Here is a 72,089-nt window from a genome sequence, read left to right as displayed (position 1 = left end):
AACGTTGCAGTGGTAGTCCGGCGGTCCCTGGCCACGGCGTCGTCGCGGAATCTCGGAAGCGGTGTCGAGGCCTAGCCGCGACGGGTAGCCCTGTCCCCGGCTAGGTTCACCTACCAAGCGCCACTGAGCTGCGGGCGGTCGCTCGGCTCTTTTGCCGTAATGTGCTGCCATTATGGGCTCAGCGCGCTCGACCTCGCACAGCGCCTCCTTACGGTCACCCGCGCCGTCGCCTCGCCGCGAAACGTCGGAGAGCTGCTCGTTGCCTAGCCGCGACGGGTAGCCCTGTCCCCGGCTAGGTTCACGAACCGAGCGCCACTGAGGTGCGGGCGGTCGCTCGGCTCTTCCGCCGCGATGTGCCGCCGATATGGGCTCAGCGCGCTCGGCCTCGCGCAGCGGCAGATCGCTTTGCCGGCTAACAGCGCACGGGGCTGTATCTTGCTCCGGCGCTTGCGCAGTGCCAGCCTCCGCCCCGAGATCCAGCGCCGGGATTTTCTGCTTCCCGCTCCGCGTTGGTTGACGTGGTGTGCTCGCGCTAGCTCCGCCAGAAAAGCGCTTCTTCTGCGCGAGTAGTCGCTCCGCTACTTGGCGGCCCGCTTGGATTTTTAGAAGGTCCTCCTTTGTGCGCTCGAACCCGTTATTCTCCATCCCACTTCTGACACCAATGTAGCGTTTTTTACGCCGGGAAGAATGCTGGAGAGACGAGTGAGCTTATTTGCTACCCAATGCAATGGCTGGGAGTACTTTATTAAGCACACAGCATGTAAGGCATGAGCAGCACCTTCACTCAGGAGCCTACATTCAATTCAGCACTAGCTTGAACTGGAGCACATTTCACACGTCACACACCCCTCACACAAACAGGGTCGAAGCCACCAACCCAAACACCTTTCCCCAACATGGTGAACACACACCGACATCCCCGCAAGGCATGCTGGTCATCAGCCGCCGCCCTGCCCACGCCACAATATTATTAAAGTTTTCAATTCTTTATAACACTCTAATAAAAGCTTTTGCTCCGCTTGAAAAAAAATTGAGCTCGCTCTTTGGCCATTTCGTCAACCAATCAAAGGGATTGTGATCAGTGTTTCTACTGTCGATGCATATCACCTTTTAAACCAATGCACGAATGCGCAATAATCCTACTGTAGACAACTAAACCCAGCCATACTAATCATCAGTCGTGTCAAAAGTATTCACATTCATTACTTGGGTAGAAGTATATATACTAGGGTTTAAAAAGACTTCTTTAGAAGTTGAAGTATCAACTCAAGCTTTTTACTCAAGTAAAATTATAAAAGTACTGGTTTCAAACCTACTTACAGTATAAAAGTAAAAGTAACGTGAGAGGGAAAAAAACATTAAGGATAAAAGCTTAGGCTGTGCCATGGGCCTATATACTGCACCTCATAAAAAAAGAAAAAAGAAAAATGTGTTGTTGCTTTTTTGTTGTATTTTTCAACGGCCATAGTGATTTGGGATACTGTATATGGCTTTTTCCTAGATCTGTGAGCTTAATGCCTGTATGCTTAAATTTTTAAAATCGCACCAGTAAAAGCCAGTATGAAGCTATGTTGCTTTTATTTACGTGAAATCGCTGACAGCGCGGCGGCATGACGTTTCCTGCCTTTTCCAACCTGCGATTCTCATTTCTCTCAGCAGATGGCGCAAGGGATCGCGCATACTATTTATGCGTCATTCAGTGCGTATATGTAACTATCTCAGGTTTCATTCCATATATGCAGTTTATATATATATATATGCTTCCGTAAAATATCGACAATTCGCCATTCGTTCTGGCATTGATAATCAGCGATATTTTATAAGGTTTTGAGAAAATTAATTAGTTTGTTCGTTCTGTTAGAAGCTCCCATGAAATTATCTCTAAAACAATATTGTTTTACATATTACATATGTAATGACCCCTCCTGAGGATATAAAGCCTCATTATTAAATTTGAATAAATCAGATCTACCTATGTCATAACCGAAGCAAACACCACGATTATGCCTCGTTTCGTTCAGTGTTGCTAGGCAACGGACCACGCGCCTAATCGGCGGGAACGCGGTTCACTTTGCCGCGGTGTATTATAAACCTGAGGAATGTTTCACTGCTTATGCTCATGTAATAAAAGCGAGGGAAATGTGGAAGTGATGTGTGGCCACTGAATGAGAACTAAATCAAAAATCAACTACACTGAGTGTAACATCTGCATAGTGACACTAAACAGCTGAACAACTTCACTTTTCCGTTTACCTCTAAGAAAGAAAAAAAGCTGTATGTTGTTTGTTTATATGTAGAATGTTTATAAAAGTACACGAAGTAGGCGCGTGCGCGCGCACAGACAGACACAAACACACACACACACCTCCCCTGAGTCCTCGGTCAACATCTAATGACCGTCGATATGCAAATGAGTTAAGACGTAGCCTAACGTGGTGTCGTGTCGGATTTCAGCGGTCACGGAGAGGAAAGACTTTGAAGCAGTTGCAGCGTTTTTTTTCAGTTACAAAAAGCACAGCGATGAGTCCACGTTGTTTCACTGGTTATAACATAGTGACACTAAACAGCTGAACAACTTTACTTTTCTGTTTACCTCTGAGAAAAAAATCTGTATTTAGTTTGTTTATATTCAGAGTAACACCTTCCAACCACCTCCCATAGTCTATTGTTAGTTTTAATGATTTGGCAGAAACTAATTATCACTACATAAGTACCCAAACACCACTGATCATGAGTTTCAGCTGAAACTAATTCTATACATGCAACAGAAAATGTAGATGCAGATTCCAAATGTATAAAGATGCATGCTATATATATATATATATATATATATATATATATATATATATATATACTTTTCAAATAAAATCGCTATTACTTGACCCTGAAGTTTAGTTTAGCACACAAAAACTGAAAAGTCCTTTCTGGTAAATCAACTGCATATGCAGTTTATTTACAGCAATTCATTAATAAAATGAATATACATTGTACAGTACAAGGTAAACACGAGAAAGATTACAAAATAAAAAAACAAACAGTGTCTTATTTTTATAAACAGCTTAGTATACTGTTCGGCGAGATGCTGAAATCTCTTGCATGTTGCCCCTCAATTTTGTGCTTCCATTTCAGTGGAGAGATATTTGAGCGACAGCTTAGAACAAAAGAACTGTAGGTGTGATCACAACCCCCTCCGAACGACCGTGCAATCAATCACTGACCACCTCAGAAGTTCCCTCCAATGTATGCTGATGTTTTGCAAGTATTTTTGGCACTCTATATATACCTAATATATATAAGAATAAAATATATTCTTATACTCATCGCTGTGCTTGTTGTAACTGAAAAACGCTGCAACTGCTTCAGGGGATGTGTGTGTGTGTGTGTGTGCGCGCTGCAGCCTGTGAATGAATACGCACAGCAGAGGGACATGAGGGACATCTAATACCGTATTGTGTAGTGTCCCTTTTTCAGCTGATTTCTCTGCTACCGCAGATCAGTTTATCAACTTGTAATATATTAATTTTAGGATTATATTAACATGTGCAGACATTTAGTTGAGGGGGCGCTGCCCCTCTTGCCCCTGAATAGAGCCAGCCTCGATTACACACACACATATATATATATATATATATATATATATATATATAGCATGCATCTTTATACATTTGGAATCTGCATCTACATTTTCTGTTGCATGTATAGAATTAGTTTCAGCTGAAACTCATGATCAATTGTGTTGGGGTACTTATGTAGTGATAGTTTTAATGATTTGGCAGAAACTAATTAACAATAGACTATGAGGGGTGGTTGGAAGGTGTTACTCTGAATATAAACAAACTAAATACAACTTTTTTTTTTCTCAGAGGTAAACGGAAAAGTGAAGTTGTTCAGCTGTTTAGTGTCACTATGTCATAAACAGTGAAACAACGTGGACTCATCGCTGTGCTTGTTTTAACTGAAAAAACGCTGCAACTGCTTCAAAGTCTTTCCACTCCGTGACCGCTGAAATCCGACACGACACCACGTTAGGCTACGTCTTGACTCATTTGCATACCGACGGTGATTAGATGTTGACCGAGGGCTCAGGGGAGGTGTGTGTGTGTGCGTGCGTCCGCGCGCCTACTTCGTGTACTTTTATAAACATTCTAAATATAAACAAAATACAGCTTTTTTTTCTTTCTCAGAGGTAAACGGAAAAGTGAAGGTATTCAGCTGTTTAGTGTCACTATGCAGATGTTACACTCAGTGTAGTTACCGAAATCTTTGATTTAGTTCTCAGTGGCCACACATCACTTCCACATTTCCCTCGTGTTACATGCCAGTGTGTGTGTGGCATGTAGGCGTAGAAGTGCGGATGCTGGTGGCGGCGTGCACGCATGCTCTTTTTCTCTCTCTCTTTCTCTTGCTCTCCCTTTCCTGCAGGTGGCCCCGCCCTGATTGGACGTGCGTGACGTGCGCCAGGATTGGCCGTCTTTGGACCTGCGTGTCTTTTTAAGGTCGCAGAGGAAAGCCGGAAGGCGCGCTGTGTGATGTGTTGGGAGATGTTGCTTGTGCTTGTTGGTGTTTAGAATAGAGAGTTGTTGGGTCGCGCCTGTGTTTGTGAGCGTGTGTGGTGTGTGTTTTGTTCTCTTGTGTTTGTTACTTGTTAAGTGTTTGTAAATATTGTAAATAGTATTTTTGTTTGTTTATACATATTCTTTGATAGAAGCAGTAGGGGTTGGGTGCCATTTTAGTTAGACCCGTTTTCTCCTGTTTTTGAATGTTTAGTTAGGGAGATAGTTTAGCCCTGTGTTTTTGGTTTAGTTTTCTTTGTAGTTTAGTTAGTTTCTGGGAGGAGATAGGGCAGGGTTTTGTTTATTGTTTTGGCCTTGGCCCAACCCTGAAGCCTAGAGCTTCCGGTGTGTGTGTGTGTGTAAAAAAATAAAAGAGAAACAAAGACAAAAATCGGTTGTTTAAGATTTTATTATTTATTACGCCCTGGGACCCTAGACCTGGGGACGTAACAAGTGGGGGCTCGTCCATAGCAAATAACAAAGTGGGGGCTCGTCCATTGCGAATAAGGAGGTGGGGTGGCTTATTAATAAAGTGAGGGCTCGGCTTTTGCGGGTAATATAGAGGTTTGTTTGGCTGCCTTCTTTAGTTTGCTTGTACAGTTGGTACATTAAAAAATGGATTTTGATCTAATTGCCTTTACGCTATCTCCTAGCACGGAACAGTTTAATCGCTGTCGTAAAGACGATTTGTTTAAAATAGCAGAATTTTTTGGTGTGGACGTGCCACGTAATGTTTCAAAAACGGAGGTAAAAAAATTATTATATAAACAATTGGTTAAACAGCAGATTCTGCCTGAGGAGTCTGGAAGAGATGCTGACGATAGCAGCTCTTTAACGCCGACGGAAGTTGACGTGAAGCCACCATCTACGCCACACTCACCCACGGCTTCCAGGTACCAATTAACTGCACCACCTCCCACGTCATTATTATCAAATTCGGACCAACTATTAAAGTTAAAAGCAAAAGAAATAGAATTGGAAATTAAACGAGAAGAAACTGAGGCAAAAAGGCTTCGTTTAAGGGAGCTAGAGCTTGAGATGGAGAGGGAGCGTTTTCAGCGAGATCACAGCCGGCTTCACGGGGCTGAGAGCGCGTTGGAGAGGTCCCCTGCTTCTCCGTCATTTGCTCAGTTACCTACGGGGCCTGCGCCGGTCTCTTCTAGTGTCGTTTCTGCCCCAGTAACTATTTCTTTGCCGAATTTTGACGTGAGCAAACATATTAATTTAGTCCCTCCGTTTAGAGAAACCGAAGTAGATAGCTATTTTATAGCCTTTGAACGTGTTGCAGCTACTTTGCAGTGGCCAAGAGCGATGTGGGCTCTACTTTTACAGTGTAAGCTAACCGGCAAAGCGCAAGACGTTTGTTCAGCGTTGCCAATAGAACAAAGTCTAGATTACGACGTGGTTAAACAAACTGTTCTCCATGCTTATGAGTTAGTACCGGAGGCATATAGACAAAAAATTTAGTGCCCATAAGAAGACAGACAAACAAACTTTTGTTGAATTTGCCAGAAAATAAGCAAGCTCTTTTTGAAAAGTGGTGTGCGGCAACTAAAACTACTACCTTTGAAGCCTTAAAAGAGTTAATCTTACTAGAAGACTTTAAAAACTGTATATTTGAAAATATAGTCATTCACTTAAACGAACAGAAAGTCACGTCTCTGTCAGCAGCCACTGTGCTGGCTGACGAGTTCGTTTTAACACACCGAACAGTTTTTACTCCTACGTTGAGAACTGATAAATTTGCTGTCCGTGGGGTTGAAGGGCAGGTGAATCCTTCGGCTGGTGGTGTGAGACCGGCAAGGGGAGGAGTTTTTAGAAGTTCTCAGTATCGCACGGGGGGAGGTAGAGTCTGTTTTTATTGCCTCAGTGAAGATCATCTTATTTCAGACTGCGAAGCCTGGAAAAAGAAAAAAAATGCATCAGCGAAATCTAAGAGTGTAGGTTTTATTAAAAGACAAAGAGAACATGTTTTACCTGATCCAACAATAACAGCATATAAACACTTCATGTTGCAGGGATGGGTGGCAGACAGCTCGGAAGGAATTCCCAGGTCAGTGTCTGTTCTGCGAGATACAGGTGCAGCCCAAAGCCTGATGTTAGCTGGCACACTCCCTTTGTCACAGAAAACCTACACAGGGGCTGATGTAATTTTGCGGGGCATAGGAGCAGGCTGTGTTAAAGTTCCGCTCCATACTGTCTACCTTCAAACCGACATTGTAAAGGGTGAAGTGTGTGTTGGAATTTGTACTGAACTCCCTGTTGACGGAGTACAGATTATTTTAGGAAATGACCTAGCTGGTGGTGTTGTTTTTCCACAACCAATTGTTGTAGATACCCCCATAACAGATGTGAAAAGTGATCTCGCTTCTCAATTTCCTGCTGTATTTTCATCATGTGTAGTTACACGTGCACAAGCACGAAAATTTGATAACGTAGTGGATTTGTCTGATTCTTTTATGCAATCTACACCTATGACGGGAAAACTGTGTGTTGAACCAATTTTACCTAACCATGACGTTTTACCATTGCAGATGGGACGCTCACAATTAGCGGCGGCGCAGAAGGCTGATTCAACATTGGTTAAATGTTTTAAAGCTATTTCTGATAAGCTAGTGGCTCCTAACGAAAATGTGATGTTTTATCTTGATAACGATGTGTTGATGAGATCAACACTGTCACACGGGATAAAATAATGCCCTATGTAGCTTACATATGTTTGTAAATATCTGCTATGCTGTAAAAAGTTCATAATGTAGTTCACCCAGTTTTGGATAGCTTTAGCAAAATGTAGCTAATATATATTTTGCTTTGTTTTAGTTAGCTTACAACTCTGCTTATCTATAATGTAATTTAGAGCAAACACTTTAGCTCACAGTAGATAAAACACTGCCCTATGTAGCTTACATCTGTTTGTGAATATCTTCTGAGGTGTCAATGTTCATAATGTATTTCACCCAGTTTTGGATAACTTTAGCTTATGGTAGCTAATATACACTCAACAAAAATATAAACGCAACACCTTTGTTTCTGCTCCGATTTTTTATGAGATGGACTTAAAGATCTAAATTTCATTCCAGATACACAATATTACCATTTCTCTCAAACATTGTTCACAAATCAGTCTAAATGTGTGATAGTGAGCACTTCTGCTTTGCTGAGATAATCCATCCCACCTCACATGTGTGCCACATCAAGATGCTGATCTGACATCATGAGTAGTGCACAGGTGTACCTTATACTGCCCACAATAAAAGGCCACCCTGGAATGTGCAGTTTTTTGCTTTATTGGGGGTCTGGGGACTCAGAACCAGTCAGTATCTGGTGTGACCACCATTTACCTCATGCAGTGCAACACATTTTCTTCACATAGAGTTTATCAGATTGTCAATTATGGCCTGTGGAATGTTGGTCCACTCCTCTTCAATGGCTGTGCGAAGTTGTTGGATATTAGTGGGAACTGGTACATGCTGTTGTATACGCCGGTCAAGCACATCTCAAACATGCTCAACATGTGACATTCGGTGAGTATGCTGGCCATGCAAGAACTGGGCCATTTTTAGCTTCCAAGAACTGTGTATAGATCCTTGTAACATGGGGTCGTGCATTATCTTGCTGAAACATGAGGTGATGTTCATGGATGTATGGCACAACAATGGGCCTTGACCACACCATCTCCCTTGAATTTTTTTTTACAATTCGACCACCAGGTATAGGTGGTATAAGTGTCAGCTTATTTCCAGGCTCAGACAAACAGAAAACAGATAAAAGCAGGTGTAAGGGACCACCCCTAGAGGGCACTGTGTGCCCGATAAGTTTGTTTGTGTAGTTTTTGGTTTGTGGACTCAGTTTCCCAGAAGGCACCTCGGTCAGGTGATGAGAGTGCTCACCTGAACCAAGGTAGCTTATTAGACCTCTTATAAATAGCTATTAGTTCTGGGAAACTGGGTCGAGCATTATTATTAGTTTTGTCATGTGAGCATTTGTTTTGTCTTGTTTTACTTTTATATGAGTTTGTATTTTGCTGTCAAGTTTGTTAAGTTGGCTCTAGCTTTATAATGTCATGTTTATCATGTATTATGATTTGTGGAGCTGTACTGTTTAAATATATGTGGTTAGTTTGTCTCGAGATCTGTGTAAGTACTAGGGTTAATTCTTTGTATGTCGCTAACTCAGTTAGCTGGATTTGATTATTGTGGATTTGTCCTGATCTTGGATTGTTTTTTTCTTCTATGTGCATCTTGCATTTGCTGTCATAGCAACATGTCCGTAAGCTTTTATTTAAAAAGAAAACAGAATTAAGTCTGCGCTCCTGGTGGGTTATGATTGGTTGAAATGGCGAGGTCACATCTGATTTGTTAAAGAGCACGACTGACGCGGACTGACTCACATAGGAAAAGAAAGGTATCTTGCATATATATATATATATATAAATATATATATATAAACGCTATCAAATACTATATTTAAACATAAATTTATAGGTTTATTATCAAATATGATATTACTATTATAATGAAGCCTATGCACAGCCATCAAGACTATTATTACAAATTCTTGTATAATGTTTGTAACACACTTATTTTTTAGGGGTTTGTCCTGAATATGCAAATAAATATTTTTATTACATATAAATATTTATTCATAATAAAAAATTGGACAAAACTAATTTAATCATAAAATAAACAATATAAAGGATTCATGTTGTATTTAAAAAATATTAATATTTCAATTTTTTCATATACAACATATATATTTTCATATTGTTTATTTTATTGTCTCTTTTAATTTGTAAACCATTAACCTATGAATTTACAGTATGTTCTAAAATAAAATTTGATAGTGATTATAAAGAGGGGGCGGGGGACAATCCATGGCAGGGAGTGTTAGAAAAAAAAATTGAGCTCGCTCTTTTGCCATTTCGTCAACCAATTGAGGGGGTTGTTATCAGTGTTTCCACTGTCGATGCATATCACCTTTTAAACCAACGCGCAATAATCTTAGCCAACTCAATCCTAGGCAACTCAATCCTGCTATACTAATCAACAACAGGTGTAATCCAAGAACCAAATTAGCCAGATCGTAATTAGCATGATCTCATCTTAGATGTGTCAGTTCATCTCGGATGTGTCAAGCAACGTACAAAGAACAGACCCCTGTTCTGTGTGTCTCCAGTGTTTGTTTGCCTCATGTTTAGTACCTTGTATGTTTAGTTACTTGTATATTTAGCTCCTTGCATGTTTAGTTTTTGTATGGTAAGCCACTTGAGTCCTTAGCTGCTAGTAGGGTTGGCCACTAGTGGCTTTAGCTGCTAGTATGAATTAGACTCTTGAGTGCCTAGCCTTTTGGGTGTTTGTTTCACCTTGTAGGTTTAGATGCTAACCCGTTTAGGTCATCATCTACTTTAACAATAACCAGACTAGATACTAACCCGATTAACTACTAACACGCTCGGTCATTAGTCTCTCCCGCCTAGTCTTGTCCCCAGTCTCGTTTTTGGTAAGTCTTGTCTTTGTTTAGGTTCAGCTCCATGTTTCTTTTGTTAAGGTCTCAGTTAACGTGTTTCGCTTTTAGCCTGTTTTTCGTTAGAGTTCTTTGTTTGTTTGTGTGTTTTTGTTTCTTTATTATTATTTATGGTTTGTTTAATAAACAGGCCTAAGTTCATCCCCTCTGCGTCTATGCCTGCCTTTTTTAGCCTCTGGCTACAATACCAGCCAATACCACCCGCAAACATGACAGCAAACGGTGTGTTTGCAATGAAAATAGGTCTTCCTCAATAAGTCTTTCTGTTCTACTCTTCCGGTGAGAAGTGCTTAAATATGCACAACTGTACGATTTGTCTTTGCCAACCATTAAGACTGCGAGATCACATCTACTCCTCAGCGAGAGTTTGAACTATGGATCGTGCGATACTGTCGTCGCGGTTCTTCTGCATTTACAGCAGACCAAAAACACAGCTCATAAACGCAGAGACACAATAACGGTTTGTGGATGTCATCATTGAGACTCGGACAGGATGGACCAATACTTTCTTAGAAACTTTATTATTGATAAAACAGTGCACATTTGCGACATATCGGAACCAAACCACAATGACATTTCAAAGTTCAGCCAAGAAAATGTGCGTACAAGGAGGGTGTTAAAAAGGTGGAGCACAGCCAAACCCGTCCCTGGAGCATCATTCAATTCAGTGGTGATTGGGAACGTTAGCACTCAGAAAAAGAAAATTACACATATAACACACACTGACACACAGTAAAGGCGAGGAAGAGAGAGCGCGCGTGTGTGTGAACCAGTGTGGTGTCAAATTACGAGCGCACCCAACACACACACTCTGCAGCGCAAGAGAAAGAAAAACAAACACACACACACACACACACACACACACACAAATGTTGATTAGTAAGAGAGTGTTCAGTAAGAGACGAGCACTAAGATCCAGCAGGGGAGATAAATACCCGCAGCGCAAGAGAGAGAAAAAACGTTGGCTCAGTTGTGATCACGTGACTCTCGGCATCAAATCAAGACAATGCTCGTTTTCCAAGTCAAAATTTATTACAAATCTTTGCTCGTCTTGCGGAACACTCGTAAACCTAGTCTGAATCTTAAAAGCCAACGCCCACTGACAAAGTTGAGTCATCAAATTCACATTACATTCTGAATTCTTAATTAATTAACAATTAAAAATTCAAGCCATTATTTAGCAACAGTTTAGGACATACTAATGACAGAAACAACTCTTAATGAATATTTGTCTCACTGTTTGCTTTTCATTTGTTTCAGCACATGTAAAGAACATGTTTAAAGTGCAGGAAGGGGAAGTGCTTATTCAAACAAAGTTGAAGAATGAGGACAAAATGGGGAGGAGATGTTAAAACTTTTCAGGGTTCCAGCTGTAGACCTCAGCCTTGTAATATACTTGCATATTTTTCTTTGTTAGGATTTTTTTTATGTTGTACTGTATTTATTATTATTTATTTGTTTAAAAACTAGATAATGTAACAAAGTGAAAAAGAACATTGGTGTGTCTGGTCATATACTGGTTGACAGCAGTGTTGGCAGTTTTAGTTGTTTTTAGTGTTTTAAGTGTGATGCTTTATTGATTCTTTTAATTAATAAAATGTAAATTATTACTAATAATTTAGTTTTAATGTATTTGTATTACATTACTATATTAACTGCAGTATTACTTCAGTGTTACTGCAGTATTAAGGGGAAGATAAAAAGTTTTGACACCTGATGGCAGGGTGGATTATGTTTACCAATAGTGGTTTCTGGATAGTAATATCAATGATAGTCATGCCGATGAGTAATGCAGTGTTGGCTGGGGGCCAAAAAACCCACACACATCCAACAAAGGTCTAGGCCTTGTCTCTTAATCACTGGGACTTTTTCTCTAAATCCTTTATTGAGGACTGTGATTCTTGTTACTGTGTATTGTTCCTCAGACTCTGTGGTTCCTGTGACATGTGTATTGTTCAACAGACTCTGTGATTGCTGTGACTGTGTATATGGTATAAGAGTGGGTCTTTACCAACAGTCATTTTTCATCTTGCACTGTTTTCCCCCAAATATCTGTTTTTGCACAGTTTGTTATAAATGTGCCTGCTGTAGCACCACAAGTTTAAGGGAAAATTTAAGTGGTGCATATGTGTAAATTTTTAATGGTGTATATGATGTCCCTGTGTCTTTCTCCCTAGATCTTTTCTCTGCACTGAGAGCGTGTAGGTTATGCATGGGGTGTAAAAGAGTGATCTTTTACATATCTTACACCCGATCCTTATCTTGCACTGTTCCTTGCAATTAAACCTCAAGTTATTTTGCCTTGCAGTTAACTATATTTTAAATAAACTAGAAACAATATTATTTTGTCCTTGCATTCGTTTTTGTAGCATGTCCCTTCCAGTCACAATTCTGACTGCTCATTATGTGGGTCTTTGTTCTTGTGTGAATTAAAAACATTATTCATGATCATTCCTGCCTTGAATATAGCCTTTTTAAACAAAAAGTGTTTTAAAAATCAATATATTGTTTTCTCTGAATGAGTGAGCAGGATGAATTTCAGTTCTTTTTAAAGCAAACACTCTACAAGATCTAGTTCGCAAAAGACTTCTTGACAAATGTTTCAAATGTTTTTTATTGTCTTTTTCAGTGACTTTTTTTTTCTTTTATTAACCAAAAACTGTTACTTTTTCTAAAATACAAACTTTTTTATATTCTAGTTACATAATCTTTGTAGCCAGTTTTGTACTGAATACATGGTAATAAGACTTTTGCCATTTATATGTGTACATTTAAGCAACCGAAAAATGCACAAATGTCAGGAAATGTAAAAACTTACACAGCTATATTTAAAAAGTGACATTTTAAGTGTAAAATCAAATAATTATTGCAATTTTCCGTGCCAAGTGAAAATAAGCAATGGTAAAAGGTACACAGGTAAGGTTAAGGCAACCTTTTGATGACTTCATCCATTCAGTGTGAAGATGAAGTCATCAAAAGGTTATCACAACAATACCAGTAGGCAGCTTTGGAAAAAAAAAAAATCAGAGAGCTCATTGATGTTATGTCTAATGCCCTGTTTAGACTTGTCTTATTATTATTATTTTTTTTTCAAATACAGCTGAAAAAAGGCAGGCAGTACCACACAAAGCATAATGCTTTAAAACAATACAGAATTTTTCATCTCGAACGCCATAAACCAGTGGACTAAGGCTGCGTGGTGCAAACAAGAAGACAATAAAATTCGAATATCTTACATTCCTAAAAGTTAATTCTTCAACCTTCCAATATGCCATTTCTATATATGGGTTAAATAATTGCATCATGCACAGAAACAGCTGAACACCATGAAGCAGCACTGTTCTAAGACTCTTATTGGTAGATTTTTTTTTCTCAGAAGAAGCAGCTCTGGCTGCAATCATTATCCTGATGTAGGTGAAGATAGTAATAATCGCCAAAAAAAGAAAAAGGATAACATACATTACAGCACGACCATGTCCCTGCCAATCTTTAGTTATCATCGTCTCTGCACTACACACAGCAGAGGAGAAAAAAGCAGCAGGTGGGGCTGCTGCCCAATAGCCTATAAAAACAAATGCTGGAATAATAAAACTTATAATCCATATGATAAAAATCCCATATAATCTGGTCCTATGAGTGGAAATTTCAGCATGTCTCAAAGGCATGCATATAGCCACATAGCGTTCCAGACACATTGCGACCAAAGTTAGTGGTGTACAGCAGATCAAAACATTTTGAAATAGTAAAAAAAGACTACAGATAAATATGTTCACAGGATACTGGAAAGTAACCTCAATAACAAGCAAGTTAGCTTGAAATATAAAAGCAGTGTCAACAAATAGGGTTTGTGCAAACAAAATATATCTAGTTTCATTTCTAAATGCCTCTTTTTTCATAATTGTCAATATCATTAAACAGTTTACATAGAGAAAAATTACAACCAGGATCTGCAATAACAAGAACTTCTCAAACAAATGTCTTGTAATATCAGCTAAGAAATTACTGGTTGCATTACCATTTGCTCCTTCACTCTGCATGTCTGTATAAATAATAGCTCATTTATTATATATCAACATAGGGGTTGGATAGGGGATCAGAAGAAAAAGGAAAATGTTCGTGACATTTATACAGATGTAATGGTGAGTGGGGGTAGGAGGTTGGGGGCATCCCTAGTAGTTATTATTCTCTCTCTCTCTCTCTCTCTCTCTCTCTCTCTTTCTATACTGCCTGGCGAACAGGTCACACACTAAGATTTAAGATTCAACTGCCTTTAACTTCTAAATTACTAAATTTATGTATAAAAATTATTCATCATCCTCCTGGAACTGCTCTTTTACAATCTTGGAATATGGCCTGTGCTATTATAAAAGAAAACAATCTATTGATGTGATGACCTGGTCATTTATGCATTCTGGGAATCAATTGACTTAATTTTCTTGCCACATAACATTGCTGAGCCTAGACCTGATGAACTGAAACAACCCAGTGTCACAACACTGCTTCCAGAGGGTTGCACAATTGCCCCATTACAGGTTGTGTTAATTTTAGATTCTTATTTAATACTATAGCCAAATTAACCAGGAATAAGACCACTACCGAATTTACCATATTAATAATATGCAGTATAGAGGACTTCATGAATTTGTTTTGTAGCAAAATTATATTAGGCAAAAAAATTAGGCTTTGGAACCAGACAATTTAATAAATATTGATGCAGATGATAAGCTAACCATATAAGAACCTAAAATATTTTACTCCCCTTCAAGACAGTAAGCTCATTTCACTCATCTCTTGTGCAAAATCATCTACTTGTGTACTAGACCCTATACCCGTGGTTCTTGAAGTGTGGGGAATACACACTTTAAGTGGGGAATACAGACATGACAGGTGGGGCGCAATGGACGGGAGGAAATTAGTGGGAAATAATACATTTACATTTAGGCATTTGGCAGACGCTCTTATTTAGAGCGACTTACAAAAAGTACTTTAATGTTTACATCATTGGATACATACTTACACTGGCATAACTAGGTTAATAACTAAGTGCCATTAGTCCAACACAACTAGGAAGAGGGTTTTTTTTATTGTATTTATTTATTTTTTTTTGGGGGGGGGGGGGGGGGGGGTACTGGAGAAACAGATGTGTCTTGAGTCGTCGTTTAAAGATAGTCAATAATAGGAATTCATGCTTTTCTTTATTGACAATAAAGATCGGACACTCAAAACTAAACAATCACACGCAAAAAAATGGATCATTAATACAAGTAGATTAAAATAACATCAAAGAAAAAGTGGACCCATAGTGCAACAATAATGGTTTAATGTTGGCATGTTGATGGCAGAGATTGCAAACATTCTGTATTATATATGTAATTTAATTTATTTTACAGTACTAGTCTGGCATTTCTAGTTTCCAGTGTGGCAACAAAGTTGCTTTTTAATCCTTCAGGCGCTGAACAGAAGGGAAGATCAATATTGTTCTATGCTTTTTGTTGGTGTGCGGCATTTTGCGATGATCCCTAAATCACTCGTTGCGCCGTAGAGAATAATGGTGTTTATGCTTTTCAACGTGTATAATTTAAGGCGGATATACTGTAGCATAAAGACAATGTAGAGAGAAAATATACAAATTCACCATTAAAAATCACATTTTGAGAAAAGGGATCCCGCGACTTGCTGCAGCTGCGCGCGGCAAGCTGTGAAAATGCCCTTCATTCTCCTTCAATGATGATACTTATTTAACTGCGCTTTCTCTATTCAGTATTATTATTATTAGTAGTAGTAGTGCTCCGAATTTATTACTGTTATTTTTCTTATTATTATTGTAACGCAACCCTGTGCAAAAAGACTACAAAGATGTATGATATGTTAGCCTAAAATATTATTGTTTTATTGTGTTTATGCGTTTTAAATATACACTAAACAATAAACGCTGCCTTGTGCAAAGTGAAAGTGAGTTGCGCGTGGGGTTAAGAAACACCGCACCAGCAGAAGTAGACTAATGATTATGAACGCGTCAGAAAACAGCAAGGAAACTGACTGGCCAAACAAGCACTAACAACAGCTCAAGGGCTTGTAATTTTTTTAAAACTAGGTAATTAAGTTTACTAGCTAACGATTTTATTTGTTTAAAGAATAAACTGTTATATAGCTTCTGTTTGTATCGGTTTATTGTTATTATAAAAGAAATTACATTTAAAGACATCACAATTTAAATATAGAAATAACTGGGACAATAGACCTTTAAAAGAGAACATTAGAATAACAAAAAAATACACTTCTATCTTTGTATAATATGGTTATAATATAATATATCTCTTATTTCTATTTACTTTAGGTTGTTGTTCTTGCAGTGTTACTGTGTGTGCTTTGCAATGTCAGACACATTCAAATGCAAATAATACACCCTCCCCAGGTGTGAATCAGATGTTCTCACCTTTACACTCGGAGAACCTAAAATGCACCCCTCCCCACTGTGCATGGATCTTGGATCTTGCGTCAGGCCTCTTTTTAAATTTGTGTAAATTTAAAATCTTTAAACATGCCAGACTGACTCTGACCATTTTTAAAATACATTTGTGTTAATACAAATACCAGGGGTAGGTCAGTGGTTAAGGCATTGGACTACGGTTCGGAAGATCCCAGGTTCAAACCCCACAACCACCAAGTTGCCACTGTTGGGCCCTTGAGCAAGGCCCTTAACCCTCAACTGCTCAGATGTGTAATAAGATAAAAATGTAAGTCGCTCTGGATAAGAGCGTCTGCCAAATGCCAAATTAAGTTCACCAAAAACAACGCAGCTTATTTGCCTTTAAACATTTACAAAATCATAAGGTTTTTTCGTTATTGTGAGTGCACTTAAATAAAAGTTGAGTCTTATAAAGACTCTGTAGTCTTATATGGTTTTATTATATAGTTTTTGCACATTAATCAGAGTCCTCATCTGTTAAATTTTTTAAGGACAATAGGTTTTTCAGCCTGTCACGGCGTGCACCCAAATCAATATCACTCCTCGCTCACTAGTTAGGCGGCCTCCCCTTCAGATATGTGAAGGAGTGGGGCCGGCTGGTGAGCTATCCTTGCTAATGATCCCAGGTTAGCACCCCGCGCTATAAAATACTCGGGGTTTGCTGAGTTACAGTGGATTTTACTACACGGTGTATATATATATATATATATATATATATATATACATATATATATTAAAAAAATGTCTTATTTTTGTTTTAATGTTATTTAGAAGTAAACAAAATAGTAATAGCTAAAATAGTAAAATTAATAGTTAAAATATTAACAAGGGGAATGTTAACAAGGGGAATGTTTGATGTCATGTGGGCATTATAAAATTTGTATTGAAAACTTCTAACTAAAAAGTGGCAGCTGGCACGCCTAAAAATAGACGCAGGTTATTTTTTTTTAATAGTCTTTGTGTTGCCCTTAAGGCAATTAATAATTTAATAAATAAGTTTAATTAATGGTTAAAAAGAGGTATTTACATGGTTTAAAATGTTTAAAAAGTATTTCTAGAAGTTTCTCACAAGTATTTCATGTTTATTTGTAAAGATTATTTAAAAATATTTTTACTATTTTACTTCCGGTTCGGCAAAGTTAACTTCCGGGTTCCGTTTTTTTGGTAAAAAAAAGCAGGCAGAATTCATCGTGGTATGGTCAGCAATCTGTCGCCATCCACATTAAAGCACTTTCAAGGTGTTGTGTATTCGTAATAAAGACTCTATACTCGGGTAGTAATTTTACAACAGTTTTCTTTAACTCGCTTAGCACATGCATAACTCTTCTTCTTCTTCTCGACATCACCTTGTAACAGCAACACCTGCTGATACATATGTATTTCAAAACACCACACAAGGCAATGCTGTAAGTTTACATATGTGTTTATAAGGATCTTAAGTAGTATATATTTGTATTATCTGGTTGGGTAAATTCATTTTAAAGCGCTGATTTATGACTTTATTTCGTCTGGCTAGAGCTCAGTTTTTCTAAGAGCATGTTGTGGATGCTTTCAGTTTTCACCATTTGGAGAAGAAATTAAAATGCAAAAACGTCCCTTGTGGTCCTGGTCTTCTTCAGTGGTTTATCCACATGTTCATTTGGCAACTTGAAAATGAAAAGGCAGCATTCAGAGCTTCATCGTGGTCAAAATGGCAGCTAGCAACAGATCTGCTACAAATGCATCCTCATCTGCAAGCAGTGCTGCTCATGCTCGAGCCAAAGCAGAAGCGGCTAGGGTAAGAGCCTCATATGCAAGCAAGGATGCACCGTTAAAAGTGAAAAAGGTGAAGATCGACACAGAGCTACAGGTGCTAGAATTACAAAGAGAAGTGGATGCCGCAGTAGCTGAGGCAGAGGTGCTAGAAGAGGCGGACTCAATACAGGACGGGCGTGAGACCTGAAAATCAGATCTCTAAAGATTTCTAAAAGAGAAAGAACAAGTGAATATGTGAAATCTCAAATGAATGTGATTATGCATAATGGCCCTGCTTCAGCCACCCGCAAACAAAGTGTTGAAATAGAGGGCACATTCATCACATGGAATTCTACTGAAAATTACATTTTAGACGCCGAGCCTTTACCTGTTAACACTCCTATAGGTGAGACTAGGACAGAAGGTTAACAGAAAAAGAACGCTCTCAACCCATTCTCCAGCCCTTTTGCCTTGCTACAACTCACCAAGTAGAGCCACTTGCTCAATATATGGCACGTCGTGACCTCATTACTTCAGGTCTATACCAATATGATGACAAACCGGAGAATTTTAGAGCGTGGCTCTCCTGACAAAATGGTTAGGAAAGGAGTCTAGCAGTCAAAATAAACGCAATCGCTCGGTATATTCACAATAACCCTTTACAGAAAGCATGGGACAGACTCCATGAGTGCTATGCGGCTCCTGAAATCGTAGAAAAATTGTTTTTCCAGAGATTGGAGAGTTTTCCTAAAATGACAGCAAAGGATAATGTGAAACTGAGGGAACTTGAGGATCTGTTACAGGAGATTCAAGGAGCTAAAGAGGATGGGTATTTGCCCGGTCTTCTCCATCTTGATACGTCACACGGAATCAGGCCAATTGTGGACAAACTCCCATATGGAATTCAGGAGAAGTGGATGTCACAAGGCTTACAATATAAAGAGGATCATCATGACCGCTTTCCACCTTTTAGTTTTACAAGTTCATATGCAAAAAAGCTAAGAGACATAATGATCCAAGCTTTAACCAACAGAACAGCCAGACACTAAATTAAAATTAGAAAGACCCAACCTAAGAAACTTTAGCTCTGCCAAACCCATCTCTGTAAATAAAACTAATATTACACCCCCCAGCAAGACCTTTAATAAGAACTGCTCGCTGCACAATAAGCCCTACCTACTCAATAAATGCAGGACATTTAGGAACAAACTGCTCAATAAAAGAAAGGCCTTGCTCAAAGAGAAAGGAATCTGTTTCAAGTGCTGTGCCTCGGACACTCATCATGCTAAGTACTGCAGATCCACAGTAAAGTGCTCTGAGTGTGAAAGTACGAGCCACGAAACAGTCATGCATCCTGGTCCTCCACCACAAACCTGCAAGGCTCCTGCTCCCGCACAAGAGAATGGCGGGGAGGGAAAAGACGTCTCTGACAGCATTGCAGTAACCACAACATGCACCAAAGTGTGCGGTCCAGGGCAGTGGGGTCGTTCTTGTTTAAAAATATGTCTCACGAAGGTGTATCCAGAGAGCCACAAGGACAGTGTGGTTAAGGCTTACGTTATACTTGACGATCAGAGCAATTAATCGTTAGCCAGGCCAGAGTTCTTTGATCTGTTCAACATTAAACATAAACTAATCAGTTACGAACTAAAAACATGTTCAGGTGTCGTTGAAACGAGGGGAAAAATGGCTGAAGGCTTTCGCATTGAGTCTTTAGATGGGTCCATGGTAATCTCACTCCCTCCTCTCATTGAATGTCAGGACATTCCTAACGACAGAAGCAAGATCCCGACACCAAACGCTGCACTGCTCCAGCCACACCTTCGGTCCATAGCAAGGTACATTTCAGAGACCATAAGGCAGAAATACTCCTACTGCTAGGGCAAGACGTTCTACGCGCACACAAAGTCAGGGAACAAGTTAATGGCCCTCATCATGCGCCCTTCGCCCAGTGCCTAGATTTAGGGTGGGTCGTAGTCGGGGAGGTGTGTGTAGGTAAGGTCCACAAGCCCACAGTCAACTCATTTAAAACAATTATTCTTGAAAATGGCCGCCCCACAGTCTTTAAACAGTGTGATAACTTCCGACAGCTTAAGGAAACGCCACACGTTAACAGGCTCCAGAGCAAAGTCTGGGACAAATCAGTTTTCAACTGCAGCAAAAACGACAATGAGCCAGTTGTGCCAAGTGTGTTATTTGTCGCAAACTACGGGAAAAGCAGGAAAAGCAACTCATGGCGGATCTTCCTCCGGAACGATTGAAAACATGTCCTCCCTTTAGCTACGTCAACCTTGATGTTTTCGGGCCTTGGACAGTAACTACCAGTATGGTAGTAATTTCTATTTGGGTTTATGTGATTTTACTTAATTTTAATGAGAAAAAGGTACCCATCGGAATATAATAGTCATTTTCTGTAGTGAATTTGAGAAGTGCTTGCCTAGGAATCCAAGCTATACATAGAATGGGGAATCGTACATGCAAAAGCTAACCATATAAGGCCTCCTGGAATGTGCTTGCCCAGGAAGGTGAGGTATACAGAGAACGGGGGAATTTAAAGAAAACCAGCTGTTGTGGGACATCACTGTATACTGAATAAACTCCATTGTATCAAAGTGTATTTAAACAAAGAGCGTTTAGAGATCAGTGTGACACTGCAGTCTTCCCGGCTGTTATTGCATGATAAATAAAGGTCGTTATCTTCTGAAAACCAAAGCCTGAGTCTTCAATCAATTTCCACGACATCTTGGCGCTGCAAGCAGGGTGGAAAAAGAGCAAAGGTGACTGATCAGCATGGGCTTCCTTGGCGAGCAGCACAAACATGTGGCCACGTACAAAGGTAAGCAACTTTTGCTTATGTACTTAGTTTGTGTTGTTCGCTGGGATCACCCATGTTGGTAAGAATGCCTTTAAAGACCTCTCCAAATTAAAGTAGTTTTGGATGGGCTTTGTTTTCAGGAAAGAATGCATGCATCAGCTTACTAATGGTTATACTGATAGTAAATTAATAAAATAAGCATTGCATTGGTCTGTTATGTTACCAAGAGGGCTTTGATTAGATGGCAGCATGACAAGGCAGGTATGAGAGAGCACATTTGAGCGTCTATTTGTGTTGCTAAGTGGGCTTTGATAAGATAGCAGTGCGTATTAAAAAATAGATGGCTCGGTATTAATCTGTACCCACTGTCGTGTGCCTAGATTGGTGCATGGCAATAGGGAAGAAGCAGTTAATAAGGAATTGCGCTTAATTAGTTATACTGCTTGTGTAAGGGTACACAGCAGCTAAATATTTATAAATAACTTTTTATGAGGAATGTACAGATGTATGTCGATAATGTGTAGCCAACGAAAAATTATTGTATGAGGCTGGTGGTAAAATTTTATATAGATATCTTTTATGAGGACTATACAGATGTATATCAATTAATATCCTCTTATGAGGAGCACCGCTGTGTGCCATAAAGTTAAAGGCAACTGCAATTGGTTGTGTCTAATTGATGATGTGTTGGTCTAAAACTGTCTGAGTGCAAGGGAGCTCTTTGTGTGCCTGTGAGAGAAAAAGAGAGAAAGAAAGAGTCTGGTTTAGTGATAATATAAGCTCTGTGTCCAGTGAACAGGGCTTGACCCCTGAGCAGAGGGGGACAGCTGCTGCTAGACCAGAGATGCCTGTGTGTATGAAGGCCTTATTAAAAAATAATAATATATAGGGACAACAGGGACAAAGTACGAAGTATAAATATATAAATAAAGAAATACAGTGAAGTTGTCACTGTTCTATGAATAAAGAAATATTGTGGAGTTGACATGGTTAACACCAGAAGGTGCCATGCGTCCAGACTCCATTTTGTAAGTTTGGGTTCCTTTTGTGTTTCTTCGGTTCTAAACTTCATTTCTTAGAATGCACCTCGGTCAGGTGAGCGCTCACCTGAGCTGAGGTATATAATCAGTCGGTTATAAATAACATTTTGTTTTAGTTGTTGGGTATCTGTTGTGTTTAAATGCTGGTTGGTTAATTGGTTGTTGAATTTTTTCATTTCCATTGTTTCTATGCCATTCAATTAAGCTGCTTAAACTGATTGAATGTTATGCTTCTTGTTTTAGGTTGTTCTAGTGTCATATTCTCTTTGTTTCTGGATATAGTCTGTTTTGTTTAAGTTAGGGTTAGCTCTTATGTTTAGGTTTTTATGTTTCTCTCCTAGTCCTGTTAGCTCATGTTATATTTAGGTTCTTGAGTAGGTTCAGCTCCTTGTTGGTTTAGCTTTGGTTACGTTAGCTTCTCTTTGCTCATGTTTCCTTTATTAAAAGACTTTTCCAAAGCAATCACTTCTGCACATATACCTTATCTAAATCCCACACATAGCACTGTGTGACAGAAGTGGTTAATGTGTCTGAACCAATATTAATACTGTGGCATTAATCGGTTATAGATAAAAGTATTCACTGGGTTCAAAAATTGACTGCACAGGCTGGCAAGTACTATAGTAAAATATTGTAGCGTTTTTACGCCGGAAAGAATGCTGGAGAGACGAGTGAGCTTATTTGCTGCCCAATGCAATGGCTGGGAGTACTTTATTAGGTACACAGCAGGTATGGCATGAGCAGCACCTTCACTCAGGAGCCTACATCCAATTCAGCTTCAGCCTGAACCAGAGCACATTTCACATGTCACACACCCAACACACACACAACAGGGCCGAAGCCACTAACCAAAACACCTTTCCCCATCATGGTGCACCGACATCCCCGCAAGGCATGCTGGTCGTCAGCCGCCGCCCCGTCCACGCCACACTGCCCCCACCCGAGCTGTGACCGTCCCTGGTCACCATGACAAACTCCGTTTCGGAGGCGTGGAGGCGGTCGGCGCTGGCGGTCGGCGCTGGCGGTGGGAACGCCGGCGTCCTTTGGCAGGTGAGGGATGAACGCGAGTATTGTCCTGAGGCGGTCCGGCCTCCACAGAGTTCGATGTTTCCTCGGCGTGCGGCTGGTAAGGCGCAAGACGGTCCCGGTGAAGTACACTCGTGCCCGCCCCGCCAACCACACCCGGTAGAAAACATCGGAGAGCCGAGCAATTACCGTGCCGGGGCCCACCCAGTGAGACACACGCCCGGCCAAGCGCCCCCTCTTCCTTCCGGGGGAACACACCCATACCTGCTCTCCAGCAGCAAAATCTGGCCCCCGGCTGGGAGTGTCCACGCCCATACGCTCCATAGGTGCCCCCACCCGAAAGTCCCGCAGCGGTGCCCGCGAGCGCTGGATGGGGCCCGTCTGCCTGGCGATGGGCGGATCACGGTTCAGCTGCGACACCAGCGAAGCCACTGCGGGTGACGCAGCAACTCGGCTGCACGCTGGCTCAGACGGCTGATCACCTGAGGCTGAGAGCCTGGAGGACTGCACAGGGAGAATGTTCAGCGTCGAGGGTTCTACGTCGCGACGGCGCTTCATGAGCGCCCACAGTAAGACGCCGTCCAGCACACAGTCGACGTAAAGCCCACTCCTTGCCGCTCCGCGTTGGTTGACGTGGTGTGCTCGCGCTAGCTCCGTCAGGAAAGCGCTTCTTCTGCGCGAGTAGTCGCTCCGCTACTCGGCGGCCCGCTTGGATTTTCAGAAGGTCCTCCGTTGTGCGCTCGAACCCGTTACTCTCCATCCCACTTCTGACACCAATGTAGCGTTTTTACGCCGGAAAGAATGCTGGAGAGACGAGTGAGCTTATTTGCTGCCCAATGCAATGGCTTAGAGTACTTTATTAGGTACACAGCAGGTATGGCATGAGCAGCACCTTCACTCAGGAGCCTACATCCAATTCAGCTTCAGCCTGAACCAGAGCACACATCACACCCAACACACACACAACAGGGCCGAAGCCACTAACCAAAACACCTTTCCCCATCATGGTGAACACACCGACATCCCCGCAAGGCATGCTGGTCGTCAGCCGCCGCCCCGCCCACGCCACAATATTGTATATTAGAGGGTGGTTATCATTGTTGAGGTTTGTTAAGGAATATTGTATGTTGTAAGTAAATTTAGTTACTAAGTAAGTGCATAATCAGAAAATAAAGCAAAAATATCTATGTTGTGGTAACATAGGCTATAAAGCCTGCCTCCCAGGTGAATACATTAGTATCGAAGCATCCGTTGCGTAAAAATATCATAACTTAGATTGCAAATAAATGGCAAAAGAGAAATTAAAAGATAATTACAAAATGGCCTAAGGAGGGAGCATTTGATGTGGCAGTGTGTGGAGAAAGTAACTGTGTAAAAATTATAAGACGGCGGCAAAAAGAGGATAGGTGTGTCCAAAGAGTGTTAAAGAGACAGCAGGAGTAAAAAGTCCTAGCTCTATTTAAGAAAGAAGGAGAGAGGTTGGTAGAGAAAGGATAGGAAAATGGATAGAGAGGAAAGCACACTGTTAGATTGTTATGAGGAGATAAGGGCAGATCTACAGAAAGTACAAAAGGTATATGGGAAGGTAGTGGAGAGAGGTTAGACAGAAACACTTTAACACCCGGACAAGTAAGAAGTAAAATGGATACAATATTAAGGACTAGGCATAGATCTTTGTACAGTGGAGAGGATGATGGTGAAAAGGATCTGTCATTTAATATGGGCAGTGGGAAACAGGGAAGGAATACTGGGAGACTTAGACACCTAGCTCCACAATTCCCAATTTTAATTAAAGATGCACAGGAACATTATGTACCGTGGGCAACTCAAGATCTCTAGGGACTTGTCAACTGCCTCCCTAACATTCATGAGGGGGCAGGGAAACGGATTAAGGTCTTAGAAGAGGAGACCTCAGGCAAGCTTCTGTCGGTGGGAACTATGAATGCAAGAGACTGAAAATCCAAAACTGTACATTCAGAAGCAGTTAACAAGGTGGAGCAAGAAACTAAAAAGTGATCCTGAGGGATATGCACTGTTGTCTACACTGGTCAGACAAACTGTATTTAATGCCATGCCTCAACCGGTGAAAAGTAAACTGGAAGATGTGGTCGGCTTAATCTCTAAATCATACAAAGAGTTCTGTGATCACGTCTCACATGCTGTTGAACAAAATAGAAGACGAGCAGAAGTTAAGAACTCAAGAACATGAACTGCACAGGAAACTGGCTCAGTTACAGCTCGTGGAGCTGATAAAGAGAAATAAGGGAAAAGTCCAAGTTACCCTGGTGTTACGAGTGGTTGTAAGTTGTTGCTTGGTTACGGTGTAGCTTGTGTGTAGTGTTTCTTGTTCTACCTCTAATTGTTTACAGGTGGAGTGGCTCATGAGGACGGATTCGTTTGGCGACCGGCGTGATGGCCGCAGTATTTAAGCCGCTGCGATGGAGGATTCTTCGGCTTCCCCGCTCTCCTGGTTTCCCTTTTCGTCTTTGATGTGTTCTTTCGATTAGGTTGAGTGATTGCGAAAGGCTCGCTAAGCAAGACATTTGTTGTTATTTTGTGAATTAAGTATAACTGAGTTGTGTTGGTAGCTGTTATGTTTGTCACCTTACTTCCTGATCCTTGTTAAGTGGACTACGGCTGGGAGGTGGGTGCCTGTTTGTTATGTTCGTTTTTCTCTTGTTTTTGTTAGTAGGGAGGGAAGATTTTGTATCCTTTTATTTATAATTTCTTTTCTAGGTTAGTTTTTGCGATCGGTAGTTAGTTTTGTTCATTGTATTTTCTTTTGGCGTTTCCCCTCCCAAAGGCTATGCTGTTTTTGTCCATTTTAATTAATAAATTTCTTTTCTTGCATTCTAACTGTGTTTTGTGGTCGTGAAACCTTTGAGGAGTGAGAGCGGGGAGCCCAGGGATCTTCTAAAGAGGATCCCTGTTTACTTGTTATGGTTAATTTATTTCTCTTTGAGTAGGGGTTTAATTTTATTTGTAACACTGGTAACAAAAGAAGCAGGGCAAATGTCTGTGAGAGGCCCAAACCTTTACTGATGATCCGGCCAGAGGCATTCACAGCAAGGGCAGCATCAGCGGCACTTCCCAAGCTCACATCAGATGCCTGAACCTGACACTTATGCGAACTTTGCCCCCGGGGTATGTTGGGGGTGTGGAGAGGCTGGACATAACCGATCAATTTGCCTAACACATCCAGGGCCCAGCCCTTGAGGGGTGTGATAGGAGGGGAGTTGCAACAACCCCCTCGAGACCAAGTTCAAGGCCCAATAAACCCATGGGGGCATCCAAAACAGGGGTATTAGGGGTGCCCAGAGAGTCCTACAGGGAAGAATCAGTTAGCTGGTTTAATACCTAATGCTGAACAAGAACCCATGTTACACATTGAGGTAGATGGGAAAAAATACACCCATGTTAGTTGAGACATGAGCAGTTTATACCTGCTTAAATTTAAGAGATGCCCACTCAAGTCCGTCTACAATTAACAATAAGTGTAACCATATCTGTATTAGGCTCGAGTCAGACACCAGTTAATTAATTAGGCAGAGATGCATTATGTAAATTAGGACTTCAAATATGGTGTTCTCCAAAAGGTGTATGTTGACATGCAAAGAGTTAAAATCAAATTTTAATGGCAGAACCACAAGGAAATGGGTATTGGATAGGGGAGCTAGAGAGGGAGTTAAGTCAAATAATTAATACGTGGGGAAAATTAATTAAATCACAGATCCTGAAGGTACCCACTCCAGCTTTTCACTGTACAGTGATGTACGACTCACCTAAGGATACTGACATAAAACAAAGATGGCAGAAAGAAACAAAAGAGCACAAGGTTAAATTAATTATACAGTACATCATCGGTCGGCAAGGAGCAGCAATCAGTGTACATGAGTGATTTTGGGCAGAGGTGGTTTAATGTAACTGATTCTGTTCCTCAGGTGACATTATATGTAGGATAAAATGGCAGATCAAAGGACTTAGAACCAAGGATAAAGGAAGCTAAAGAAGTCCAGTGGAAGTCAACCATAAACCTGTTGATTTTTATTCTGTAGATAAAAACCTGTATCAAGATCTTGTGTGGTAATAACTTGATTGGTATTCCTCAGGAAGTTGTAGTCAGCCACAAATCACAAACACAAATGGCATCAGCATCTGAGGTAATTGAGACTGTTGAAGATTAATTGTGTAGGGAAACGGAGAGTCAGATCCCACCTGATTTATAGTCTCGCCATGGTACAGATGTAGACCTAATTAAATCAGCCAGCCCGATTCAGGTACAACTTAAACCAAATGTAAAACTGCCCAGAATAAGATAATATCCTTTGCGCCCTGAGGCAGAAGCTGGCATAAAAAATACTATTAAAGGCCTGGTAAAAACATCGGTACTAGAAGAAACAACCATTTGCTGTAATACTCCAATTTTCCCGGTTATCAAGCCAGGTAAAAATAAATTAGGTTTTGTTTATGATTTGTAAGCAATTAATAGAATAACAGAGGATTATCCAGCAGATGTTTCAGATCCACACACTGCTAACCAATATCCCACCCTAAGCGGAATATTTCACTGTAATTGATCTTTGTTCAGCCATTTTCAGTATTCCAGTAACAAAAGATTAGATATATTTGATTGTATTTTACATATGCTGATAAATATTATATGTACCAAAAATGCCATGGAGGTTTAACCACTCACTGCATATATTTAATCAGGTTTTAAAGGCTGATTTAGCAGATTTAATGATAGAAGGTAACCTTCTCTAGTTTATGGATGATTGCTTAATATGTTCGTCATCATTAAAACATGCCATAGAGATTTCATTCAAGAGACTCAAGTCAGCACAAGGAGGTCATAAAGTGTTTAAAGCTAAACTACAATACTGCAAGCTTAAGTTCAATATTTAGGGCAGTTGATTTCACATGGTACAATAGCCATAGCACTTACCTAATTAGAAAGCATAACTAAACCACCGTTGCCAAAAACAGCTAATCAGTTCATAACCTTTCTAGGCTTAATAGGCTTCAATGCTAACTGGATTGAGAAGTATGCAGTAAAAACGTAATGAGAGAAGAAGGACTGAAAAATTTGAATTTGAAAATTTGAAAATTAGTGCTCCAGTTAAATAGAACACAAGCACGGTTAGCATTTGAATCACTCAAAAAGAAAAGTAGACAGCACCTACTTTAGGTATACCTGATTATACCAAAATGTTTTATTTTTATGTGGCTAACCGAGCTGATGGATATGCCTCAGCTGTGTTGATGCAGGAAACCTGCAGTGGAAGGAGAGAACAGCCCCTAGTTTACTACAGCACTAAGCTAGATAATGTAGCGCAAGGTTACCCACCATTCCATCAGCAGGGACTTGCAATAGTACATTATGCATATGACCAAGCATCTACATTGACTATGGGTTACCCAGTAACCATTTATACACATCATAAGGTTGTAGAATTAATAGAACAAGGGAAATTTGTTTTTACTTAAGCTCGCATTCTAGGATATTCTTCATTACTTACATATCCCTACATTACTTTAAAAAGATGTGACACAGGTAACCCAGCTAAATTAATTTCTTTAGCCTATGAAGGAGTGTCTCATGATTGTGTGGCAAATCCATTAGCATTTAGGTTTAGGTTACGGCTTGATCTTGAGTCTAAACCGATAGCTGAAGCAGAAGTCACTTACTTTGTCGATGGGTCTAGTTTTAGAGACCATGGAAAAAGTCACCACAATATGCAGTAATAAGGAAGGACGGGGAAGACTTCAAACCCATCTTATCTTAGCACACTTTACAACCATGTTCTGCTTAGTTACAGCCTATTCGCATAGAGTTATGCAAGACGGTTTATTATGTCACTAAAGGTAACAACACACCGTAGCAGACTTAGAAGCAAAGCAAGCATCAAAGTGTCAACTGGCAGTGCAGGTGCCAATAATCCTTAGAACCGCAGCCTAAGTTGAAAGATATTTTTCAGGTTCAACATCAAGCAGGTCCATACGAGCACTCGATGTAGCTCCAGAGGGGAGTTCAGAAGGATGCACAAGGTATTTGGCGTTCACATGAAAGTCTGATCATAGCACCCACAGCACTGTTTAACATTTTTAATTTCAGATGTTCGTGGATTTGATCATTGTGCTGGAGAAGAGGTTGTGAGAAAAATCAGCTGCATGCTATGGATGATATGCATGATAGCATGATATGTGCTAAGCATAACGTCAGAAAGGAACAGCGACATCCAGTGGTCATATACCGGTACCAGAAGGACCTTTTAAGCACTTGGTTATGGATTATATGGAAAGGATAATGTATGCTTGAGGCAAAAGGTACATGCCTGTAATAATTGACAGATTTAGTAGATGGGTAGAAGCAATGCCTTATGCAGATGAAGGGGCCGGAATAGTTATCAAATTCCTCACAAGGGAGGTGATGCCTAGGTTTGGAATTCCGTCAGAAATCAGTTCAGATAATGGATCAGCGTTTATTCAGAAAACTATAAAGCAGGTACTACAACAGTTGAAAATAAAACAAAGTTTTGGATGTGTCTATCATCCACAGTTCCAGGGTATGGTAGAAAGAATAAACAGCACTCTCAAAGTCGAGCTTAACAATATTTTGCTAGTACAAACCTTAACTGGGTTGCTACTTTACCTCTTGCACTAATGAGCTATCGCATGCAAATTAACACAAATGCATACTTAACCCTGCATGAAATGCTAACGGGTTGACCCATGCCTGTGCCATTCTGTAGAGGGCCATATATAGGCCCACCGCTAAAACAATTGCAATTGAAACTCAGATTATATATGATGAAACTAACTGCCATATATAATTCAATTCAATTCAATTCAATTTTATTTGTATAGCGCTTTTAGCAATTTTCAATGCCGCAAAGCAGCTTTACATAGTCAAAAGAATTATTTAAGTTTGTGTAAAATGTGAATTTGTATGAATCAAAATGGTCAGTTTGTCCCTGGTGAGCAAGCCGAGGGCGACAGTGGCAAGGAAAAACTCCCTGAGATGGTAATAGGAAGAAACCTTCGAAACCTATAAGGCAATCTATGTGCAGGAAAAGAGCAAAGAGGCGGAAGAAGGAAAAGACACTCCATGTCCCATCATTCCAGGAGACCAGGGGCCTCATGTATCAACGCTGTGAGAATGTGCGTTCTTCCACGCCAACTTCATGTCTGGCGTACGTGTATTTTTTGTGTGTGTTTGTTTTATTTCCGTTGGCGACTCTAAGAGGCAATTATGTTAAATTGCACACTACAAAGTATCGCTATTAATTAACATTGCTATTAATTTATAATTGATAAAGTGGGTTAATGATGTGATTTAGAACATATAAAAGCATTTTTAATGTATACAACCCTTATTCTATAGCAATGGCAGTTTTGGCCTTATTAAAGGACATTGTTAATGGCCGAATCCGAAGGGAACGCGTTTTTAGGGATCACAGTGATTTTCTGGCCCACGATGATGACTGGCTTATTAGCCATTTCAGATTTCCAAGAGCTATCCTCTTAGAGCTCTGTGCTGAGTTGGGTCCAAATTTGGAAAGAGAGACGGCGAGGAGCCACGCATTACCCGGTCACTTACAGGTGCTGACAACGCTTGGTTTCCTGGCAACTGGTTCTTTCCAAAGGGAACTGGCAGACCGCTCGGGGTTAAGCCAGTCGTCTTTGAGCCGTGCAATGCCAGCTGTATGGGACGGGATCATCCGCATGTCTAGCAGGTATATAAGGTTTCTATACCATGCAGTTGACCAGCCAAACATTAAAGCGCAATTTGCAGCGATCGCCGGTTTTCCTAATGTAATCAGAGCGATCGACTCCACGCACATTGCTATAAAGGCGCCATCTGAAGACGAATTTGCATACGTGAATTGGAAACATTTCCATTTAATAAATGTGCAAATAATATGTGATCCCATGGTATAGATGTCTCTAATATAGAGATCTTACCTCAAAGTGATGATATCACAGATCATCACCTCCTGATATATACTCTACCCGTAGAACAGATTAGCTGTGTCTCACTAGGTTATCAATTTGTTAGAAATATGAATCTGACTACTAAAGATTCACAAGTAATCTGCCGGATCTGTCCCAAATTCTTATTAGACCCCTAAATGCAGACAATCTAGATGAAGTGACTAGCAGCATTGGCACTATTTTTACCAGTACATTAGACACTGTTGCTCCCGTCAGATTAAAAAAAGTCAGAGATGAAACACTTGCACCGTGGTACAACAGTCATACTCGCGCCCTAAAGAGAGCAACCCATAACCTCGAGCGAAAATGGAGGAAAACTAAATCAGAAGTTTTTCGAATTGCGTGTAAAGACAGTATGTGCAGCTATAGACAGGCCCTAAAAACTGCTAGGACCGAGCATCTTAGCCAACTGATAGCAAGAAACCAAAACCATCCCAGGTTCTTATTTAGTACAGTGGCTCGCCTAACAAAACCTAAGATGCCTGCAGAGAGTATCCCATCACAGTTTAGAAGTGAAGACTTTATGGACTTCTTTAATGAAAAAATCAATAGTATTAGGAACAAAATAACAGAGGTTCAACCTCTAATAGTATCTCACGATCCAGTTCAGCCTAAAGTTTCACATTTAGATTTTCAGTGCTTTACAGGTATAGGACAGGAAGAGCTGTATAAACTTATCACCTCAGCTAAATCAACAACGTGCCTGTTAGACCCAATACCAACCAGATTTTTAAAAGAAGTGATGCTTACGGTTGGAGAGCCACTTCTAAACATTAATAATTCTTCATTATGTCTAGGTCACGTCCCTAAACCTTTCATGTTGGCAGTTATTAAGCCGCTTCTTAAAAAATCTAATTTGGACGCGAATGAAATAACAAATTACAGACCGATTTCAAACCTTTCGTTCATATCAAAAATATTAGAAAAAGTAGTATCAGCTCAAATATGCACATTCTTGCTGGAAACCAACATCCTAGAAGAATTTCAGTCAGGTTTCATGTCCCATCATAGTACAGAAACTACACTAGTTAAGATTGCGAACGACTTGTTTTTAGCTTCAGACCAAGGCTGCATCTCAATACTCGTCTTACTTGATCTTAGTGCTGCATTCGACACCATAGATCATAATATTCTCATAGAACGCCTACAAAATCATATAGGTATTCAGGGGCAGGCATTAAAATGGTTTAGATCATACCTGTCTGATCGATACCATTTTGTAGATCTAAATGGAGTACCATCTGATGTAATGCCAGTGAAATATGGGGTCCCACAAGGGTCAGTTTTAGGACCTCTCCTGTTCTCAATATACATGCTTCCCTTGGGAAACATCATTAGAAGGCATGGGATTAGTTTCCATTGTTATGCTGATGATACCCAATTATATATCTCAACAAAACCAGACGAAATACCCAAGTTGTCTAGATTAACCGAGTGTGTCCAGGACATAAAAGATTGGATGACCAATAACTTTCTTTTACTAAATTCAGATAAGACAGAGATATTACTCATTGGCCCAAAAACCAGGACATAACAGCTTTCACAATTTAGCCCTGCGTTTAGAAGGGTGTACTGTTACTACCAGCTCAACAGTAAAAGACCTGGGCATAATATTAGACAGTAACTTGTCTTTTGAAAATCATATTTCCAATATCACAAAAACAGCCTTTTTCCATCTTAGAAATATTGCCAAACTTAGGAGCATCCTATCCGTATCTAATGCAGAAAAGCTAGTTCATGCATTTATGACCTCCAGACTGGACTATTGTAATGCATTACTAGGTGGTTGTCCTGCATCCTCAATAAACAAGCTACAGTTAGTCCAAAATGCAGCCGCCAGGGTTCTTACTAGATCCAGAAAATGTATCACATAACACCTAAATTATAATTGCTGCACTGGCTACCTGTTCAGTTTAGAATTAATTACCAAATAGTACTACTTACATACAAGGCTTTAAATGGTTTAGCTCCCACATACCAGTCTTCTGATACGCTATTATCCACCACGCTCCTTAAGATCACAAAACTCCGGACTTCTGGTAATTCTACAAAAGGGGGCAGGGCATTTTCATATTTAGCTCCAAAACTTTGGAATAGCCTTCCAGACAGTGTTCGGGGAGCAGACACGGTTTCCCAATTCAAAAGTAGACTCAAAATGCATCTCTTTAATCTGGCATACACGTAACTCATCCCATAACCTCATACTCCAGTACACCTATCCTAAATGGCAACTACGCTTATTCTCTCCATCTTTTCTGTATTTTTCTACCCACCCCATCTGCCCTCTGCACCTACTGACTCCCTGTGCTGAACTGGACTTCATGTTAATCTACACAACTTCTGTAATATTGAACTTTCACCTGCACAACATTCATGATGTTATTTCTATCTGTTATCACCCAGATGAGGATGGGTACCCTGATTAAGTCTGGTTCCTCTCAAGGTTTCTTCCTATTGCCACCTCAGGGAGTTTTTCCTTGCCACCGTCGCCGTCACCCTTGGCTTGCTCATCAGAGACATTTCATTCATCATTCATTCATCTAATTATAATCTAGACACATTTTTCTCACACATACACACTTCCAAATATTTTCTTTTCTAAAAAAAAAAAAAATTCTTTCATTTTTGTGAAGCTGCTATATAAATTAAATTTGTATTGAATTGAATTGAATTGAATTGAATTGAATTGAATGCTCAAATGCGCCTAACAAATATTGTGGCAAGGTGGCCTGGGTCAACCCATGATTCATTCATCCTCACAAACAGCATGGTTGGAATGAGGCTCCAAGGTGGAAGTGTGCGCGATAGGTGGCTTCTTGGTGAGTGATGTATTTAAAGATATTATTCCAGCTTTTATTTTATTTTATTGAGCGTAATTATGTAACTGCATATCAGGAGATCGCGGTTATCCATTAAAGACGTGCCTGTTAACAACAACCCACAACCAACAACCCACAAACTGACCAAGAGCGCAGATACAATGATGCCCATTCTCGCACTCGATCAGTTGTAGAGCGGGCGATTGGGCAGCTGAAATGCCGGTGGCGCTGCCTTGATAAGAGCGGAGGGGTGCTGCTATACCGCCCTAACAAAGTGTGCCACATTGTGCTGGCCTGTGTTGTGCTGCACAATGTCGCGCACAGACATGGCATACCTCTTGGTGAGGCAGTGGCACCACCAGATGACCCAGACCCAGGACCAGCGTGTATACAACCCAACCAACAAGCCATTCAAGCCCGCCAATGTGTGGTTGCGGCAATATAAAAGGTAATCAGAGACAAAGTTTATTTTTTGACCAATTCCTTTAATGACTGGCTTATGTCTGTAAGTGCATCAGTTATATTTTTCAGGTGACTGTTAATTTCTCCGATGGCTCTAACAATTTGCTCTTGTGACTCCAGAACAGCATGCGTCAAGACGCAGCCTGATGGACGGGCTTCAGCACTGGGGGGAGCGCTGGAAATGCCGGAGACACTGGATCCTGGCTGCTCAGGAGGGATGGACTCCGAGTGCGTGCCAGTGGATGTTCCTGCACCATCTAAGTGTAAATAAAAACAAGCACGTTAACTGATATTTGAGTCCATTACTTATGGGTACACACATATTTATAAATGCAATGGATACATAAATTAAAGTCTCCTATGTACCACTACATTGCATGTATTAGAAACTTAAATGCAAACTGGTATGTTTACCAAAGTTAAGACATAAAAATGAGAAGTTACCTTTGTAGGGTTCCTCTAATACATCCGTGTCTCCCACAGACACGGATACTACTCCAGACAGTAAAGTGTCACCCACAATTGAGGCAACTCTCTCCTCAAAGGGTGTTAATTCAGCATCCCCTGTTCCCCCGCCTGTTCGGTCCACACTTTGACGGTGCGCCGCTGTTCTCCTTTTAACCTGCACCTTTATATCGGACCATTTCTTTTTTAATTCATTCACAGTGCGATGTTCAGACCCCACTGCGTTAACCGCGTCAGCTAAACTCTCCCACTCAATTTTTTTTCTTTTGTTATTAATTCCGGAGGACAAACTTGCAAATAAGACAGTTTTTCTCTGGTCTACCTCCGATAGGAGCACCTCCAATTCACATTCTGTGAAGTTTCTCTTCTTGCATGCTTTTGCGCTTACAGCTTTGAGCTACAGCTTTGTCCGTATGGAATGGTTTAGTATGAATTCAACGCAAGTCTTTGTACATGAGGCCCCTGATGTTCTCCCAGCTGTTCTCCAACATATTTTAAAAATTTCTTGCTTTTTCAGCCCTTTGTTGGCCCCATCCCAACTTTTTTTGAGACCTGTACAGTCACAGACTGATGATGACTTCGGTTCCCATTATTCAATAAAATTTTATTTGTATAGCGCTTTAACAATTGTTATTGTCGCAAAGCAGCTTTACACAATCAAACTAATTATTTAAGTTTGTATGGAATGTGAATGTGTATGAATCAAAATGGTCAGATAGACCCTGGTGAGCAAGCGAGGGCGACAGTGGCAAGGAAAAACTCCCTGAGATGGTAGTAGGAAAAAGCCTTGAGAGGAACGTTACTGTGTATTGTTTCTCAGACTCTGCGATTCCTGTGACATGTGTATTGTTTAACAGACTTTGCGATTGCTGTGACTGTGTATACAGTATAAAAGTGGGTCTTTACCAACAGTCACTTTTGATCTTGCACTTTTTTTTTTTTTTTTTACCCCAAATACAACTGAACCTTGGATTAAAAGCATAATTCATTCTGGAACAGGCTTGTATTCTAAAACACAACCAAAATTAAATTTTCCCATAAGAAATTATTCATTTAACAGCCAAAAAAAATAAATACATAAAAATAATTATTGCAAAATATTAAGTAAAAATAAATTACCCAGCATTTTACCTTTAAAAAAAGTAAAAATAAATCCTGACAGATAAGTGAAGAGCCCCTCCCCTTCTCCCACTTCTCGTCTTACACACCTGCTTGACACATGCACGCACACAATAGAAACACTGTTTTATCGGAAAAATAAACAAGAAAATCTCTCTAATGACACTCGATTAAGCAACACACTAACGGAATCACTGCTGTAAACTAAAAATAAAACAAAATAACCTGCACTTTACCTTTGAAAAGAATTGCGACAGAGCAGTGTTTCTGTGTAGAGCAGAAGAAAAGAGTGTGTGTGTGTATATATGTCTGTCTGTGAAGGCGAAAGTAGAAGGGTTCTGTGTGTGGGACGATGTCCAATGACGCGCGCGCACACAGACACAAAGAGCAGAGAAAATGGACCTCTCTAATGAGACTTGATTTTGCTTTATTTATCATGCTCGCTGTGATAAATGTGCTCAGTGTTATAGTAAACAGTACACGCATGCACAGGTGTTGATTATACCAGTAAGAGACGCGCACTAATACCCAGCAGGGGAGTCGATTACCCACAATTCCGCAGCACAACACAGAGAAAAACCATTGGCTCAGTTGTGATCACGTGATGCTTGGCATCAAAACAAGAAGGGCATGTGTAATACATGATACTTGGTATTAGTTCGTTTTTCAAGTCAAATTTTATTAAAAATTATCAAGCCTTCTGTAGCACCACATGTTTTATGTGAAAATTTAAGTGGTGCATATGTCTAAATTTTTTATGGTGTATACAGTGGTTACTTACGCGGAATGTCTATGACTGCCATGCACTTTGTGGCGGCAAACGGCAACAGTCAAATAAATCAGTCGCAATTCAAAGTAATTTGTGAAATGACCGCCAGGTGGCGCAAGGGGACATTTTGCAAACGGCTGCAATTAATTTTGTTTAGACAGACTCTATGTTTCTCTCTGTCTACTGTTATTGTTATTATTAAAGAAAATAGCACAAACAACAGTTCAAGGGCTTGTAAAAACATTTTTATTTTTAACGGTAAAAATGTAAATTTTGGAGTCAGTGGTCCGAGCACCACGTAATGATCTTTGTATGATAAAATGACTCGTGGCATGAATCTACAAGAGGCGCTTCAGTTTCAAATAATCATTTAACGCTGAACCCAAACAGCAAAAGAACATGATAATAACAATTTAAAGAATAACATTTATCTTGATTTAAGCTGTTTATGTCCAGCATTGAATAATTATTTAATTATTAATAATTAGAGCTCCTCACATCGCGCCCTTTCACTTTTAAAAAATGCAGTTGTTTAATCAGCAAGTATATGTCGCATCTCTTTATGAGATGAATAATCTGATTTTTCGAAGCTGTTTGTGTCGGCTCATATCGGGGAGTTGAAGATGAGATGAAAAGTGAAAGTGTGTAACAACAACAGCACAATGCATGTGTGTATAAGCCTTTTAGTGAAATATAACAAACACACATTTATACGTGTTAAAAAAGCACTGTCTTTGTGGCGCTGTGCGAAACACACGCCAATGTGATCCGCTTTATTTCAGATGGTTGTGTATCGAGCGATTAAAAACAATACAAGGCGTGTTATGATAAAGAAACTTTTTATCTCTTCCATTCCAGTGGAAATTCTGCGATAAATTCGTTTAATATTTGACTTTGGTTTTTGCCGGCGGTGATACAGCGCAACGGGGGTGCTGGGATGTGAAAATGTAATTTGTTAATATGTTTTTATTATTTATTAAAGAACATTATGATGATCATAACAGCCTACTGCATTTAATTATTATAATAAAGCAGAAACACATCGACATCTGCTGACGCAGTAGCGCGGCCTGACAATGTTTTAATTTTTATGGTAATTAATTTTTTTTTTTCAGTTTATAAATCTACTACAAATTTAAAGAACACAAAATATAAGATAACGAAAAACATACATGCGTAGCTTTTATAATTACACATGATAAAATCTAAAGGCTCACTGTGTTAACGTTTACTTTGCTTAAATTTGATCCTAATAAGATTTAATTTCAATTCTACATTTGTACTGTAATTTTAATACTGTAATTATGCATTCGTTTAACTACAACGTTTCACTTGATTTTATGAGAATGAGAGAATGAACTGATGCCCGAGGCGTCAGTCTATAGTTATATAGCGCCACCCAGTGGTAGAAGCCAGCAAACGCACAAACCCAAATGCCGCCACCGTGAGGCGTGACGATAAAACCAGAATACCGCATGAGTAACATCTGTATGATGTCCCTGTGTCCCTCTCCCTAGATTTTTTCTCTGCACTATGAGAGCATGTAGGTTATTGCATGGGGTGTAACAGACTGATCTTTTACATACCTTACACCAGATCCTCATTTTGCACTGTTCCTCGCACTTGAACCTCAAGTTACTTTGCCTCACAGGTAACTATATTTTAAATGAACAAACAATATTATTTTGTCCTTGCATTTGATTTTGTAGCATGTCCCTACCAGTCACAAACCTGACTGATTATTCATGATCATTCCTGCCTCCTTGAATATAGCCTTTTTAAACAAAAAGTGTTTTACAAATCAATATATTGTTTTCTGTGAATGAGTGAGCAGGATGAATGTTTTTTTAGGTCTTTTTCAGTGCCTTTTTTTTTCTTTCAATAACCAAAATACAAACTTTTTTTTTATATTTTAATCTCATATTTTTTTGTAGGCAGTTTTGTGCTAAATACAGGGTAATAAGACTTTAGCCATTTATTTGTGTACCTATATAAGCAACCGGAAAATGCAAAAATGTCAGGGAATGTAAAAACTTCTCCAGGGTCCCAAATCTCTCTCAGAGCCCAGAGAGTTTTAAATAATATATATATTTACTCTGGTTATCTTGTTAAATATTAAAATGTTTTAAATTTATCAATCATTTGAAGGTGAGAAATATGGAAAAAAAACAACACAAAAAAACAGAAAGAGGCAAATATATTTTTACACTGTAGAAAATAAAAAAAAATTGTAGTTGTATAAAACAGCAATTGACTGACTGCAGGTAATGATACCTCAGACAGTAGCCAGTAATATATTGCTAACACATCTGTATTAAAAAAAAGTGACATTTTTAAAGTGTAAAATTAAATAATTATTGCATTTTTCCATGCCAAGTGAAAAAAGTAAGCAATGGTTAAAGTTACACAGGTAAGGTTTAGGCAAATCGGTTGTTGCATCCATTCAGTGTAAAGATGAAGGCTTCAAAAGGTTATGAAAAAACAATACCAGTAGGCAGCTTTAGAAAAAACAAATTCAGAAAGCTCACTGATGTTATGTCTAATGCCCTGTTTGGACTGGTCTTATTTAAATTTTTTTCTTTTCAAACACAGCTGAAAAAAGGTAGTCAGTACCACAAAAAGCATAATGCTTTAAAATAATACAGAATTTTTCATCTCGAACACCATAAACTAGTGGACTAAGGCTGCGTGGTGCAAACAAAAAAACAATAAAATTTGAATATCTTACATTCCTAAAAGTTAATTCTTCAATCTTCCAATATGCCATTTCTATATATGGGTTGAATAATTGCATCATGCACAGAAACAGCTGAACACCATGAAGTAGCACAGTTCTGAGACTCTTATTGGTTGATTTCTTTTCTCAGAAGAAGCAGCTCTGGCTGCAATCATTATCCTGATGTAGGTGAAGATAGTAATAATCGCCAGAAAAAGGAAAAGGAAAACATACATTACAGCACGACCATGTCCCTGCCAATCTTTAATTATCATCGTCTCTGCACTACACACAGCAGAGGAGAAAAAAAGCAGCAGGTGGGGCTGCTGCCCAATAGCCTATAAAAACAAATGCTGGAATAATAAAACTTATAATCCATATGATAAAAATCCCATATAATCTGGTCCTATGGGTGGAAATTTCAGCATGTCTCAAAGGCATGCATATAGCCACATAGCGTTCCAGACACATTGCGACCAAAGTCAGTGGAGTACAGCAGATCAAAACATTTTGAAATAGTAAAAAAAGACTACAGATAAATATGTTCACAGGATACTGGAAAGTAGCCTCAACAACAAGCAAGTTAACTTGAAATATAAATGCAGTGTCAACAAATAGGGTTTGTGCAAACAAAATATATCTAGTTTCATTTCTAAATGCCTCTTTTTTCATAATTGTCAATATCATTAAACAGTTTACATAGAGAAAAATTACAACCAGGATCTGCAATAACAAGAACTTCTCAAACAAATGCCTTGTAACACCAGATAACAAATTACTGGATGCATTACTATTTTCTCCTGCACTCTGCATGTCTGTAAAAATAATAGCTCATTAAGTAATTATTAACTTCTTGTGTGTTTGAATAGGGGATCAGAAAAAAAGGAACATGTTTGTGACATTTATACAGATCTAGTAGTGAGTGGGGGTAGGAGACTGGGGGCAAACCCTAGTAATTATTATTCTCTCTCTCTCTTCCTCTTTCTCTTTCTCACCTCTCTCTCTCTCTTGCTATACTGCCTGGCGAAAACAGGTCACACACTGAGATTTCTTTCAATTGCCTTTAGCTTTAATTTGGGTGTGCAGTGTGGTGGGCAATTTATGTATAAAAATGATTCATCATTCTCCTGGAACTGCTCTCTTACAATACAATTACAGTACAAGTCTAAAAAAGCATCACTAAAAAGATTTTAGTGGGTGCCACCTTGATACACGTTTCGCAAAAAAATTTTTTATATATATATTATTAAGTGTTATTTAATTTACTTTACTGTTCTTTAATGCTGTACCAATACTTCTGCTCAACTAAAAGTCACGTGATCTCCCACCAAATCAAATGCAATGTTCCCAATTGGTAAAAAAAAAAAAAAAATTACATGTAAATATTATAAAATGATAACCTACATTTTAATCTCTTTTTAGCTTTTGACCCTAAACCCAAATGTTTTTATATGAACACCAGAAGGATTAGCAGCGCCTGTCCAGGTCTTTTAGGTCTTTTAGGTCTTGTATAATTCTATAATATATAATATAGTTGCATTTCAATATGGACAAATAATAATTCTGCTCAATTAATTCGCTGATTATTATTTACATGATTAGACGACTGTCTGTCCCCAAAGAGTCAACATTTCATTATACCTTACGATAATGTAGCTTCTGTTAAAAGAAAAATTATTAGAGATAAGAAACTGTAAAGATCGCCACTAGAGGGTACTGTTTTGTCTTTTTGTAGTTTTTGTTTTGCAGACTCAGTTTCCCAGAAGGTACCTCAGTCAGGTGATGCGGGAGCTCACCTAAACCGAGGTAGGTCATCAAATCTTTTATAAAGAGCTGGTTAGTCTGGGAAACTGGGCCGTGGCAGAGATGCCATTAAAATTTAGGACATTTAAGTTAAAGATGGCATATTGGAATTCTGTAAGGGGGCATGTAGACACCCATTCAGTTAAAGAAGTACTTCAAAAATGTTGGGAACATAAGTATACCAAATACAGGAGTTTTGAGTGGAACGCAGATATGGAGGCCAAGAAAATAGTAATTGATTGCATAAAAACAAGCCCTACAGTAGTAATGCCTGGTATACCTCCTTGGTTGTTTCAAATGCCATTAGTAGACTTACAGTTGCATGGTAAAATTAACGATAAGAATAGGTGTATGACTAAAGAGGAAATAGTAGATCAATATTTGAAACAAAAATTTCAATTGCATTCAAATATATACACACTCTAAAAAATAAAACTGTGCTGTACTCAATTTTTTTGGTGAAACATTTTTACACTTAAAAATATTGAGTAAATATAAAAAAAATATAAAAATCATGTAAAATATACTTCATGAATTGAGTACAAGTCAGTAAAAAAATTAAGTAGACCTGAATAACTATATTTAGTACAATGATGTACAAAATTGAGTAAATGTAATGAAAATTAGAAGTTAATGAAAAATGAAAATTAGTAGATATAATTGAAATGGAAGGTAGAAGATACTGAAAATTATACTATTATTTAATAAACAAATGTGCTACATTTACTAAATATTTAACTGAATGAAAGAAACAATACACACATTTTCATTTTAATTAAACATTTATTTGGCAAATTTGACAAGACATGAAATCTAAACTCAACCTGGTTTACTTTGCAAATGACATGTAACAAGATCATAAACAAAGAGCTGAATTTATGTTATTAGTAAACAGTTTCAGAAACAATACTCCTGCCACAAGTATTATACAGTTAACACATGGAAGTAGACTTTTGTATTAGAATCTAATGAGTCACATTTTACATCTGAAAGATTGCACACCTTCACACTTCAGTTTCCTGCAAACTGTGGGATAGATACAAATGTGTGTGCAGACCTTCTCAGGTCTTAAAGAAGCAATGACAGTCTAAATGAAGACAGGACACTAAATATCCATGACCAACAGTACCATGCTTCACTCGATAATGATCGAAATTCCTTTTGATGATACGACAAATGTGCAGAGCTTACACCGCCATCCCATAATGCTGGCACCTGAAAAAGGAACAATAGTATACAAGTAAGTACAAGTGTGACTGTTAATATAAAGTCTACCAGACTGGTAAAATAGTACTTCCGTTCAAATACATACTTTTTGGACTAATAGTCCATTTCTATCTTTGATTCAATGGTTAAACATTTCATACTTCTGTAACATTTAAAAAAGTTGACATTTACCTCCTGTTTTATCTCCATTCAACTTCTCTTCATTAGTGGTGTTGGTGCTGTGAAAGAGATATAGAAAATATATAACATGTTTCACACAAACACACACACAAAATCAATCAGTTTTAGGTTCTCTTACTTACATATCAGAACATACATAATGTTTCACTTCAATATTTTAATTTCTTATTACTTTCTCCCAATTCTAATTCTGAGAGAAATGTTGTATTTTCACTAAATCTTTATATTTCATAGCTTTAGTTATTAGTACAGTACTTAGCACATTTATTTGATAACATCTGCTGCTGCTGCTTGCTTAGTGTTTAATCATGTTAAAAATACTCATATACAGTAACGTATAAAACAGTACCAGAGTCCGGACACTGCACCTCATTTCTGCTGTTTAAACCGGATTTGTTCTGAGTTTCTTCCTTAAAGTGTCGGAGTGACCGAGCAGACTCGCGGTTCAGTGTGTGAGGTGGACCGGTACACATGCTAGTTTTATATCCTCGCCACAGTGGCGGTAGGCTGGAGAAATTCAAATATTGCGGCACAACCGCCGCCGTTTACACCGGGAAACCCGGAAAAAACCCGGACATGCACGCGCTGCTGCTCGGTGTTAAATCTCTCCTTTTACACCAGATTTCAAGTGTCTGTATTAAACGCGCTTTAGCTGAGCAGTTTGGTGGTTGGAACAAACAAGCTAAATCACACTGAACCCCAAGACTGGCCTGTTGCTAGCTATCGTTAGCTCTGGAGCTCGGCTGTGACAGGATTCAGAACAGTAACTCACACACTATAAAGTTGTGTGTGCAGGCAGACAGAGTCATTACTACAGTAACTTGTGTTAGCTGTTTACTCACCAGGATTTGTAAGGAATGTTCCAGAATGTTCCAGGTGCTTCATGTCCATTCTCACATCCTCACAGCCCTCTTGTCTCTGATGTTACACCAGACTTCCCATGAGCACTTGCACAGGGCAATTTACTCAATTATTTAAGTTTTTGTTGTTAAAAATAAAGAATATTGAGTTGGAATAATTTATAATTGTAGTTTTTGAAACTAATCAGTACAATTACTCTATTAACAGATATTTTGATTAAAATGTATAAAAAAATATTAAGTGCATGTTAAAAATATAATTAAGTTAGTCAAATACTGATTTTTACTAGTGAAGTAAACTTAAATTATAGTGTAAATTTAAGACAAAATGAATAATTGTTTTTTTAGGCATTTATTTTGATTTGTCTAACTCAAACAATCATGTATGTGACTTTTAGAGATTTTATTAAGGTAACATAACTTTTTTATAACTGTGAAATTTACAAGGCCACAGAATCATTTTTTAGAGTGCAGATAAATAAAAAAAATCCAGATTGCGGGTACACAGCAGCTGCGATATATATTCCATATTTCAAGCATAGTGTTGTGAAGAGGTTAAGTAATCATGTATCCATTTTTACAACAGAAATGATGGCAATTTTAATGGCAATGCAGTGCCAGAGGAAATTCGGACCATAAGTGTGATTGTATGTTCTGACTCATATTCAGCCTTAAACAGTTTAAATAGCGGGAATTCTTCATCTAGACAGGATATTCTGTATGAAATTTTGCAGAATATTTATAGAATTAATCATATGGGAGTAAGTGTAGAATTTGTATGGATCCCTGCCCATGTAGGGATAGAAGGGAATGAGGAGGTGGATAAGTTGGCCAAAACAGCATTGAGAAAAGAGGAGGTTAAAATAGAAATTCCATTATGCAAATCAGAAATAAAAAGTATAATTAAAACTGCAGTCATAAGATTATGGCAAGAGGACTGGAAAAAAAGAGTCAAAAGGAAGATATCTATTTAACATCCAAGCAAAAGTGGGGAAAGAAAGGAAGGCATATGAAAACAGAAAAGAAGACACAGTTATAACTAGGCTCCGTATAGGACACTCCAATCTTAATTGCTCGCTGTACATGATGGGGAAAAATGAATCAGAGTATGTGTATATATATATATATATATATATATATATGTGTGTGTGTGTGTATATGTAGGCAATTTTCCTTCCGCTCGTTGAGGTTTCACACTCCAACTCAGTAGGTGGCGGAAATGCACCATACGTTGGTTTGCCACCCGCCACTAAACCTAAAGAAAAAGAAGAATAAACTGGGCCGAGCCATGAACATTACTATGTACTGTCATTAATGTGGGCACTTTGTTTTTTTGTTTATATGTTGATTTATTTGATGTTGTTATTTTGTAGTTCATGTTGTCCCATAACTACTAAGCATGCCCCCAGGCTAAGTTTGTTTGTATTTAAGTCTTTGGTGTTCAAGTGTGTGTGGAGCTGATTCCGTCTTGTGTAGTCTTGTGTCTAATTGCAGATTCTGTAAGTAACTTCTGTAGCCTCCAGTGTTGTAGCTATTTGGTAAGTGTAGCTAGTTGTATGTTTAGCTATATGGTAGGTGTAGCTAAGTGTATGTTAGGCTAAAGACATGGATAGTTAATTGCCATGGATGGCTAATTATCATGTTTAGCTGATTGCCATGTCTTCAGCCTTAGTCCTGTCTGTCGTCTCTCGTCTCCCCATGTCTCTAGTCCCTAGTCCAATCTCTCCGAGTCTCTCGTCTTGTCTTGTCCTTGTTTCAGCTCCATGCTTAGCTTGAGTCTGTGTTTCGTTCTTAAGCCTGTGTCTCAACATAGTGCTTATATTTTGTGTAACGGGTATTAGAGCCTGTGTTTCTTCCTTAAGCATGTGTCTCAACATAGTGCTTATATTTTGTGTAACGGGTATTAGAGCCTGTGTATTGTCAAGTAAGCATGTATTTCAGCATAATGCTTATGTTTTGTGTGTCTTGTCATAAAGCATAGGTATTGTTCAGTTATGGGTAGTATAATTTAAGTGTGTTCGTTTCTTTGGTTGTTTTGTTTTATGTCCTATTTAAAGACTCTTTTGTTTAAAAACACCCCTCTGTGCCTATGCCTGCCCTTTTCTGCCCACGGCAATAACAACACGCATAACACCCGGATTATAACAGAAACTCATTCACTGATATAACAACCACACATTGCACTTTAAGACCGTCTGCTCCAAAATTAAAGCATAAATGCTGTCAAACTAAATTATTACTATTTTAAATAGCATGGAAGGAAAACATCTTAAACTATAAAAAAAACTTTGTGTTGCTAGGTCAACATATCACTCAACGTTTATAGAAAATAAAAATAATCCTAGATTCTTTTTTAATACTGTAGTGTCACAGCCAGCTCGTTCCCGACTGTAACATAAAGAGGAACACGCATATGAAAGAATATTTAATTTACAAAATAATTATTTATTAAGGAAAAAGTTGTTACTTACAGAAACAAAGAAAAACAAATGTCTAAGGATTTAAATAAACACACACAAAAAAAACGTCCAATGGGGTAAAGAATATTGACAAAACAAAAATAAGTTGGCACGAAAGACTTCCCTGGAGATCCAAGTTCCACCAAAGGAAGCCCCCTTTTAGATGATTAGGCATGTCTTTTATACTCGCCGCCCAGAATAACTTTAATTGGCAAGTGACATCACCCATGGATATTATACTGCCACCATGGGGCAGGGAGAAAAAAACAGGGTTATGACAGTAGCAAAATTAACCAGCAATAAGACCACTGCCAATTTTTCCATATCAATAACATGCAGTAGTGAATTTTTGTAGCAAAATTGTAAACATTAGGCAAAAAATCAGGCTTTAAAACCAGACAATTAAATAAATATTGATGCACATAAGCTAACCATATCAGAACCTAAAATATTTTACTCCACTTCAAGACACTAAACTCATTTCACTCATCTCTTGTGCAATATTATCTACTTGTGTACTAGACCCTATACCAACACATTCTCAAACATATAGTGCCAGCAATAACTGAACTGCTATTAACTCCCTGGTAAAAGTTTAAATTATTAGTTATTAAACCACTATTCAAGAAACCTGACGATGACCCCTGTCAGCTGTTCAACTACAGTCCGATATCAGATCCTATTTGACTGATCATTATGTCAGTTTGTAGATTTAAATAATGACTCTTCTGCATGTTTGGTGCTTGACTCAATATGATGCTGAAGTCATTTTCAGAAAAGGTATTGATTAAAATTGTTTATTGAAAAGAATACATTACTGTACTGCAAAAACAGTTCACTTAGGAACATTTCCTAAAACTATTATAATTACATATTAACTAATATGATGCATGAATAAAAAATTTTAATTAACCAGTAAACTGACCTTGTCTTTATTCTCTAGGCCTGAAAGTTTTTTACTTTAATTTCTTTTTTTATAAACAGTTGTGACAGTGATTATGATTACCCTTTTGTTGCAAACAAGCAAGCAAGAATAATAGCATGCATCATGCAACTTATGGTGTCTTCACCAACTTGGAGGAGTACACGTCATCAGTGACCAGCTACATACAGCTGTTCTGTAGTCTGGTGCTGCCAGAGACAGCCTGTTGCATCTCCTGTTAAGTTCGTTAATGTTATCACGATAGCTGTGTATATTCTCCTCCCTACTGATGGTGAAGAGGCATGCGATGTTAATGCAGAGTTCAAATGCCCTTCTCAGAGAAGGAGAGATTTTATTTATGCCGCTCCATCCTCTGCCTAAAATCACTCAGTATTTTTTATGCCACACCAGAGAGAGTAAAACACTGGATTTATTTTATTCCAACTTCAAGGAGTCTTATACTTCAGCACCCCTCCTCCCTTGGGAAGATTAGATCACAATCTGGTTCATCTCCTACCTGCGTACAAACCCCTTGTATACAGGCAACCAGCTGTCTCCAGCACAGTGATGACATTGTCTGATAAGACTAGTGAGGCTTTGAAAGACTGTTTTGATACAAACATGTGGGAGGAACTGTATTGTACCCACCAGGACAGTATGGTGTTTTCCCAGTAACAAGCAATGGACATAATGGTATATGAACCGGGATATAAAGACTCTCCTTATACAGATGAAAAGAGTTTTTAAATCAGGAAACCAGGAGGAGCTGAAAATTGTACAGAAAGAACAAAAAAGAAGATCAGGGAAGGGAAAGCATGCTACAGGAAAAAGATGGATGATCAGCTGCAGCAGAACAAATGTCAGCGGTGTATGGAGGACATAAGGAGCCCAGCTCTGAGGCAGAGGGTGACCAGAAGTGAGTGAATGATCTGAATTGATCAGCTACATCCAGATAAATGCGGGGAAGACAAAATAACTGGTGGTGGATTTCCGCAGGCACTGTCACGATTTCTCTGTGTGTGTCTGCATGGCATAATCGCAGAGGCAAGATGTTGGTTCAGAAATTGTCTTTTATTAAAGTAAAACACAAAACAAAAACAAAATCTCTGTTTTCCGAGCACTGGTAGACTTTAATACCTTAATTAACAAACATAACGATTTTCCCCTTCAACTAGACCAATAAGATACACAACAAAAGCTAGACGCCTGACTGAAGTTCAGTCAAGCTATTTATAATCAACTTAATTACTTTCCTCGGTTCAGGTGAACGCTTATCTTACCTGACCGGGGTGCAGTCTGGGAAATAAAGTTCCTCAATAATCTATAACATAAAACAAACACAACCACCAAAACTCAGTCTTTGGGTGCATTGGCGCCCTCTAGGGGCCAACCCCTACAGGCTCAAACAAACATCTTTATCACAAGTGAACTTTCAGGGAAGGGGCATGACATTTACTTGGTATCAAACTTGTAAATATCTGGGAGAAAACTGGACTGGACGACAATGCAGATGCAATTTATAGCAGAGGACAGAGTAGACTTTTTCTGCTAAGGAGTCTAAAGTGTTTTGTAGTGCAAGAAGCACTACCAAAGACCTTCTTGACTCTGTGGTGCCCTCAGCCATTTTCTATGGACTGATTTGCTGGTGCAGCAAATCTCTACTACAGACAGAGGAGACCAGACAAGCTGATAAAGAAGGCCAGTTCACTTTGGGAAATTCCCCTGAACGCTGTTCATTATCATTGCTAAAGAATGACTCTCACTCCCTGTATGAAACAGTTTAATCTTTGAACAACTCCTTTAGTGACTGACTGTTGCATCCTAATTGTCTAAAAGAGTGATATCGAAGAGTTTTTTCTTACTGCTGCTATTAGACTGTACAATCAAAGCTGCTCCCAGTGAACCAGACACCATTATGCACACACTATTATTACTGTTATATACTGTCTTTATAATATCCGAAACTTTGCAATATAGTTGCAATAGTTAGAATAGCTACAATATTTCACAATATAGTTACAATACCTTATATTTTTGTGCAATAGCAACTGTGCAATTACACCATTTTAAACTGTGCAATATTATATTACATAGAGCAATTTGTACCTATTTAAAGTGTAACTATAAAATTTTTTTTTTGTATTTATACACTGTACTCTGTATTAATATTTGTTTTTAACAATGTTTTTTTTTGTATTTATACATTGTACTGTTCCTACTTTGCGTAGAACATAGTAATGTAAAATAAAGGTACCTTGTCTTATCTTATTAACAAGTGCACCAATGACTCTTTCCAAGAACATCATCTCCCACCCTAACCAGAAACCATGGATAACTGTGGAGGTGCATGCACTTCTGAAGACCCAAGATGCCTTTAGAGCGGCGGACAACATGACCAGGTACTGTGTCTCACCACAACCCATGTAAAGTTCTGACAAACAATATCCCTACCAGAATTTGCTGAACAGCTGGCAGATGTTCTTACCAACATCTTCAACATTTTTCTGAGCAGGGCAATCGTTCAAGACTGCCACCATTGTCCCTGCGCAAAACAAACCTTCTGTGTCCTGTCTCAATGACTACTGTCTAGTTGCTCTTACACCTATCATAATGAAGTGCTTTGAGTGGCTTTCATGAGACACATTAAGACCTAACGTGCTAAACCACCCATCCCAAGTGGACCTGCTGTAGTTTGCATATTGTCCTTACCATTTCATGCTGACACTATCTCCACCACAATCCATCTAGCCCTAACACTACTAGACAGTAATGAGGTTTAAATGCTGTTCATAGATTTTATCTCAGCATTCAATACTACAGTATCATCCCTAACACTTGATCAGAAAGCTTAGCCTGTTAAGCCTGAAAACCGCCCACTTAATTAGATCCTAAACTTAGTCAGTGCAGATCAGGAACAGCACCTCTAGCACCACCATACTTATCACCGGGGCCCTTTAGGGCAGTGTACTGCTGTTCACACTGATGACTTGTATGTGTATACATTGTCAACATTGTCATTGTCAATCTCCAAATACATTGTCAACTTTGATGATGACAACAGTGGTGGAGCTTATCAGCATGAATGACAAGTCAGCATACACAGAGGAGGTGCAGGGATTAACAGACTGGTGTAAAGACAACAACCTGTCTATGAACGTTGATAAAACTAAAATCTAATAGTTTTTGACTTCAGAAGGACACGGAGTGACAACTTTTCCCTGAACATCTACGGCTACTCTGTGGAGACTGTCAAAAGCAGCAAATTCCTTGGTGTCCACATGGAGAAGAATCTCACCTGGTCCCTCAACAACAACTCATTGAACAAGAAAGCCCAGCAGCATCTTTTCTTCTTGAGAAGACTAAGAAAGTTCTAGCTTTCACCACTTATTCTAACCATCATCTATAGAGGGTCTATCGAGAGCATCCTGAGCATCTAATATCACTGTCTGGTTTGGGAATTGTGCCATATCAGACTGTAAAAATGTAAATTCTTTGAGTCAGTGGTCTGAGCACAACGTAATCTACACGAGGCGCTACAGTTTCAAATAATCATTTAATGCTGAACCCAAACAGCAAAAGAACATAATAACAATAATCTAAAAAATAACAATCATCTTGATTTTAGCTGTTTATGTCCAGCGTTGAATAATTATTTAATTATAAAAAATTAAAGCTGCTCACATCGCACACTTTTCACGTATTCTGACTGAAACAAAGCTGCTCGTGTCGGCTCATTTCGGGAGCATTTTGATAAGTTGATGTCTTTTCGTTTCGGCTGTGGATGAGCTGTAGTAATCCACGTTTTATACAAATTACATAAGCTGATTTTTTCTCCATTAGTTTATATCAAGGCAGACATTTTGCTTTCTGTAAGTATATATTTTTCATGTCTGTGAGGCGAGTATAAATGGAGTTTCGGTTCATTTTCTGACGCGCTCAAGTTCACAGAAACCAATACAGAATAGCGCTGTATCCCTGTTTTCTTTCATTATTTTACATATATATATATATATAGCGTTTTCTCGTCGTTGTGCGTGCACTTAAATAAAAGTAAAGTCTTACAGATCTGGCCTTTAAAAACGCACGTGCGGCAAGCTGTGAAAATGCCCTTCAATACCTGTAGGGGGCACTCGTGTTTCAGTCTAAAGTATTGTGTGTCTACTGAAGCCGAAAAATGTTATGTCTCTTAGGCGCCCATTGACGGCAAGCGACAGAGCTCATAAACGTGCCAAGCTCAAACTGATATGTATTTATTCATCATTTTCATTCAGAATTATTATTATTAGTAGTAGTAGTTCTCCGAATTTATTATTATTATAATTATTGTAACGCACCCGCGCGTGTGCAAAAGGACTACAAAGATTTATGACGTTAGCCTATAACACTATGTTGTTTTTATGCGCTTTAAACGCAGATGGGTACTGGTGGCTCAGTGGTAGGTGATTCGCCCGCCATGCGAGAGACCCGGGTTCGGTTCTCAGCCAGTGCTCAAAATGCCGGTGCTATTCGCTAAAATGCCACAATATAGCCATTACATTATCAAGTTATGCTTCAGTACTAAATGCATGTTTGCAGTTGAGAATTTTTTTTGCTTAAGCTATGAAACACATTAGCACTCACCTCACAGTTGCTATAATTTAATGATTATCATAAGCAAAAAGTGTAAAACAAAGGATTCACATTTATTACATTTTCACCCAGAGCGGGATTCGAACCAGGGTCTGGACGATTTTATAGGATATACGGATATTATATGGATATTATTTAAGCAACGCCACACCACGTGGAAAGCGGCAAAAATGCTTCAATTTCATTGGCTGTCACTGAGTGTCAGCTATTCACGACTGGCCCTCGCGGAACGCAGAATCCCCGGGCTTTGACTGCGCTTTCTCCATTCGTTATTACAGGGGCGGACTGGGACCAAAAAGTGTCCCTGGACTTCCTGGCCCACAGCAGCCCACACCATAATACATTGGCTTATTAATGTAGAGATACATTTTTAACACCAGTTACTAGTATAAAAATATAACACAATACAGAAATCAATGCTATTTAAACATGTCATTTGAAGTATCACTGAACATATATTGGGTCAAAGAAACGAAAAAAAAGAACATCAAGACAAACAACATATAAATCTATAAAGACAATATTTTAAAAGGAATGGCAATAAAACTGAACAGGTAAGCTGAAATAAAATCAGTAGCAGCAGTAGCTCACGCTAGTAAACTAGTTACTTATTTTAATTATTATGGTAGTCAATATTAATACAAAATAATGCTAAGAAACATTATTTCAATTAATATTGACCACCATAATAATTACTAGCACAAGTTAATGCTGCTACTAATTTTATTCTGTTTGATTGCCATTCTTTTTACTTGGCTCTGGTAGATCAGGGGAGACGTGTTGGTCATCATCAGCATGTATTATGATGTGGGATGTGGTGCGCTGCTGGGTCCAGCCTCACTGTCCCTGACCTGTTATAGGCAGAATCTGTTCATTTGAAGCATTTCACAGCATTTACCTCTAAAGCTTTTTCTTATTTTCGCGTAACCTTTTCTTCTTCCTGCTTTTCATTCATGGAAATTATTATTTATTTGCTCAGAAAATTCGCTGCGTCGAGAAAGGATCAATATCTAAAAAGTTTAAGATGCTCACGTGTGTGGACAAAGAATACAAAAGTGTATAATCTTTAATAAAGTTAGCCTAATACAATATTGTTTCCAATGCTGAAGCAAACATGATTTTGTTTTAGTCTTTCATTGAATACAACGCGACAGCGCGCTCCGAGGTGAAGCGCACCCACAGTTACTGTAATCCCCCATCTCACCTTTATAACAGGTGTGAAGTCATCAAACCAGTTTCGCTTCTGGGGGAATTCACAGAATTGGGGGTTTTAAAACAAATTAACAAGACCGAGCAGACTTCAGACAGGGGGTTTGGTTGGTTAGAAGTGCCGCTGACGGGGGGGCAGGAGGGAGTCTCGCTCGGGGAGCAATTCAGTGTAATACCGCCACTGCCTATTTTCCACCACATCACGTACTTCCCTGATCTCCATCTCCGCGCTTTGCTTTTATAATGTGGAGCAAGCCCGAGATCATATTAACGTAGCATTCATCATTCAAAGTTATTCATATCAGTGTATAGTAAGTGTGATTTGAAAAGTGCTATAACTAGACCTGCCACAGTTTCAGCCCAGTGGAACAATCTGACTGCATGTAAAGTGCCATGAAAAAGTATTTGCCCCTTCCTATTTTTTTTTTTTTTGCATATTTGTCACACTTGTATAGGTGGAATTTCACCTAAACACTTTAGGTGAGAACGTATAGGTTAATATGTATAGATGAGAACAGCTGACTCACACTTGGGGAGAGTGAATAATTTGCATTTGAATGTTGTCTGGCATTGTAAGCACACGCAGTGACACTAAAAGAACAATAGGATTAATAGGAATCGGAGGCACTAAAGAGGAGGATTTTAATTTAGACCATAGAAAAATTAACCTGCGTGTATTTTTAGGCGTGCCAGCTGCCACTTTTTAGTCTTATAATGCCCACATGACATGCTGGTACAGAGCTGGACATAGCTCATCCATGCCAATGATCCCAGGTTTGCACCCCGCGCTATAAAATACGAGTACGACGGCCATCCGCGGACAGCAGCTCCTGCCTCCGTCCGCTTGCGCTTGCTCTTCTTTGAAAAGTAGTAAATCCACTGTAAACCAACAAACCCGAGTATTTTTAGCCCCGGGATCTTTAGCAAGGAGAGCTCTTCTTCATCATTCATGCCTAATTCCGCAGCCCCGCTTCTTCGCATATCTAAAGGGGAGGCCGCCTAACTAGTGAGCGAGGAGCGATATTGATTTGGGCGCACGCCGTGACAGGCTGAAAAAAAACTATTGTCCTCAAAAATGTAACAGATGAGGACTCTGATTAATGTGCAAAAACTATATAATAAAACTATATAAGACTACATGCCTTAATAAGACTCAACTTTTATTTAAGCGCACTCACAATAACGAAAAAACGTGATTTTATAAATGTTTGAAAGCAAATCAGGTGCGCTGTTCTGTATTGTTTTTGGTGAACTTGAGCGCGTCAGAAAATGAACGCAAACGTTTTTTTAAATGGACAGAGTCAGTCTGCTTGCTGTTTTCCCGACGCGTTCATAATCATTAGTCTACTTCTGCCGGTGCGCTCTGGAAAACTTTATGCATGCGGCTGAGCGCTGATTAAAACTATGGAGTAAATTAAAGAGGAGAATCACGATGCCGAATCAAAGTCCTGAGCCCAAACCTCATTTAAATTAAATTAACAAATACTATAAGTAAAAAAAACAATAGCCCACGTTTAGAAACCGTTTATAAATTCTTTCCGACATGAGTTGGCCCGGTGTTATGCGCAGAGCGCCGGGAGATTTCATGAAGCTCCGAAATCACTGGGGCATTTTTTCTAAATAGATGCTATCGTTAATAACTGATGGAGGTTTCAGGCTGTATACACACACATTTTTGAGGAGTTTAAAACGAATTAGTCCGAGCAGTCCTACATGAAATGTGAGAAGTGAGTAACTGCTGTTGTGGAAATTGATGGAAGACCCAGGCTTTGGTTTCAGAAGATCACGACCTTTATTTATCATGCAATAACGGCCGGGGGAGACTGCAGAATCGCAACACTGTCCCGTCGGCTCGCCACTTATATAGTCAACCAGGACAAAAGAATTCATTCTACATGCAATGATGTCATCCTAAACATCTGGGGTTCATCAAGCTTCCCCAGCCTAGGGGCCTCAATGTATAAATCGGACTGCTTATGCAAGCAGACTCTCAGGCCTATACGTGCAGCTTCGCACACACATTGCTGAGTACTTTCCTATGGGCTACCATTTATTCCTTAAAAGGAAGTAAAACCAAAGAAAATCAAATAAAATTTACTTCCATATCCCCCCCTCTGGGGCTTATAAGTCCCATATCACTGGTTATCTAGAGTGCAAATCCATGTGCTAGCCCCTCTTACACTAGCTAGTGATTAATTTAAATCACTGGACTTTTATCAATGACCAACCCATGTATTTGTACTCTAGCGAAGATCGAGCCAAACTTCTCCGCCCTCATTTGACTAGGACAGAGTAAAAGACTTGACCTCCTTTACCTTATACAGTACTTTCCATAACACAATAACATGACATGCATATATGAGTAATACAGTGATCAAATGTATTTGATGCTACAATGTAACATACATAACACAATGCAACTTTTAAGAATAGATAAAATTTTAAACAGCCTTGTCGTAATATAATAGTCTTCAACCCAGATGCTTTGCGCATCGTAGAGAGTCAGTTGGAGCCCACAAGAGAGGTTGCCAGCACGTCATTATGGGCTCATGCCATGGACGATACGCATCAATATATGAACCAGTGAAGTCTCTTATTAGAGTTATATATGGGTGAGTTAGGGATGTCCTTGATGACTGTGTCCAGAAATTTATCATTGTCTGTTGTTGCTAGGAAATGCTGTTAATTTAAGAAAACCTTTGGTTAAATATAAATCACATTCATAAAATTCATTAGACACAATAACATCACCCATTAGCTGCTTCAATTAAATTTCTGCAACTGGAATAAAAGAGAACGTTGTTTAGTGGCATTACACATTGTCATAATTTGTTTAAGGCCTGCTTCCTTCACGTGCACTTTTCCTGTGGAGGAAATTAAAATTAGTTGTCCCTGCTGCTGTTTTATCTGTGAAAGCAATATAATGTTAGTTAAACAGAAATGCATTTATACAATATAGAGGACATGAATCGTTGTCACACATAATCTGTACAGTTGTTTGTACTGTCAATTGTGTCAGGGGAAAACTGGTCTCAGTTAGTCAGTCAGTCTCATCTGTATCAGGAGTGGGGTGCTGCTCTTAAGCAGTTTCTAATACTTAATTTGGAGCAGCGTAGTATTTGACGCTGCGCAATTTGGTATCCAACTTGTGCCAATAGTTGGTTATTTCCCAATAAAGATTTACTTTCTTTGCACTTTTGTTACTATTTGATGTTAGGTCCTTCTCTCTTTTTTCCATAGTTTTCGAGTGGTTTCCAGTGGTTTTGCCTTTCACTTGAATCACTGTTGGAGTGGATGCCACAACTTTGTAGGATTCCTTCCTCCTGGGCTTGTGCCATCTCCTCCTGAACTCTCGCAACTAGACCTGGTCTCCTAGAGTGGTGGGGCGGAGCGTCTTTCCTTCATCGCCTCCTTGCTCTTTTCCTGCACATAAATTGCTTCATATATGGCAGTTAGTTTCTTCATATAAGATTTTTGCAGTTGTTTTAGCGGTGGGCCTTTATATGGCTTCTACAGAATGGCACAGGCATGGGTCGACCCGAAAGCATTTTATGCAGTGTTAAGTGTGTATTTCTGTTAGTTTGCATGCTTGTTAATTCATTGGTGCAAAAAGTAAAGCCTCAACCCAGTTACGCTTTGTACTACTACAAATATTATTAATCATGGCTTTGAGATTGCCATTTATACTTTCTACCTTCTCCTGGGACTGTGAACATACCCAAATCTTTGCTATGTTCCCAACCGTTGTAATACCTGCCTTATATTTTTTGAATGAATACTGATCCATTATCTGAACTGATCTCTAACGGAATTTCAAATCTAGGTATCACTTCCCTTGTGATTTGATAACTGTTCTGGCCCCTTCATCTGCAGATGGTATTGATTCTACCCATCTACTAAATCTGTCAGTTATTACTAGAATGTACCTTTCGCCTTGAACCTTAATTTATCATGTCCACATAGTTCACCACAAAGTGCTTGAATGGTCACTCTGGTACCGGTATATGACCAATAGGTGTCACTGCTTCCTTCATGACATTATGCTTAGCACATACTTCAAATGAAGCTAGGAACTCATCCAGCATAGCATGCAGATATGAAGACCATTACTCAGGTTGCTTGATTTTTCTCACCACCTCTCCTCTTGCACAATAGTCAAATCTATGAGCATTTAAAACTAAAAATGTTCAACAGTGCTGTGGGTGCTATAATAAGACCTTAATGTGAACACCAAATACCCTGTGCGTTCTTCTGCGCTCCCCTCTGGAGCCACATCGAGTGCTCGTATGGACCTGCTGGATGTTGAACCCGAATACTATCCTCCAACTGAGGCTGCAGTTCTATAAGGACTATTGGCACCTGCACTGCCAACTAAAACTTTGTTGCTCGCTTTGCTTTTAAGTCTGCTATAGTGTTACCCTTAGTGACATAGTCATTTCCCTTTTTATGGGCCTGGCATTTAATGACAGCCAACCGTCTTGGTAGCATCATAGCAGATATTAGGTTACTTGTTTGTTCAGCATGTTAAATGGAAGTTCCTTCGCTCCTTTTAAACCCTCTTTGCTTCCATACTGCTCCAAACAGATGACATGCACCATGCAAATAGGCTGAATCTGTAAAAATATTTGCCATTAGCCCTTTTCATAATTGGCAGGTGGCTGTGGGCACTTTTCAGCTCAGCTAATTGAGTGGAACACGGTTACGAACAATTCTAAGATAAGACGGTTTAAAGTTTCCTCCATTCTTCATTATTATTGAATACCCAGTGTGATTTTCTACATGGTCCCTGTAACTGCCACATTTTGATTTGAAGTTTTCTTGTATTTTTGTTTTATGTGCTTTGTTTGGCTTGTAAAGTTTATTTTATTACATGTAATTTTGTACAACACCATCGGAGGGCGCTGTTATGAGGTAGATGTTATAATGATTAGAAGAAGGAGAAGAAAACACAACGCATGCTGTAAGCAAATAATGAAGAGTCAAAGAAAGCTAAAACTCTAATTCCTTTTTGTTTTGCACACAGCCAACAAGGTATGTCATGTTTCTTTTTGCATTTTGTTGTGAATGCACTTTTATATTAAGATTTGTCTTTTATTTTACACAAAGGTTAATTGTTGTTTGTCTTTAATTTATTTTAGTTTTCACGGTGTCTATTCATTAAAGCCATCTGTTAAAAGAAAACCACTTGTGCCTGGACGTGCATTAAGGGAATTATAGTGAAAACTTGGCTACATCTGCGCGAGTGGCCAGTGCATGACGAGGTGGCAGAAGCAAAGAGCCAGCACACTTGTCGGGGCATGAACAAGCAGCGCGAACATCAGGCGGAGCTGCAACAAAGAGACATTCGACACGTGAGGAGCGCAGTTTGAAGAGCAACGTTCAAGATAAGGCCAAAAGAAGCTTGGACACTCAGCAAGTTTAGAGCTGTCTTAAGTTAAAGGGCAAGTTTGAAGGTTGACCAAGCGAACTGTGAATGACAGTAAGATCCTCTTGTTCATTTGCTTGTAATGTTGACAGTCATCTTAGAAGTATATGTAACATTCTCGTTCATTCAAGTTAAAGGGCCATATTGTAAATTGAAGTTTGTGGCAAAAGTTATTTTGAGTTGGTTTTAAGGCTGCAAAGTATTATAATTTTATTGAAGTTAATTTAAGTTAAATTTAATTTACAATACAATTATAAGTTACATTAATACAACAAATAATTTATGATTTTGTTGATGTCAAAAAGGACATTAAGCATTGTTGACGAATTTATACAGCTTACTGACATTTAAAATGACTGAACCAAATCAGCCCCTTTTCCAACCTGAGCCTAGCACAGACTCTCAGACTGATACTGAAGAAGAGGAACTTCCTTGTCCTGAAGTATCACAAGAACCTGTATCCCAATTAAGGAGAAGCAAAAGGGTCAAAACTCTCACAGTAAAGGGAAAAGAAATGCAGGATGAAAAGATTAAAGGTCTTCAGCAAAGATTTAACTACATCTTTGAGAAATGGAGAATATGTGCCAAATCCTCTAAGCAACCATTGTCACAGTCAGAGCCATTAAGTGAGGACCTACTTAACGACATTGTTGGTGATGTTACAGGCCTTTCTGTAGATACCCAGCGAGCATATAATGAGCTACGTCAAGTAACAACCCCCGATTCAGAAACACGTCGCAAAGTAGATATATGTGTGCAGATCTCCAAGTTCATCGTATCTAAAGCAGAAGGTTACATGCAGGGAAAGATTGCAGAAGAGGAACAAGATTGGCCAGATGTAGGCTCCCTCTTTGAGTCGACTGTCTGTAAATCACACACCTCTGACCGTTCCAGTAACTCCTCTGTAAAACATCAAGAAGCTGCGGCAGAGGCAGCTGCAAGCCAAGCTGTTCTAAAGGTGTTAGAAGAACAAGAAATCGAGCAGATTGAAATTGATAGACTCGAAGCTGAAGTAAGAAGAAAGGCAGTAGAGCAAGAAGCCTTGGTCAAAAAACTTCGCTTAGAAAGAGAAACGGAGGAACTTAAGCTGAGAACGCAAAGAGAAGAGGATGAAGCTAGGATTAAAGCTAAACAAGAGGAAGAATATGCAGCATTGCAAAGATCACTTGATGAAAGGAAAAGAAGGTTGCAGCACTTAGAAAAGGTAAAAGATCTACGTGCAGCTCAAGCAAGAATGCAAGTGTATGACCAAATGAGTGTAACAGAGGAGCACAATGTGGGCATAACAAGGATAATTACGGAAAGCAAAGCCCTCGGACAAGTGCAAGTAAGTGTTCCCCCACAGCAAGAGCACCTTTTCCCACAAGCTGCAACCACCCCTCTGAATGATAGTACTGCAGAGCTTGTCAAGTTGCTAGCAGGAGCATTAAATGCAAGTAGAATACCCATTCCTGAACCATCAATGTTTAGTGGAGACCCATTAAGATACAATGATTGGAAGCTCTCGTTTCACACACTCATCGACCAAAAGAACATTCCAGAGAATGAAAAAATATTCTATCTCCGCAGATACGTGAGTGGACAAGCTAAGAGTGCACTGGATGGATACTTCCTGCTTGGAACTGAATCTGCCTATGCTGCTGCATGGAAAGTACTCGATGAACGATACGGGAACCCGTTCTCGATTGCAAAGGCCTATAGAGATAAGCTTCAGACTTGGCCCAAAATCTCATCAAAGGACAGCATTGCGCTCAGAGATTTTACAGATTTCTTACGAAGTTGTGAGGCAGCCATGGTTCAAATCAAGTCATTAGAGATCTTAAATGACTGTAATGAGAACAGAAACATCCTTTCCAAGTTACCAGATTGGATCACAGCATGTTGGAACCGCAAGGTTACTGAAATTGAAGAAGAGACAAACCAGTTTCCCACATTCAGTCAATTTGTCTCGTTCCTAACAAGGGAAGCAAAGATTGCTTGTAACCCTGTTACATCACTGCAGTCACTGAAACAACGTGAAGCTGACAGTTTAGAAAAATTTAAACTTCCAAGACAAAGAAACATTGGAGTTAAAACATTGGCTACAACTTCTCAAGAGAAGACAGCCTTTACATGTTTGTTCTGCAAAAAGACCAAACATACTCTTCCGAAATGCAGAAGGTTTCTTGAAAAGGCAGTAACTGAAAGGGTAAAGTTTATTCAAGGAGAAAAACTATGCTTTGGATGTCTTAAGCCAGGTCATTACTCGAAAAGCTGTAGCAACAGAAAGGTTTGTGAAAGGTGCAATAAAGGGCATCCTACCTGTCTACACGAAGAACGTAGCAAAGAGGAGCAAAAAACGCCACAAGATGAAACAAACTCAAGCAATGAAAGACCAAGTCAAAAGAATCAAGCTCAAACTGAACAATTAATTGCCATAGCTACGACAAACAGAGTCATACGTCAAAAAGGTAACATGCAAACAGCAGCAATAATTCCTGTTTGGCTTTCATCTAAGTTGCAACCATCACAAGAAATTCTCACATACGCCTTGTTGGACACTCAAAGTGATACAACATTTGTTCTCAGTGAAGTTGCAGGAACTCTAGATGTCATTAAAGAACCAGTCAAGCTAGAGTTGTCTACTATGACATCAAAAACCACAGTCATTCAGTCTCAAAGACTTAAAGGTCTACAAGTGCGTGGCTTCTACTCAAACCAAAGGATAAGTCTACCTTCAACGTTCACACGAGAGTTTATCCCAGCTAACCAAGACCACATTCCAACAAGTGAGACAGCAAAGGCTTGGTCACATCTGAAACATCTGCAAGCAGAAATAGCTCCTTTGCAGGAATGTGTAGTAGGTCTGTTAATTGGATATAACTGCTCACAAGCGCTACTCCCCAGAGAAATCGTGTCAGGTAAAGATGACGAACCATACGCTCAGCGCACGGATCTCGGCTGGAGCATAGTTGGACAAAGCAATCCATGCCTGAACTATGGAGATGCCATCGGAGTCAGCCATCGCATCATCGTGAGGAAGGTTATCCCAGATCTCAGCCCTTCTAATGATCTGCTGAGTGAAGTTTACTATGTAAACAGGACTAAAGTAAGAGATGTCACTCCCTCAGAGATTATTAAAGCACTTGAGTTAGATTTCTCAGAAAAGGCCAGTGATGACAATCATGTCTCTCAAGATGACTTGAAGTTTCTTACGCAACTCAGAGAAGGCATCAAGCTGAATGAAAGCAGTCACTATGAAATGCCACTACCATTCCGTGACAAAAGACCCAAATTACCGAACAACAAAGTAAGTGCATCTCATCGCTTGATGTGCCTGGAGAGAAGACTAAGGAAGGACAAAGCGTACTACAATGACTACAGCAAGTTTATGGATGATATAATCTCTCGGGGTGATGCAGAAAAGATCCCTGAAGAACAGTTAGACAACAGTCCAGCATGGTATATCCCACACCATGGGGTCTATCATCCACACAAACCAGGGAAAATCCGAATAGTATTTGACTGTTCGGCCAAGTATCAAGACACATCCCTCAATGACCATCTGTTAACTGGTCCGGACTTAACAAACACATTGGTGGGCGTTCTTTGTCGCTTTCGTAAAGGGTCGGTCGCATTTACTTGCGACATTGAGCGAATGTTTCACCAATTTCATGTGAAAAGAGAAGACCAAGATTACCTCCGCTTTTTATGGTGGGAGCAAGGTAACCTGGACACAACACCATCAGTCTACCGGATGAAGGTTCACTTGTTTGGAGCGGCTTCTTCTCCTGGCTGCGCCAACTTTGGCTTGAAACACCTAGCAGCACAAGGACAAGGTCGGTTCAAGGAGAATGTCATTCGCTTCATCCAGAAAAATTTCTATGTTGATGACGGCTTAGCAAGTGTGTCGACTGAAAGTGAAGCTATCCAACTGGTGAGAGACTCAAGAGAGCTATGCGCTACAGGGAAATTAAGACTCCACAAATTCGTGTCAAACAGCGAAAGAGTAATGACAACCATTCCAGAAGAAGAACGTGCAACAGTCAAAGACCTAGACATGTCTCTGAGTTTGCCACAAATTGAAAGAGCTCTGGGAGTTGAATGGTGCATTACATCAGATACGTTCAAGTTCAGAGTCCAAGTCAAAGCTAATGCGTTAACAAGAAGAGGTGTTCTTTCCACCGTTGCCTCAATCTATGATCCCCTAGGCTTCATAGCACCGTTTGTACTCTTAGGCAAGCAGATTCTCCAGCAAATGTGTCAAGATAAACTGGATTGGGATGAAGGCCTTCCAGAGCATCTGAAGCCTCGGTGGGAGTCATGGATTCAAGATCTTCCAAGATTAGCTAATGTACAAATCAAAAGATGTTTCATTCCCCCAGAGTTTGGACAAATCAGAAGCTACGAGCTTCACCATTTCGCAGACGCCAGCGTCTCAGGATATGGCGAATGTACTTACCTGCGAGTCACTAACCAACAAGATGAAGTCCACTGTTGCTTACTAATGGGCAAGTCAAGAGTAACACCCAAAAGGGTTCTGACTATTCCAAGACTTGAGCTTTCGGCAGCAGTCGTTGCTGTAAGAGTTAGTGATCTGCTACGAGCTGAATTGGAAATCCAAGACCTACAAGAGTTCTTTTGGACGGATTCCACAGTTGTTCTTGGCTACATAAATAACGATGCCAGAAGATTTCAGGTGTTTGTAGCTAATCGTGTGCAAAGAATCAAGTATAGTACAACAGCAGAACAATGGGCTTACATTGCTTCAGAAGATAATCCTGCGGATCACGCTTCCCGTGGTTCGACTGCGGAACAATTGAAGTCATCCAACTGGTTCACAGGACCGAAGTTTCTTTGGAAAAAGGGACTACCGGAAAGAAATATAGTGGTGGGAGAGATCAAGGGAGATGATCCAGAACTACGCAAAGCCTTTGTATGTAACATCAACGCGAAGGAAGAGGGAACATTGCTAGATCGTTTCGAGAAGTTTTCAGATTGGTCCAGATTGGTCAGAGCGCTGGCAGCGTTAAAAAGAAAGATTAAAGAATACAAAGGTCTGACACAAAGCACCAAAGACAGCACAAGTTTGGAAGAAAGGAAGGAAGCTGAACTATTAATCATTAAGCTTGTTCAAGCAAAAGCTTTCTCAAATGAGATACAGACTTTGAAAACGAAGAAAGCAGTTGCGAAAACCAAAAATTGCAAGCTGTACAAATTAAATCCATTTTTGGATGACGAAGGAATACTCAGAGTCGGAGGACGTTTGAGCCATGCAGCACTCCATCCACATGTCAAACATCCAGCGATAATACCAAAAGACAGTCATGTTTCTATACTACTTATCAGACACTTCCATGCCAAAATTCAGCATCAAGGACGTGGAATGACGACCAACGAACTGCGAGCTAATGGATGGTGGATCCTCGGATGCAGCAGTGCAGTCTCGTCTCACATTTTCAAATGTGTTAAATGTCGGAAGTACAGGAGAAGTACTGAAGTACAGAAGATGGGAGATCTACCTTCTGACAGGACAGAACCAACTCCACCTTTCACTTATGTTGGAATGGATTGTTTCGGACCAATTTATGTTAAGGATGGACGTAGAGAGCTTAAGCGATACGGACTTGTACTAACCTGTCTATGTTCGCGAGCTGTCCACATAGAAGTGGTAGATGACCTAAGTACAGACTCGTTTATGAATGCTCTGCGAGCGTTTATTGCTATTAGAGGAAATGTTCGTCAGCTGAGATGCGACAAAGGAACCAATTTTGTTGGCGCTCAAAGAGAATTTGCAAATCTCATGAAAGACATGGATCAAGAAAGGATCAAAGCGTTCGGATGTGAATTCCTTATGAATCCTCCATCAGCCAGTCATATGGGAGGTGTTTGGGAAAGACAGATAAGAACTATAAGGAGTGTTCTTTCTGCTGTCTTAGACCAGTCGGCAAAAAGACTAGACCCTACCTCATTAAGAACGTTCTTGTACGAGGTTATGGCGATCATTAACAGCAGACCACTTTCTGCGGAACATCTGAATGATCCCACTGGACCCGAACCATTAACACCTAATCATATTCTAACCATGAAGTCTACCATTGTCCAACCTCCGCCAGGGCAGTTCTTGAAGGAAGATCTGTTTCTTCAAAGGAGATGGCGAAGAGTACAGTACTTGGTTAACGAATTTTGGACCAGATGGAGGAAGGAGTACTTACTCAACTTACAACCAAGACAAAAATGGCAAGCCCTCAGAAGGGACTTGAAGGTTAATGATATTGTCCTGCTTCAAGATGATCTTGCTCCACGTAACGAATGGAGGATTGCAAGAGTTACAGATGTCTACCCTGGGGCAGATAATAAAGTGAGAAAGGTTAGACTCTTAGTTGGTGTGAACACATTGGACAAGCACTGTAAACATACGACTAAAGCAGTTTCACTTGACCGACCTGTACATAAGGTTATTGTTTTACTTGAAGCAGAGTAATCTTAAGTTTGTTTGCATTTATATTTAAGTGTCAGTTTAGTTTGGAAATCTCACACAAAGGTTGTGATATTTGGTGGGAGTGTAACTGCCACATTTTGATTTGAAGTTTTCTTGTATTTTTGTTTTATGTGCTTTGTTTGGCTTGTAAAGTTTATTTTATTACATGTAATTTTGTACAACACCATCGGAGGGCGCTGTTATGAGGTAGATGTTATAATGATTAGAAGAAGGAGAAGAAAACACAACGCATGCTGTAAGCAAATAATGAAGAGTCAAAGAAAGCTAAAACTCTAATTCCTTTTTGTTTTGCACACAGCCAACAAGGTATGTCATGTTTCTTTTTGCATTTTGTTGTGAATGCACTTTTATATTAAGATTTGTCTTTTATTTTACACAAAGGTTAATTGTTGTTTGTCTTTAATTTATTTTAGTTTTCACGGTGTCTATTCATTAAAGCCATCTGTTAAAAGAAAACCACTTGTGCCTGGACGTGCATTAAGGGAATTATAGTCCCTAAAACTAGATCCATCAGCAAAGTAAGTGATTTCTGCAACCGATATCGGTTTAGACTCGATCAGGCCGTAACCTAGTAAATGCCAATGAACTCTCCACACAATCATGAGACCCTCCTTCATAGGCATAAGGGATTAATTTAGCTGGGTTAGCTGTGTCACATCGCTTTATAGTAATGTCGGGATATGTGAGCAGTGAAGAATGACCTAGAATGCGAGCTTGAGTTAGAACAAATTTCCCTTGTTTTATCAACTCTACAACCTATAAGTAACCGAGTCAATGTAGATGATTTTCCATATGCATAAGGTACAGCTGCAAGACCCTGTTGATAGCATGGTGGCTATCCTTAAGCTATATTATCTAGCTTAGTGCTGTAGTAAGCTAGGGCTGGTTTTTCCTATCACTGCAAGTTCACCACTACATCGATATAGCTGAGGCAGATCCATCAGCTCGGTTAGCCACATACAGATAGAACAGCTTGATATCATCTTGATATCAGATACTCCTCACTCCAGTCAGCATGAAACCTGTTACCCCTAGAAAGGTCATCACTGTTTATCTGGTTGTGACACTGGTGCTTTACTTATGCCTTCTAATTAGGTAGGCACAACGGCTATCGTCTTATGTGAAACTAGTCACCTTACCCATTCAACTTGAGGCTCGCAGTACTGTAGTTTAGCGTTGGACACTCTATGGCCTCCCTGAGCTACATAGCTTACTGAGTACCTTAATGGAACTCCTATGGCATGCTTCATGATAATAAACATATTAAACACTCATCCATATGCTGACAAAGGCTATTTTCTATCCTTAAACCTCCTAAATCAGCTTCCAAATCTGATTGAATACATGCAGTGAGTGGTTAAACCTCCATGGCATTTTTGGTACATATATTGTTTACCAGTACATGTAAATGCAAACAAATATCTACTCTCTTCTGCCACTGAAACACTGAAGAAGGCTGAACAAAGATCAATTACAGTGAAGTATATGGCTTTGGGAGGGACATTAGTTAGCAGTGTATGTGGATTTGGAACATCTGCTGGATAATTTACCTGTTATACTATTAAACATCCAAATCAGGCACAAGACGCCATTTATTTGTACCTGGCTCGATCACCGGGAAAATAGGAAAATTACAAAACTGGTTGTCTCTTCTAGTACAGATGCCTTAACTAGGCTTTCAATAATGTATTTTTTATGCCAGCTTCTGCCTCAGATCGCAAAGGATATTGTCTTATTTTGAGCAGTTTTACATCTGGTTTAAGTTGTACTTGAATTGAGCTGGCTGACTTAATTAGACCTACATCTGTATCATGCCGAGACCATAATTCAGGTGGGACGTCACTCTCCATGTCCCTATACAATTCCTCCTCTGCAGTATCAATTACTTCAGAGGCTGAAGTCATTTGGGTTTGTGAGTTGCTGCTAATTACTACTTCCTGAGGAGTACCAATCAAGTTATTACCACACAAGATTTTCATATAGTTTTTATCTACAGAATGAAAAATCAATGGATTTATGGTTGATTCCCACTGGACCTCTTTAGCTTTTTTTCATCATTGGTCCTAAGTCCTTTGAGCTGTAGTTTTTTCCTACATACAACGTCACATGAGGAACAGAATCAGTTACATTAAACCACCTTTTTACAAAATCACACTCATCTACACTGATAGCTGCTCCTTGCTGACCTATGATGATGTACTGTGTGATTAACTCAACCTTGTTCTCTCTTGTCTCTTTCTGCCATGTCTGTTCTAGGTCAGTGTCTTTAGCTGGGTCATAAATCATTGTGCAGTGGAAAGCCGAACAAGGCAGTTGTGCTTCAGGAATTTGTGCTTTAATAAACTTTCCCCATTTATGGATTATTTGACTAACATCTTTTTCCAGCTGTCCCGCCCAATACACATTTGCTTGTGGCTCAAGCATTACCATTTGATTTTTAATACCTTTCATGTCAACATACACACCTTCTGGGGAACACAATATTTGCAGTCCTAATTTACATAAAGCATCTCTTCCTAATAAATTTACCGGTGTCTGACTTGAAACTAATACAGGTAGGGTCACACTTTTGTTGTTAGTTTGTAGACGGACTGGAGCGGTCATAGGAATTAACTGCTTTTTTCCCGAGAATCCTACTGTCTTGGCAAATTTTCCAGACATGGGGAGATGTGAGGCATGACTTAAGTTTAAGCATGTATAAACTGCTCCTGTATCAACTAACATGGGTGTACTTTTACCATCTACCTCAATGTGTAACATGGGTTCTTGTTCTGCACTAGTTGTTAAAATAGGTAACTGATTCTCCCCTGTAGGGTTCTCTGGGCACCCCTAATATCCCAGCTTTGGACCCCCCCATGGGTTTACTGGGCCTTGAACTTGATCTCGAGGAGGCTGTTGCCACCCCCCTCCCACCGCATTCCTTTGGGCTTGAGGCCATGGGTGGGAAAGGCAGTGTGATCTGTTGTGTCCAGCTTGTCCACACCCCCAACATACGCCTGGGGGAAAGCTAGACTGAGGGTTCCTTTGTCCTCTCTGTTGTTGATTGGCTCTCCACTCCCTCGGCCCTGGCTTTTGAGTAAAAACGTTAATGACAGGCGCAGGCATCTGGTTTGAGTTTGGAGAGAATGCGGCTGGTGCTGTCATCGCAGTAACTGCCGCTGGCTGGACTGTGGATGATGGATTGCTTGGGGCCCTCACAGACAGTTGCTCTGCTTCCTCTGTTCTTAGAGTAGCTTGGACTTTTCTCTTGTTTTTCTTTGTGAGTTCTTCAAGCTGTAACTGAGCCAGTTTTCTTTGCAGTTCTTTTTCTTGAGCTCTCAACTTCTGCTCATTTTTTCTATACTGTTCAACAGCATGTGTGACGTGATCACAGAATTCTTTGTGTGATTTAGAAGTTAAGCCGACCACATCTTCCAGTTTACTTTTTACTGGTTGAGGCATAGCATTTACTATGGTTTGTCTGAACAGCGTAGACAACAGTGCATCTCCTTCTGGATCACTTTCAGTCTCTTGCTTCCATCTCTTTAGCTGCTTCTGGATGTACAGAGTTGGATTCTCTGTTTCTTCCAACTCATCCCCCTTTAAAGCTTTTGGGTCCACTCTAGTTGGATATTCAGCACGCAAAGCTTGCCACACAGAAGGACGATAAGCATCAAACACAGTTCCATCCATATGGTATGTATCTATGGCCTCGCTCAGGTCAGAAGCCTGGAGGATCTCCTCCAATTTCCCTCCGCCTAAAATCTTTGCCAACAGAGCTTTTATGTCCCCCACCGACAACAGCTTGCCTGAGGTCTCCTCTTCTAAGACCTTAATCCATTTCCCTGCACCCTCGTGAATGTTAGGGAGGCGGTTGACAAGCCCCTCGAGATCCTGAGCTGCCCACGGTACAGTATAACTGTCCCAGTGCACCTTTAACTAAAATTTAAGGTAAATTGGAAATTATGGAGCTAGGTTCCTAAGACTTCCAGTGTTCCTTCTCTGTTTCCAACTGCCCATATTAAATAACAATCCTTTTTACCTTCATCGCCTCCACTGTACAAAGACCTATGCCCAGTCCTTAATGTTGTATCTAACTGTATCTGACTTTTTACGGGTGTTTTAGCACTCCTGTCTGTTCTCTCTCTACTTGCTTGCACCTCTTCCCATTCTTCTAATTTATCTTCCTTCCCATACAACCTTTTCACTCTCTGTAGATCTGCTCTTACTTCCTTGTAACAATCTAATGGTGTGCTTTCTTCTCTATCCGTTTTCCTATCCTGCCTCTTTCTTGACTTCACACACAACTCTCTGTAGTCTCCGTCTAAATCTAAATGACCTTCCATTCGCATTTTTTTTAACGTTCATTATTCCCTTAAACATTGGGAATTGACCTTCTGTCTGCACATATGGGGGAGGTGTAGCGCTTCCCCTCCATTACTGTTTTTCTGTGCCTCACTGTCTGACTTTCTCAACTTTTTCCTCTCTCGCCTTTTCTTTCTTACCAACTCTACTCATTCTTCCTTAAACAGAGCTAGGACCTCTCTTTCCTGCTGTCTTTTCACGCTTTTTCTCTCTTGCTGCCATTTTATAATTATAATTAAGGTTCCATCTCCTCACCCTGCCACATCTAAGGTTCCCTCCTTTGGCCATTTTGTAATTATATCTTTAGTTCGCTTTTGCCATTTATTGGAGATCTTAGTTATGAGATCTGCACACAAAGGATGCTTCAGCACTAATATCTCCACTGGAGAGGCTGCCATTATGCTTTATAGCCTGTTACCACAACTTAGATATTCTTACGTTATCTAATGCGTATGCACTTATTTAATGATTAAATTTGCTTACAACAACTTACAACATTGTATAATCACAGAGATATCCACCTTCCTTAACAAGGCTTAACAGTTATAACCATTTTTTAATATACAATATTGCACTATTTGCCTATTAGCTTGCCAAAAAGCACAGTATTCTTTTACACAGTGAACACTTCCATCAATAACTGATTAATGCCACAGTACTAATATGGGGTTTAGACACATTCACCACTCCACACTATTTATTTATTTATTTATTTATTTATAGGCTTATGCATTCATACTTTGTCCCTCTTTTCCTAGAAAATAGGGCTTATTCTTTGCATACTTGTCCCCTTTGCTAATTAGGGCTCATACACACACACATCTCTGGTCCGGCAACAAGCTGCCCCCCCTCTGAGGGTTGTACACACAATTCCCTCGGGAGGTCCAGCCCTGTTCACTGGACACAGAGCTTATGGTATCACTTATCCAGATTCCATCTCTCTCTCTCTCTCTCTCTCTCTCTCACACACACTCACACACACACAGACACACACTTAGGCGAACATAGAGCTCTCACACACTCAGACAGTAACAGACAGTAACAGACAGACACAACATCAATTAGGCCCAAACAATTGCAATTGCATTCAACTTAATGGCACAAAATAGTGCTCCACATAGGAAGTTATCAAATAAAAGCCACAAACAATTACAATACCTTTTTTGGGTGGCTACACAATGCTTATGATGTACAACAGTACATTCCTCATACGAAAAAAGATATAAAATAAAAGCCACAAAACCTCATACAATACAAATTTTAAGGTGGCTACCAAATGCTTACGACACCGAAAGGTGTTCCTCATACGAAAGGGTATTTTTTATTAATTCCTCACACAAGCAATATTACTAATTAAGCGCAACTCTGTATTAACTTGCTTTCCACTCCTTGTCATCCATCAAGGCCCACTTGACAATGAGTACAAATTAATATCAAGACTATCTACCTTTTTATATTGCCCTCTTAGCAACTTAAATAGACACTCAAATGCGCTCTCTCATACCATCTGTTATTGTTGCCATCAATCAATGCCCTCTTGACAACAAAACAGACAAATGCAATGCTTATTTTATCAATTTACTATCAGTACAACAGTTAGTAAGCTGATGCATGCATTTCTTTCTGGAACCAAAGCCCATGTAGAGACTACTTAATTTGGAGAGGTCTTTATCAGGTGTCCTTACCACCACGGGTTATCCCAGCAAACAACACAAACTAAGTATATAAGCAAAAGTTGCTTACCTTTTTAGGTGGCCACCTGTTTGTGCTGCCCGCCAAGGATGCCCACGGTGATCAGCCACACCTTTGCCCCTTCACCACCCTGCTCGCAGCGCCAAGATGTTGTGGAAATTGATGGAAGACCCAGGCTTTGGTTTCAGAAGATCACGACCTTTATTTATCATGCAATAACGGCCGGGGGAGACTGCAGAATCGCAACACTGTCCCGTCGGCTCGCCACTTATATAGTCAACCAGGACAAAAGAATTCATTCTACATGCAATGATGTCATCCTAAACATCTGGGGTTCATCAAGCTTCCCCAGCCTAGGGGCCTCAATGTATATATCGGACTGCTTATGCAAGCAGACTCTCAGGCCTATACGTGCAGCTTCGCACACACATTGCTGAGTACTTTCCTATGGGCTACCATTTATTCCTTAAAAGGAAGTAAAACCAAAGAAAATCAAATAAAATTTACTTCCATACTGCGCGCGCTGTCGCGATGTATATACTGTACAACACACGTTTATGAACATTTTGATAAAAACGCTGCCTTTTGTAAAGTGAAAGTACTTTACAAAAGACAAACTGCTTTATTTCAGTCATGAATTCACAATCACATCCGCTTGCTCTTCTTTGAAAAGTAGTAAAATCCACTGTAAACCAACAAACCCCGAGTATTTTTAGCCCCGGGATCTTTAGCAAGGAGAGCTCTTCTTCACCATTCGTGCCTAATTCCGCAGCCCCGCTTCTTCGCATATCTGAAGGAGAGGCCGCCTAACTAGTGAGCGAGGAGCGATATTGATTTAAAGTAAAATAATATTTACTTAATAATATAATATATATAGTTCATTCATGTCTTCTGATGATGTCGAAAATTTTTTTACGTTTTAAATAAGATATGTTGGCATATTCACGAATCAGGACATTCGCATAGTTAAGACTATCAGATTGCCTACTATCAGGAAATTAAATTAATTTCAACACCATGTAAACCAAGACATTGCCATGTCTTTCACTGTTTTGTCCCTGTTAAAACATTACAAAAAATATATAAGAAACTTAATAAGAATTTTAAAGCACAAATTTGGGCATCTCATTTCATCATTATGAAAAAAATATGAAGCACATATACACATTTATCATGAAAGATCTGTTGTAAAGGCAAAATAAAATTCATGTTTGCTTCAGCATTGGAAACAATATTGTTTTAGACTAAGTAATTATACACAATTCTTCGTTGTACAGTACTTGGTCCGGCGTTTAAATAAAGTCCTTCCATGCGCCATCTGGCGGATATTTAGTGAAGCATAACACATTTATT

At 39.5% G+C, this 72,089-nt stretch overlaps 2 protein-coding genes, 1 long non-coding RNA gene and 1 pseudogene across 4 annotated transcripts; 1 reads left to right on the top strand and 3 right to left on the bottom strand.

Moving 5' to 3' along the window:
• Positions 1–10,425: 10,425 nt before the first annotated feature.
• Positions 10,426–14,113, bottom strand: LOC128532805 (odorant receptor 131-2-like). The gene is made up of 2 exons (XM_053506910.1): positions 13,175–14,113; positions 10,426–10,482 (listed from the first exon to the last, which is right to left on the bottom strand). Exons 1-2 carry the CDS (start codon positions 14,111–14,113, stop codon positions 10,426–10,428), a joined length of 996 nt encoding a protein of 331 aa, XP_053362885.1.
• Positions 14,114–39,355: 25,242 nt separating this feature from the next.
• On the bottom strand, positions 39,356–40,318 carry LOC128532804 (odorant receptor 131-2-like; annotated as a pseudogene).
• Positions 40,319–42,355: 2,037 nt separating this feature from the next.
• On the bottom strand, positions 42,356–43,219 carry LOC128533094 (uncharacterized). The gene is made up of 3 exons (XR_008361340.1): positions 43,065–43,219; positions 42,707–42,753; positions 42,356–42,523 (listed from the first exon to the last, which is right to left on the bottom strand). It is a non-coding gene; the product is annotated as an uncharacterized LOC128533094 (long non-coding RNA).
• A 14,369-nt stretch (positions 43,220–57,588) lies between these two features.
• On the top strand, positions 57,589–65,195 carry LOC128533064 (uncharacterized). Of its 2 annotated transcripts, none has more exons than XR_008361339.1 (2): positions 57,589–65,006; positions 65,114–65,195. XR_008361339.1 is itself a non-coding variant. In XM_053507265.1 (2 exons), the coding sequence occupies exon 2, from the start codon at positions 58,572–58,574 to the stop codon at positions 64,680–64,682; it is 6,111 nt and encodes a 2,036-aa protein (XP_053363240.1). In that variant the 5' UTR covers positions 57,589–57,825; positions 57,933–58,571; the 3' UTR covers positions 64,683–65,195. The 2 variants fall into 2 exon arrangements, 1 of the variants encoding a protein (XP_053363240.1); XM_053507265.1 differs by having other exon boundaries at positions 57,589–57,825; positions 57,933–65,195.
• The last annotated feature ends 6,894 nt before the right edge of the window (positions 65,196–72,089 follow it).

The sequence above is a fragment of the Clarias gariepinus genome, chromosome 11 (genome assembly GCF_024256425.1).
Source record: "Clarias gariepinus isolate MV-2021 ecotype Netherlands chromosome 11, CGAR_prim_01v2, whole genome shotgun sequence".
NCBI lineage: Eukaryota > Metazoa > Chordata > Actinopteri > Siluriformes > Clariidae > Clarias > Clarias gariepinus.
Note: the sequence above shows the minus strand (reverse complement) of the source record. Positions and strands in the feature narration are given on the sequence as shown.

Excerpts from the sequence above, each read along its gene's own strand:
- LOC128533064 (XM_053507265.1), top strand. The coding sequence starts at position 58,572 with ATGACTGAACCAAATCAGCCCCTTTTCCAACCTGAGCCTAGCACAGAC.
- LOC128532805 (XM_053506910.1), bottom strand. The coding sequence starts at position 14,113 with ATGCAGAGTGAAGGAGCAAATGGTAATGCAACCAGTAATTTCTTAGCT. Across the intron at positions 10,483-13,174 it reads CTGCCTGCCTTTTTTCAGCT|AAGAACCGCGACGACAGTAT; the intron begins GTATTTGAAAAA and ends CTGTAAATGCAG.